The sequence below is a fragment of the Lissotriton vulgaris genome, chromosome 3_1, assembly GCF_964263255.1.
Source record: "Lissotriton vulgaris chromosome 3_1, aLisVul1.2, whole genome shotgun sequence".
In the NCBI taxonomy this organism is placed as follows: domain Eukaryota; kingdom Metazoa; phylum Chordata; class Amphibia; order Caudata; family Salamandridae; genus Lissotriton; species Lissotriton vulgaris.
The window spans coordinates 270,906,587-270,978,675 of NC_141689.1; the positions used below are offsets into that span (position 1 = coordinate 270,906,587).

Below are 72,089 nucleotides of genomic sequence, written 5' to 3' on the forward strand. Positions count from 1 at the left end.
TCGAAAGATAGTCGAGAAGATTACAAGAGAGAGATGAGGAAGTATAAAAACGCGCTGAAGGATGCCAAAAGGAACTTCTTCAACGATAGGATCGAGAGTGCTAGCAATTCACCAGGGGAATCCTTTAAAATTTTTAAGGAACTTCTAAAGGCCCCGGTCCCGCCGGTTGTATATGACAATCCTAAAGAAAAATGTGAAGAACTGGCTTACTTCTTTCATTCTAAAATAGAGAAGATCCTGTCTTCACTGCCTGCGACCCCTCTGATCCCGGAATCAGATGCTAGCCCTGTAATTTGCCCTGTGGAGCTCTCCTCCTTCGGCCCTATTTCTGAGGAGGAGGTCACAAAAGCTCTGAAAGAGATGAAGAGTGGATCTCCTAGTGACCCAGTCCCCATGAAATACCTTAAACTAGTTGCAGACACTCTGTTCACTCCGCTCACTGACCTTATCAACCTTTCACTCTCTCAGGGCATAGTGCCCCAGAGATGGAAAAAGGCAGTGGTGAAAGCACTTTTGAAAAAACCAGGATTGGATTGTTCGAATCTGGCCAACTTTAGGCCGATCTCACTGCTACCCGGCTTTTCAAAAGTCGCAGAGAAGTTGGTTAACCGTCAGCTCTCTTGTCATCTAGAGTCACATCATCTGTGGGAGACTCCCAGACTGGCTTCCGTCCCGGTCAAGGGACGGACACAGCCCTGCTGGCAGTAGTGGAGGAAGCTAGGAGCATTCTTGATACAGGAGGGTCAGTGGCAGTGATCCTTCTGGACTTGAGCGCTGCCTTTGACACCGTAAGTCATCAGGTGCTCCTCCATCGCCTGTCAGAGGTGGGTGTGTCAGGGACGGCCCTAAAATGGCTGGAATCCTTTCTCTCTAATCGGCTCTACCAAATCTGGGAAGCGGCAGAGCAGTCGACCCCGTTCCCTCTTCAATGTGGAGTCCCGCAGGGCTCATCTTTGAGCCCTACCTTATTTAATATATACATGACTCCGCTTGAAGGAGTGGTCGCCCCTTCAGGAGTGAAGATTATCAGCTATGCTGATGATACTCAGCTGGTGGTAGGTCTCACCCAGCTGGTGGAACAACCTGAAGTTCTGCACGACTGCCTTGCAAATGTCCATCGTTGGATGTCCCACTCTGCTCTAAAGCTCAATGGGGATAAAACTGAGCTGATGCTCCTAGGCAAATCCAGTCCTTCCAGTATGGCTAGCTGTTGGCCCCGGTCCCTGGGTGATCCACCATCTCCCAAGAAGGAGATCAAGACCATGGGAGTTTGGTTGGAGGAAGACCTGTCCTTTAGGACCCACGCCAGGAAGACCGCTGGGATTTGTTTTGGTCTGCTGCGGTCAGCCCGCAAGGTGCTGCCACTGCTCGCTGATCCAGCAAGGAAGTTGCTGATTCGCGGCTAAATCTTGTCGAGGCTCGACTACGGGAACGCGTTGTTCCTCGGTGCTCCCGAAGCGACTTTTAAAACTCTCCAACAAGTACAAAATGCAGCCGCCAGACTGTTGTTGGATGTTCCTAGAAGGCATTCAGCTGCCCCAGCTTTGAAAACGCTGCACTGGCTCCCTGTTAAGGAGCGGGTGAAATTTAAGGCGTTATGCACTGCCCACAAAATTCTGCATGGTAAGGGCCCTCCCATTCTCTCCACTATGGCACGTCCTTATAAGCCCACACGTGCTCTGCGCTCGGATCAAGGACATCGTCTGCAGTCAACCAGAGTAAGGAAGGCTCGCTCTGGGGGCAGGTGTTTCTCAGTGCAAGTGGCGACTTTATGGAATTCCCTGCCCCTTAAGATCCGCTCAGAGCCCAGGATCTTACTCTTTAGGAAACTTCTGAAGACTCACTTGTTTCCAGTGTAGCGTGTGAACTCAGCTTTTCTCCTTGGTCTGTCTCGCGCCGGGATGCTCATGGGTAACTGAGCGCGTTATACATTTTGTATAATAATAATAATAATAATTTTGGAATTTTCGATTTTTGGGCTGTTGTTGGGGCCTTTTGCCAAGGGGTACTCAGTGGTGGGTGGACTGAGTCTTTCTGTGGGGTCTCTTTAATAAAAACATCATGGAGGGTCTGGATTGCTTGGGATTTTTCTGATTTTTCTGTGATTTTCGTTTTTTTGGCCTGTTGTTGTGGCCTTTTCACCAGGGATAGTGAGTGGTGCATGTGCCTAGTCTTTCTGTGGGGTGTCTTGAATGTAAACATCATGGAGGGCCTGGATGGCAAGGGATTGTGCTGATTTTTCTGTGTTTTTCGATTTTTTGGGGTGTTCATGGGGACAGGCCATGTGGGTGGGGGCTATTTTGAGTGCTGCTACAGGCCCTGGCCATGTGCTGGGAGGGAGGGGGCCATTTTGAATGCAGGCAGTGTTCTGAGGTCTGCAACCATTTTGCCTAGCTTTCAACCTTTATGCCCAGGGGTACTGAGTGGTGCATAGGCCTAGTCTTTCTGTGGGGTGTCTTGAATTTAAACATCATGGAGGGCTTAGGATTGTGCTGATTTTTCTGTGATTTTCGTTTTTTTGGGCTGTTGTTGTGGCCTTTTTACCAGGGCTAGTGAGTGGTGCATGTGCCTAGTCTCTCTGTGGGGTGTCTTGAATTTAAACATCATGGAGGGCCTGGATGGCATGGGATTGTGCTGATTTTTCTGTTTTTCGATTTTTTGAGGTGTTCATGGGGACAGGCCATGTGGGTGGGGGCCATTTTGAGTGCTGCTACAGGCCCTGGCCATGTGCTGGGAGGGAGGGGGCCATTTTGAATGCAGGCAGTGTTCTGAGGTCTGCAACCATTTTGCCTAGCTTTCAACCTTTATGCCCAGGGGTACTGAGTGGTGCATAGGCCTAGTCTTTCTGTAGGGTGTCTTGAATTTAAACATCATGGAGGGCTTGGGATTGTGCTGATTTTTCTGTGATTTTCGTTTTTTTGGGCTGTTGTTGTGGCCTTTTAACCAGGGCTAGTGAGTGGTGCATGTGCCTAGTCTTTCTGTGGGGTGTCTTGAATTTAAACATCATGGAGGGCCTGGATGGCATGGGATTGTGCTGATTTTTCTGTGTTTTTCGATTTTATGGGGTGTTCATGGGGACAGGCCATGTGGGTGGGGGCCATTTTGAGTGCTGCTACAGGCCCTGGCCATGTGCTGGGAGGGAGTGGGCCATTTTGAATGCAGGCAGTGTTCTGAGGTCTGCAACCATTTTGCCTAGCTTTCAACCTTTATGCCCAGGGGTACTGAGTGGTGCATAGGCCTAGTCTTTCTGTGGGGTGTTTTGAATTTAAACATCATGGAGGGCTTGGGATTGTGCTGATATTTCTGTGATTTTCGTTTTTTTGGGCTGTTGTTGTGGCCTTTTCACCAGGGATAGTGAGTGGTGCATGTGCCTAGTCTTTCTGTGGGGTGTCTTGAATTTAAACATCATGGAGGGCATGGGATTGTGCTGATTTTTCTGTGATTTTTGTTTTTTTGGGCTGTTGTTGTGGCCTTTTCACCAGGGATAGTGAGTGGTGCATGTGCCTAGTCTTTCTGTGGGGTGTCTTGAATTTAAACATCATGGAGGGCATGGGATTGGGCTGATTTTTCTGTGTTTTTTCGTTTTTTTGGGGGTGTATAACTGAACTGATGTCTTCCATTGCTTTTAGGTGCACAAGACTCAAGAGAACCACCAGTGCCAGGAAGAAGTCCTGCAGCGGTGTGTGTGTGCAGCATAATGTCACGCGACGTAACATCTGGCCACAGACAACTCTGCACTCGTGCAACTGCGGCCTGCTGTTCTGACCTGCTCTGAAGAAGATTGCCCCAAAAAAAGTTCCCCGTAGCTCCTCTAGCAAGAAAGTTGCCAGTAAGGAGCAGAAGAAGCAAGTTACCAAGGAGGCTGGTGTGCCGCCTGCCACGTTTTTTGGGAGTAAAAAAAAAAGTGCGCCTGCAGCTGCAGCGGGATCTGCTGGGGACCAAGCTGGGAGCAGCACCGCCGCTCCATTGGGCTCAGTGCCGCCACCACCACCACCACGCCAACTTAAGTCCAAGCCCTTGAGTGCTGCAGAGGCACTTAGTCTAGTTGTTCAATCTCCATCGACCAGTGATGTTGGCTCATCGCAAGAAAGTAGCAGCAATGTCCCTGAATCAACACAGGTTGTTGTAACTCATCTGACGAGTGTTGAACAACCACAGCCGCAACAACAACCACATGTGCAAGTACAAGCCCAAGTACATGTGGAAGGAGAGGCAGCGCAAGGAGATGCGCAAGCAGAGGTACATGGAGGGTCACAAGTGCCCACAATAGTTGTTCCTCCCGAAGTAGGGGCACATCAGGAAATCGACAATCAAGCTGAAGTATCATTTGAGGAAGCCACTCCTCCTGATGATCATTCATTGTCATCCACATCCCTAGCAAGGAAAAGATCAAGGGGGGTGTCTACATCTTCTTCAAGACCACCTCCTTCTGATGATATGGATGAAAATTGGGAACCACCGCGGCCGTCTTAGAGTGAGGCACACCATGATCTGACAAAGGTACTTAAGCGTAAAAGGAAGGTCGTCGAAAAACTCATAGTTATGGAGTGTGATGAGGCTCAACAAGAAGTGGCGGATACTGCTGCTGATGAAGGCTCTCACGACGAGGACCCAGTCATCATAAAGGTCACTGCAGCCCCAGCGGGCATGCAGCAAACAGACATTTTGACCCTAGCCCGAGAAGCTGCTGAGCGTGATGATGATGTCGACGAGGAGGCAATGGAAACACAACAATCATTGGAGTTAAGTAGTACACCAACACGTACCGCTTCCATATTTCTTCCTCACCAGAAGGGACCTCCATCCACCTCGACCTCAATTAGTGGTGGTGAAAGTGCACAACGTACTAAAGATGGGCAATCCACATCCTCCACTTCATCTGGCATTAGCAGCATGACCACCGCCACCAGTATCGCCGCCTCCTCCGGCCCCCACAGACAATTCATGTCCCCAGCTTGGGACTTCTTTAGTGTTTGCCCAAAAAGGGAAAACTTCGCCATTTGTAGCATTTGTAAAGTTGCAGTTAGTCGTGGTAAGTTTGGTACCAACTATGGTACCGGAGGCCAGAGAGGTCATCTTAAGAGACAGCACGCTGTCCAATGGTTTGCGCACCTACAGGCGATCAAGGAAGCCCGAATTGCATGTAATGAAAACGTTGATTTTTCATCTGATGATGACAAGGAGGAAGAAGACGTGTCAAACACTTCACTTAAACCCAGTACCCCTGCCAGCAGCACACCCCATGTGAGCCACACTAAGAGTTTGGGAGAGAGTGAGACACCAATGCGAAAAAGTTCATCAGCGAGCGTAACTGGGTCGAAGAAATCATCATCATCATCCCGTAAATGCTTGGTCCAGGGCAACATTAAAAAGATGTTGTTTACAGAAGCGCAATATGAACGCAACCACCCACTGACGCGTCTGTATAACACTAAGCTGGCTAAAATGCTAGCTCTGGACCTTCTCCCTTTTTCTTTTGTAGAAGGGGTTGGTTTTCTAGAATTAGTGGCAGCGCTCTGCCCTAAATGGAAAGTTCCTAGCCGGTTCTATTTTGCCAGAGGTGCGGTTCCAGCACTACATGAAGATGTGCTGGAGGTGATTGGGGCAGCTTTGCAGAAGAGTGCTGTTCACACTATACATCTGACAACAGACATGTGGACCAGTGGCGCAGGCGCTGATTACATGTGCATCACTGCACACTGGGCCTCTTTTTCAGGGGTTAAAGCAAAGCTAAACGCAGGTGTTGACCCGGACCAAGTTTTTAAAGCTGCTCGGAAACATGCAACACTAGCCATGTTTGGTTTGGAGAAACGTCACACATCACAAAACATTTTGGATGAGTTTAACACAAAGGTCCTTCACTGGCTGACCCCAAAAAAACGCCAGATTGGTTATGTTTCCACGGATAATGGCGCCAATGTAGTTAAGGCCATGGAGCTGGGTCACTATTTCAGAGTGCCGTGTTTGGCGCACTGTATAAACCTGGTTGTTAAAAAATTCTTGAGTGATAAAGACAGTCCAGCGTACGAGGTAGTGGACACCTGCTGAAAAATGTGCAACCATTTCAGCCATTCTTTTAAGGCCCGGAAGCATCTGAGGAGCCTGCTACATGAACGTCGAATGCCAGTGAAAGCACTCATCCAGGAGGTGGCAACACGTTGGAACTCAACCTTCTACATGCTTGAGCGTCTGTATGAGCAGTATAAGGTACTCGATCACTATTTCTTAAAACAGGGTACAGCTCAGAAGGACCTGAGGATGGGTGCGGCGCAATGGGACATAGTTAAAAGCCTGACAGGCATGCTTCGTCCTTTTAAGGTCTTCACGCGTGCAGTCAGTCATTGTTGTACATGCTGGAGCACCAACTGAAGGAGGAGTCTTCTGTGTTTCAAAAATATGAAAAAAACCAAGACCCTTTTGTTCTGGCGGAGAAATTATTAGAGCGCCTACAAGGTGATGAACGTCTTAAAATGATCCACTCAGACCAGCATTACATTTGTGCTACTCTTCTGGATCCAAGCTACAAAAAGGCGCTGGCAGGCCGAGCATTCTTTCCTTTTGCTGATGAAGATGTTACAAAGTACAAACGTTGGCTAGCCTTGTCAGCCAAGAGGTTTGAAAGAGAACGGCAGAAAATTGAAGGAAAAGGCAGTACATCAGCATCAGCATCAGCAGGCCATCCCCAGTCAAAACAATCCACTTCTGCACCTGTGGCTGTGGCACAAGTGACCTCTCAGCCGTTAAAGACAACGGCAACCAGATCATCTGCACCAGACACAACAGTAACATTGGATGCTGAAGAGGATAGGCTAACTCGGCTTGGGTTTGGCTCTCAAAAGGTCACAGCAAAAGCTAAGCAAAGTGGAGGAACCTTGGAAGACCTTGAGTCGATGGTGCAGGACTATCTGAATGACTCAACAGAGGTCTATGTTAGTGCTGACCCATTGGCATATTGGCATGGGAAAAAAGAATTGTGGCCACAAATCTCCAACCTGGCTTTCAACTACTTGTCTTGCCCACTCGCAAGCGTGTCTTCTGAACGTGTTTTCAGTGCTGCTGGTGGCATTGTAACTCCCAAACGGAGCCGCCTCTCGCCCAAAAATGTGGAGAGGTTAACAATGATCAAGATGAATCAGCACCTCATACCACCAGATTACAAAGTACGAGAAAGCACGCCGGATGAAGACGAGGTGGACAGCAACGTAGATGAGGGAATTTCTTGTCTGTTAGGTGACACTGAGCTCACCCTGCCTGAATTCGCAGAGTATGATGACGAAGCCTTATTATTATTCCTGGACCCTGACACCGAGCCCTGAAAATGAGACAATGAATCAATAACTTTCTTTTTCGTCCTTATTCACTTTTATTCCTGTGCGTCTGTCTTTCTTTGTTGTGCACAGTTAATATAATTCAAACTTTAATCACCTAATCACAAAAACAAGCCCATCAGCAGAACTGTCTTCACTTGTTTGCTTATTGATTTGAAGGTGCCGCAGTCTGCATTCCTCAGGTTCACAAGTTCAGAAGAACATGCCCCTCTATCCTCCTCCTCCAGACTCCTATTTCCATCAAAGCAGAGGGCTGGATTACGCCCAATGAAGAAAGACTCAGCACTTGTGGGGGTGTTCTACTTCTTTGCGGGTGAGTTGACGGCTCTGGGGCCATTGCTGGGAAGCTCTAATACCGGATAAAAGTGGTTTGGACCAAATCGGAGGCGGAATTTTTTGTGTGTTTTTGCTGACTTGCTTGCCTTTGAGGTGCTCTTTGGGGGGGTTCCGGGTGTTTGTGGGTGAGTTTTGGGGTCTGGGAGCACTGCTGGGACAGTCTAATCTTGATTGCATTTGCTTTTCAGGAAATCCGTGGTGGAAAACTGGAGTTATGGCCTAGCTGCACAGCGCGTTTGGACAGAAGGCCGAGAAATTTTTTAAGTATGAGATTTTCCTTTTGGGCTGTTTGGGGGTGTTGTGCTTTTTGGCGGGTGGGTTGGCGGGTTTTGGGGCATTCCTGGGAAGGTCTAATACCGCATAGAAGTGGTTGGGACAAAATCCACGCTGAATTTATTTTTGCTATTTCTGACATTTTGCTCAAGGTAGCGTTTTCGGGGGCCTGTTTGGGGGGCTTCCTGGTGTTTGTGGGTGGGCTTCGGGGTCTAGGAGCACTGCTGGCTATGGATACTTTAGTTTGCAAGAGGTTTGAAGCAAATCCATGGTGGCAGAGGGGAGTTAGGGCCTAGCTGCAGAGCGCGCGCGGAGTGATTTGGGAAATTGGCAAAAAAATGACTAAGTCCCCATTTTTTTACTTTTGCTTTTTGGCTGTTTGGGGGTCTTCTACTAGTTTTCTCCTGGGTTGACGGCTCTGGGGCCATTGCTGGGAAGCTCTAATACCAGATAAAAGTGGTTTGGACCAAATCGGAGGCGGAATTTTTTTTGTGTTTTTGCTGACTTGCTTGCCTTTGAGGTGCTCTCTGGGGGGGTTCCGGGGGTTTGGGGGTGACTTTTGGGGTCTGGGAGCACTGCTGGGACAGTCTAATCTTGATTGCATTTGCTTTTCAGGAAATCCGTGGTGGAAAACTGGAGTTATGGCCTAGCTGCACAGCGTGTTTGGACCAAGGCCGAGAAATATAGTAAGTATGAGATTTTCCTTTTGGGCTGTTTGGGGGTGTTGTGCTTTTTGGCGGGTGGGTTGGCGGGTCTTGGGGCATTCCTGGGAAGGTCTAATACCGGATAGAAGTGGTTGGGACAAAATCCATAAGGAAAAGCCTTTTGGCACTTTTTGTAACTTAGGGTTCGTTAGGGTTAGCCCTAGCAGCAGGATTGCATGTGTTTCGGGGTGTTCTAGATTTTTGCAACTGAGTTCTGGGGTCTTAGAGCACTCGTGAGAATGTGTAATTTTGGTTACAAGTCATTTGAAGAAAATCCATGGTGGGAAAGGGGGGATTTGGCATAGTTAAAGAAAGCCTTTGCCACTATTCTTAACTTAGGGTTCGTTAGGGTTAGCAGTATTTCTATTGCATGTGTTTGGGTGGGGGGGTTTTCGAGTCTTGGAGCGATGCTGGCTATGGATACTTTTGCTTGCTTGCAAGTTGTTTGAATACAATCCACGGTGGGTAAGGGGGTATTTGGGCCTACTTTTACTTTCAAAGTACGTTTTGTCACCAGTTTTCTGCTAGGCCTCTTTTTTGAGATCTGATTGGGGGCCTTCTACATTTTTGCGACTGGCTTTAGTAAGGGTCTGGGTGGGAGCACTGCTGGGAAGGTCTAATTTTGTTCTAAAACACAGTTTACAGTACACCTAGCTTGAGGGGAAAGATCCGCTAAATTAATTTGCCCATACTTATTTATCCTTCAAAAGGTGACTCAGACAGAGTACGCACTTTCAAAAATATTGTACTGTCTATTAGGAAAATCAAAGTGTGACTTTTTCCACTAAGCAGCGTACATACCTTATATTTATTTATCAGTGGTGTTGTAATATTATATCACTTCCTGTTTTTCGTTCAATAATTACAGGACGGGTTTCAGTCTGTGCAATGGGGAAAAAAGGATGGAGTCAGGCTTCACATTAGCGACCCGCAATTCAGCATCCGCCAGGCAGGCAGTGGACAGGGTGTCTTCTGGTCACCAACATTGATGGACGAAGCGTCAGCTGGAATGGAGGAGTGCCGCTAATAAGAGGAATTGTTTGCTGCATGCAACTTACTTACCAAATTCAACAGGACAACTACAACAATACAGATACAATATCCATTGTTTTCTTCTATGAGTGTGTGTGACTGCATTTCTTGGATCTCTCTCTGCTTCTAAATTGATCCCTACAGCCATTCTATAGGATTTACTTCGGTTATTTTTTAAACCTAATTTAATGTAGCCCTGTACTGTCGCATTCTGTCATTCACGGTTGTTGAAAGTACTACTTACTTTTCAGTAACAATGCATTCAGTAGTGCATGGACTTCCTTTATGTCACGTAAAAGATTTATGGTTAGCTTTGTACCCAAAAATTTCTTTATGTTCAATTATTGTTTGTCCATGCTGTGCTTTTTTGTTTTTTCTCTCAACAAAACCTAGCCAAAAAGAAACCCCCATTCCCATCCATTTTACAAACCCTAACCCTCTTCCCCCGGGCTGTGTGGTTTTGCTTGATGTATGACTAAATGACATCAATAATTCCACACACTTGCTGGGGAGGATAAGGTCATAGCAACAGGCTGGTGAAGGAATCCGAGGATATATTTTAGACTTACTCAGCTTCAGTACTATTTCTTGTAGTAGTAGTCAATGTCAAAGAAATCCTACACCAGTACAAGTTATACTATCAATACTTTACCATTTGTTAGGCTACATTGTGGCACTGTTCTAGTGTACTGTTACCTGCTATATTCTCTATCGTACCGTTGTAATGCTACAGCAAGGACAAACCAGGTTCCATTTTCTTTTTTTCCATAGCCATGCAACTGCCACTGTGTCACACCATTAGTACCAGCGCAATGAGGAGGACATTTCATCCGCCCTGGATTGCCAACCTTAATCGCCATTTCCCGTGGATCCAGCCCTGGGCCTAGCCCTACTTTCAAACACAAATTATAGGTAAGATAAGCGTTTGGTTGGAGGTAGTATAATGGAGTATTAGGAGAGACGAGAGATTGACGGTAGTACTACTAAAGTCCTAGGACTATTCAGGAAAACAAACTTACTGTTAAACCCCCACCCACCAGACTCAAAAGCAGTAAAAAACAGGTATGGTCAGATAAAGTTTCAAAAAGTATATTTTTATAGGCCTAACAAAATAATCTCCCGATAGACCCTCCCTAACCCCAACGATTGTCCTTCAAAAGTCCCCAAAAAACCCAACTCCCAATTCCCACCCCCCAAAAGTCTCTAAAAAAGGGGCAAGGGACACTACGGCAGGGTGCTGTTGACTTTAGCGGCCAGGGCATCATGCTCCTTGCGGAGGGTGGCATGGTCGAAGCGGAGGCCCTCCACCAAGTCTTATAGCTTAGGACCTCCTGCTCCAGGTAGGACACTCTGAGGCATAAGCGGCGCCGGCGTGCCTTGCAAATCCTGTGGGGGGCAGCTGCTGTCTTTGCTGCTCGGCGGTGGCATTTGGCTTTGGTAGCCCGGCTCCGTACCGCTGGAGCACTGCGCTAGCTGGCAGCCCGTGGGGGCACGGAGGAGGATGCAGCTGTTCCAGTGGATGTTGTTGTAGTACCGGTAGACTGCGTCTCCTCCTCCTCCAGGGCCACCAGCCGCCGATATCCGCGACAGTGGCATCCAGCCTTCGTTGCCGGGCCATTCGAGCCAGCTCCCTCCTCCTTGATGGTCTGTTGGATTTGGAAGGAGCAACTATATGAAGAAAGAAAGACATAGTCTGTAACCAATGCTCCTTAAGATTAACACAAAATGATTGAGCAGAAAGTTGTGTCACAGTACAAGTAGCAAATTGAAAGCACAGTACATAACTATTGAGGACAGTATCTATGTAACCTCCGACTTCTTCATCCTTGCTCTAACATTAGTGGGAGTTTAAGGAACAAATTCTACGAGCACTATGGACTTCAATTACAGTCGACTATGACAGTACACCAGTCTTATTCTTCTTCTTCTCTCTTGTTTAGGAAAATTGGTACGTTATCTTATGCAAGCCGGCATAATGCCCGCGCAGTGAACTTGCACCCGAGAAAAACAGACGCACACCATGATGAGTGAGACAGACTTGCGTTACTGTACCGGTCCAGTACATGCAGGTGGTGAAGCTCTTACTTTTCTATTACGGGTGGCACTGAGAATACTCTGTTAAAAGGGCTACTGCTTAATTAATTTAGCTTTCACCCTATAGTGCAAATGAGTATTAGAAAAGGAAAATGAAGAAGCTAAATAATCTGATTATCTATCACTTCACATGGGATGTATTTGATGACATATGGGATGACTTTAGGTGCTTTGCTTATTATTGAGTGAACAGTGATACACCCACACATGAATGACGTACTACTACTAAACTAAAGTTATTAAGAGAGGTAGGGAGTGTCCACCGTAATAACCGGATATATGCTGTGCTTGCAGTTGCAATACAAACTACTGCTACTATTCATGGTAGTATTTGGACAAAATTACAACTTCTTTTCCTTGCCTTTCCTACACTGGAACGGACGTGCGGGTGCGGTGTTACATGCTCTTCAAAGTAACACTTAGTTCATCCAGTGACCGTCTACTCTCTCTAGATACACATATGCTATCTAAGAGTCAGATAGTACCATGATCCAGGCATCCATCCATTCAAAGTATATGCACACATACAGTTTCTGTTTCACCCACCCAGGCTGTTCTCCTTCCACCCATCCTTCCTTCATCGTTCACCCAGCCATGCACCATACCATATTCTTTCCTTCCCAGCCACCTCGGGGACCAAGCAAACACATATCATTCTTCTTTGCCAGTCATCATTACATTTCTCGTCCTTCCACACTTACTTACACCCTTCTTTCGCTTTTCGTTCATCCCATCCATCAAGTTCATCTCAGATCTGATTGGGATTCTTCTCGCCAAAAACTTCACAGCTAAGTCGAAGTACATTTAGAGAAGGCTACTACCTGGTTGATTTATAATACACCCGTGCAGAAAGCACACTCTGCAGTCTTCAATCTCAATAAGTAAGCAATATATAGCTTACCTCTGCCCGCCACCACCGTGTTATCCCTCACAGAATTGTCCGGCACTTCCACCGCCTCCTCCCCAGAGTTGTTCCCCTCGTTCAATGCCACCACCTCCGCGCTGGCCCCGCCTCCAGATGTTCCACCTACAATGTACATTTAATAATGTTAGAATACACCACTCACTACTATATAATATTTGGTCTAGGAGGAAGAAAGAAATGTGAAAAAAACAGAATACAATTTAACAATTTGTGACTGTCTACTCTAAAGTAAAAATGTCCCTTTTTCCAGGGAAGGCTGTTGTCTTGCTGCACTTTTTGGCACAACTGATGAATGCTTGCTTTTTATTTTTAACACGCACCACTTTTTCTCCTAACAGACAGAAGCTTGACTTCTAAGAACACGAGCAGGATCAAGTTCAAACCAGGTGAGAGCTCGACTCGACCACAAGAAATGTGCCCAATTAATCGTCAGCACTAAGCACTTTTCCATTTTCAGTTAAACATTCACTTTTATGACAAACTTGATTTTAATAAATGTGTTTACTTTTAATAAAGCTTTCAAACTTAAATAGACTCTGTGGTTGTTGGTCCTCCAGACTAGAGTGGATGAGCTAAAGGTTTTAGAATGTTTGCAAGCATGAGTCTGTGCCTCTGACATCATTGGGGATCAATCATCGGTGACTTTGGGAGCTAAATGACTCTGCCACACTATCTAGTCAGTAAGGAGATTGGGGGTTCAACTACAAAGTCTGTTGTCACTGAGGTATGTGGAAAGTCTAACAGCACCTATTATAATTGATAAGCTAAGGAATGCATTATTTAGTGTCCATAGTTCTGTTTGTGCAGATTTGTCCCTGCAACAGTAGTAGAATGGATTGTCCTACTATCTAAACCAAAAGTAAAGTAGTATCTTATTCTTTCTTGGTGGTCAGTCAGCTTTTTATTGTTGGCAATTGTCAAAGCATAAACACTTGAAAAGACATTATAGACAATCCCAGAGGATTGCACTCAGTGCATAGAGCTATTGCTGACTAGAATGGGAGTCCAATGGAATTGCCAAATGTGCAATCTTAGTTAGCTACACAGACAGACTAATAGGAATAATCTAGTAATACCACAGGGAGTCATAGTCGAGGCAGGATAAGAATTTAGATCCAGTCTACAAGAAGATCAAAGACGATTTAGAAAAAATCGAATGAGGAGCGCTAGGAAAAAATAAGTACTCTATATTAAAATTAAAACTTACTGGGGCCAGCAAAGGAGCCCTCGCCCGATCCTGGCCTGCATCCTGAACAGCACCCTCCTCCTCCTCCTCCTGTGTCCTCTTGCCCCTGGGGGGAGCTGATGTACAACATGAAAGAAAGAAAGACCAGAAAACATGAATGATATTTGTCAACCAAATCAAACATTTCAAAAGAACAATAACAAAATATTTTGGCAAAATAGCAAATAGACAACTATTCCACGGGATATATTATTGACCGATCTCATGTGGTCGACTACGTTATTAGTATTGCTTGATTTGCGGACCGTTGAATTGGAAACTTCTTATGTAACTCACTAAACAAAGTACTAAAAAGGTTTGCCTAGGATTGGCAGGCAGCAGTCCGCAGCACGCGAAGTGACAGACAAAGTCCATTGTGATTGCAGATCAGCGACAACACTAAAGTTTCCTACTACATTAACCAGTCATTAAAATGCTCAAACTATCAATCCACCACCACTATTTCTTCTTATCGCCATGTGTACAAAGGAAGGATTGGACTTGAGTCTGTAGGGGCTGATTTAGAAGCCCCTTGCGGCTCTTTTGCTCCATTGTTGCGTGACTTTTTTGACGCAGCGGCAGAACAAAAGAGGCGCAATGGTGCGGCGTATATTAACAACGTGACGCATATGGGAGATGCATCACGTTGTAAAGCCCTGCGCCATCAGGGGGCGTTATGGCGCAAGGGAGGGCGATCCTGCGCAGGAACGGATCCTAAAAGTGGCTGAGGGAAATCTACAAGATTTCAATCACTCACTTTAACGACAATGATGCGTGACTCAAACCCTGCGCCTGCTTGAAGCAGACATACGGCTTGACGCAGCATTGGGGAGATGGGGAGATGGGGCACCCCAGAGCATTGATGGAGCTGCGCCATCGTTGCGACGCAACTCCAGCAATGCGACACCTTTACGACACAGATGCGTAACGCTTTGGTGACGTTTTGGGCCCATGGTGCGCCGCATTGTAAATACAGCGCACCATGGGTGGTGGTGGCGTGGCGCACAGTTACTGGCGCATCCCTGCTACTTTACAGGGATGCGCCGGTAATTAAAAATCTGAACTTTTGGGGCAGATTTATGTTAACTGGCGCATCCCCAGGGATGCGCCAGTTAACGTGCGCCACAGTGCGCCACAGCTCCGCCACCCATGGTGCGCCGCATTTATAATGCGGCGCACCATGGTGCAAAAACGGCACAGATGCGTGACGCATCTGTGCCGGAAATGTGGTGCATTGCTGGAGTTGCATCGCAAGAACGACGCAGCTCCAGCAAGGTTCGGGGGTGCCCCATCTACACAAGGCTGCGTCAAGACCTACGCCTGCTTCAAGCTGGTGCAGGGTTTTGACGCAGCATTGCCCTGAATGTGACTGAGTGTAATCTCATAGATTTCACTCAGCCACTTTCAGGAGGCGTTCCTGCGCAGGAACGCCCCCCCCCTGCGCAGAAACGCCTCCTTATGGCGCAGTGCTTTACAACGTGACGCATCTCCTAGATGCGTCACGTTGTAAATAGGGCGCATTGTTTGCACCGCAGTTGCGTCAAATAAAGTGACGCAATTGCGGCACAAAGAGGCGCAACGGCCTCATAAATCTTCCCCTTAGTGTCTAGCATTACGCAGTTCTTTAAACTACACTCATACATAATTTCACAGGCCAATGAAATGAACACAAAATCGAAAACAAATAAGCATAGTAGCTAGCAGCAACACTACTGAGAAGGAGAGCAGTGCACCTGAAATGCACAGAAGATTTTGAAATATAATTTACCTACAATGTAATCAGCAGCATTATTGCTCTTGGTAAAAAACAAAAATTTGCAAGATAATAACACACAGAGCAGGAGAAAACAGAGTAGTAAAGAAATAGCTACTACTACTCACCAAGCCCGGGGATCTCAAGGCCAAGCAGGTCGAGCAGATCGCGTTCACGGTCATGGACATCCGTCCAGCGGTGGGTGGCCTGGTTGTAGGTGCGCCGGACCCGAGAGTGGTGGTACATGGCCGGGCACACCTTCTCCCACCGCTTCCGGCGCCCCCGGATCCCGTACCCGGTACCGATCCTGCCGCCTGCCATGATGGTCCTGGGGAGGCGGCGCTGAACATAAAAAATGAGTGCGGCCACCTCCTCCGGGCTGAAGATCTCCCGGGGTGCGACTGTCTCCCCCCTCAAACGCCCGCACGGGAGCCGGGCACGGGGTGCGGGACCCTTCTTCTTCTCGGGATGCTTCCCGGCTCCCTTCACCATGGTCTGTGCGGAAAGGAAGCTAAATAATAATGAAAATAGAATAGGGAAGAGAAGAAAAGAAAAGAGTTTAAAAAAGTAGTTTAAAATTAACCAAAAGTAGCAGTAAACACAAAAATATAGGGCTAGAAAAATAGAGGGATAAGTAAAATAGATTAAAAAAAACTTCAAACAAGCAAAGGATGGCAGAGATTTAGAGAGGATACAAAAAGCATGCCCAGAACCATAGCAATGAATGAGAAACAAGATGGCCGCGCCTGTTCACGACCGCGCGGGTAAGTTCACGCACCCGCGAAATTGTACTGGCGAGCCGCACACTTTGCGAGATTACACTTCGCGCCCGGAAACGGAAATACGTCATGCAAACAAGATGGCCGTGCCCTTGAACGACCGCGAGGGTAACTTCGCGCTTTGCGCTACAAGCGGATCGCGAAAACGCACAAAACCTTGCAAACTAACACGCCGCAAAAAAACAAATCGCATATTCGCATGAATTTGCGGCTTCCGAATCCGATCTCGCGCGTTTTCGCCCCCCGCGAATCCCGCAAAATTGCAGAAAAACGAGTTTTGCAAAACTGAAAGCACTCAGCAGGTGCAAGAGTTCAAACTCATCATTAGTAACCATTCCCTGTAGTGCTTCCTGACTGGGGCCCCTCCAGAGTTCAGTTGCTAGTTGCAACAATTGTATGACCCTGCTCTGACCCTCACAGCAGGCTCATAGAATAGGTACAAGTAGGCCACAAAGGTCCTGGAAAAAAAAATTGCACTGCAACAGAAAGCAAATTACTGATAAGGAAGCAGGTGCCAGACCTGGAATTTTAAAACAGTGACACATTAATAAACTAACACCAAATTAATTCATGTCAGTTGAAGCAGGGCAGGTGTGCTTGCTTTTCCCCCCATAATCTACAGTGATGATGAACCAGAGGGTGGCATTGATGTAACAGAGGGTGGCATGGGTGAAACAGAGGGTGGCAGTGGTGAAACAGAGGGTGCTGGAAACCTGTGATGATGAACCAGACGTAGAAACAACATAGTCGCGACCGTTGCGAGCCAACAAGTAAGTTCGCGATTGCGAACTGGTACCAAACCCTCGTGAACTGGCAGAAACCCTTGCGAACACAAAAAAAAAATCTGCAAATTCGCAAGAATTCGCGGATTTTGCGGATTGCGAGTTCGCAAATTCGCAAAATTTGCGAACGCCAGATTCCCAAAATTCGCCCATGCTTATTTCTAACCATGGGTCCCATGCTGCAACTCTAGGCAATAGCTTGCTTAATCTCCACAACGGCCCCCTCGCTGCCGGGGATGCCTGGCTTCACCTTGGGGATGCCCAATAGGGACCATCTCACAGGGAAAGCCAGGACGGGTTCCCCAGCGGTACACAGCGCCAAGAAACCTCAGGGTGAACGTGCGCTCTACAAATTCATACTAACATAACATAACATGTGAGGAGAAAGGACTGCAGTGATGTGAGTAAACACACCTAAGTGGTTTATTAGGTATATGTACAACTGTGTCCGGGACAGGCGCGGAGCAGTTGAAGGTTTAATCTGCTGGCAAATGTCACAATGAAGGACATAATCACGTGTCTGTTTGTACAACCCACAACAGCAGTAATGCTGTTGTAGGAGAGATACAGTAGCTGACACGCCGGCATGCGCCGAGGCCATATCCTCGTGAGCTGCTGTTATCAAAGACTGCCTGTGGTCTGTGTTGGGAATTAACCTGTCACCAAGATTGTTAATTCTCACATAGGGAACTTTATCAGGAATTAAATGATAAGAGTATTTAGAAGGGAAATCTCTAGGGTAACAACCTCCCTTCTCTGTTGCAGCAATAGCTGCCAAGATGTCATCACCGATCTTATTTTCAAAACGTGTAACTGCTTCTACTACATATGTCGCAACTGCTTTCTACGCTTCTTCATCAGCAAGACCGTTACCAACAGTGTGTACCCCAACGCTTTGGTGACCAAGAGTATGAATTATAAAGACGAGCGGGAGCCGTTCTTTAAGCTCAGCAACTTAAACCAATAGCATTTTGTGTTTAATCGAGCTACCTTTGGAATCACGATAGTTATTCTGAGTCCCAAAAAATAAATTGTCGTTGTGAGACTGTACATAGTAGTAAGAGTCACTTACAATAAGAGTTGTCACACTAAGATCAGCGTGCTCCAGTGCAAGGACCAGACAACGGAGCTCTGCCAATTGGGTGGTACAGTCCCCTAATGTCTGTGTATGCTCGACATCGGACTTGAACTCTCCATTCACCATAGTACCAACCACTATTGCGCAGGCCACTGAATATGCATGCTTTGACCCCGTCGCGGGTTGCGCCGATCCGTCTGTGTGTATCATACAATGGAAATCCTCCAGCGGGTGTATGGTCAGAGGAGCAGGATGAACAAATTCATACTGCAAGTACTCTTGAGTCAGCAAATAGAAATCAAAAAATAAAAGTGACATTCAAAGACATCAAGGATGTTGCCCATTGTATCCACCGAGGATGCAAAGCTTTTGAATTCGGTACACTGGCTTTATGTCACTACCTCCAAGGCAGGATACGGAGTAACAACCAAAATGCGTTTCCCCTGTGACACCGCACGCTCTTTAAGAATCGCCATCTGCACTGCAGTCAAAACTTTTTCCACAGAGGAAAATTGCATTTCAGCCGAAGTGTACAAGTGTGACTTGTAAGCGATAGGGAGTGTGTCACCCTCATTAAAAGTCAGGTATGTTAAACCCACCACTTCAGGCACAATTGTTATTATCAGGTAGGTGTGGTTGTCACGAGTCAGTAAGAATTTAGACTCAAGAAGATCAGACTGCAAAGATTGCAAAATTGCAGCATGTTCAGGCAGCCAATAAGATTTGGAGTAAGCTGGTTGTACCAAGGAATAAAGCGGCTTGATACGCTGGACATAATCAGGAATGTAAGTACGCCCGAAGTTAAAAAAAACAGTAAAGATTGTAGTTTTTTCAGAGTCGTAGGAGCGCTCAATTGCGCGCATTTCTCCAAGAAGTGAGGTGCCAAACCTCATCCTTTTATTTTGAGCTTATATCCCAATAACAACACTGGAAACTTTAGCAAAGTTAAATTTGTAATCAAAGTCCGCAAACATGCAAATGATGCAGTCAAGCAACAAAGATGCGTCCATAATTTGTCGTCTGTGAGATAAATGTCATCAACATACGAGCATGCATCAGGGTCGAGTCTCTCCAAAAGAGAGACTATGCGTGCAGCAAAGCCGCCTGGAATGTTCTTATAGCCCATAGTTAATCTTCGGAACTGTAAACACAGGTAAAAGCTGTCCATTGACTACTAATAGAGGACAGGTTTTGGCTAAAATTGGATATGTAAAATGTGGTCTTAAACCTTTTTCGCACGAGACTATCCACAATGGCAGAACTGTGAGTATTCTGTACCACGCAGGTCCGACAATGGGAGTTTAAGTGCTGGTAATCCAATACCAAACGGTACAAGCCATCAGGCTTGGTCACAGTAAAAAGAAGATTATTCATCGGAGACACACATGTTTCAATCACAACTTGATATTCCAATTGTTCAAGGATTTCTGCCACGGGAGCTTTCGATTCACGTCGCATGGAGTATTGGGGCTGGGGCATTGACAGCAATGAAATCTCATGTCTTGGAGAAATTGTGTCCCATCCACATTGAGTATGGTACACTGCTGGTGCAAGCACCATAGCCCACTCTTCTGCAAAATGCAGGGCCTGCTCCTTTGGCACAGTATGTGCGAAAGCAGAGAGGATTACCTCCTCCCCTTGCGTAGAGGCTAGAATGAAAGGAGTTGGCCAATCCACTTCCGCTAACAAAATGTCATAGGTAGTCATTAGATTCTCCCAAAATACCCCTTTGATAGTACGTTGTATGTCACCTTCAATTAAAAGAGCTATTTCATAGAGTCTTTCAGGGGGAGCCACTCTAGTGTCAGCTGTCTCAATAGCAACAAATGTGTCAGTTGCTGGCACCTTCAGAAATGGACTTTCTTCTTTTGAAACTGGGGTCGAGGACGTTGAAAGTTGTCTTTCTTGCCTTTACCGTCCGTCTTGTGGGGCTGCTCATGGCCTTGTTGGGCACCCCGACCTTTGCCGCGTCTCCTCCACCGGTTGGTGAGACCAATGTATCCTGCAAACAGCGAGGAGAACGTTGATCAGGAACCTGAAAATGATCAGGTGACTTAAAAGTAAAGCGGTCGCGCAAATAATAAGTGCACTCATTAGACACAGGTATTGGTGAAAAAGGATGGGACCCCTGTTTTTGTTGCTTTTTCCCCTGTTTCTTATTCTTATTCCAATTCTGTTTTGGAAAAGTGGGGCATTCTTCTTTATTAGACTTCTGCTCCTGAGTTTGTTTCTGTGCTGCTTTAGTAAAAGGCTTAACACCCAAATTATTGCGGCAAATGGTCTCTCGCTAGGCATTAGTTACCTGGAAGTTTACCACATCTCCCTTGACAATAGCAAAAACGAGATAGGAAACAACGTCAAACACTCCCACGATCCTCATTCCCAACTCAGCAGCCGCCTCCGCACCGTGTTCATCATGTACACGCTTAATAACAGAGGGCAGGACAGCCAAAGACGGAGTGCTGAAGCACTTAGTATAGACTGTCGCAAAAATCTTAACCCAGGTTTCACAATCAGGAACCTCTGGTATTAAGTCTTTCTGCAAACTAATAGTTAGAGAATCCTGTGTTTCTCAACAGGAGTCATATTAGGGAATTCTGCTTCCAGCTGGTCAAATTTCTCAGCAAGCCTAAAAGGCATATTGTCCTTATATTGGGGCCGCTTGCCCATAACCGAATTAACCATGACGGGATTCATTTTCATCCAGGCCAGTCCAGATGGTTGCGCCGCAACACAAGGTGGCCCCACCTGGACATTGCGGGTTACGTATTGAACTAGAGTCTGGTGCACCCCAACCAAGGAGGCATAGAGCACACGTAACTCATCTATAGTGACTGCGAAGTAACGCAGATGCGGTGTGTAACCGGCCAAAATCGGCCACGTGGCTTCGGAATTAGACAAAGGGCACAACCGAACTGCCGTTACCGATTGGGGAAGGGCACCATTAAACAAAATTCGATGCTGCCAGGCTGAAATTGGAATCTCTAGTGTCTTATACGGGGTGTAGTTTATAGGCACGGCCGTGGGAGTATAAACGTGAAACAGACCAGAATCTGCATTAACTGCTTGAAAGGTAACCCATGAGTAGAAAAGCTCAAACGGGTATGCCGCCTCAGCACTCATCAAAAAAACTACCGCCATGCCATCTACAGTGACGCCATACATCTGCAAATGATTGCGGACGGCCACCTTACTATGTTGGGGGATCTCAAAATCAGCCATAAGGACACAGTAGAGAAGAAGAACAAAGAAAATGTAACGTAGCACTAAATGGGTAGTAACTCAAAGTACGAACCTTTTTAAATTTTCAAGCTTGAAAAAACCTATGTAACTATAGGTAGGTTATACCGTCACCACTGTCAACCGGAAACAATAGTGAGGGTGTTGTGGACTGATATCAGCACTACTCGAGAGTCTCAAAAAAGACCACTACTTTAGGTGCACCATGTTGGAGGGATTCTGCTCATTCACAGAACTGTGCACTGAGACCCAGGACCTCACCTCAGTACCTAGAACCCCTAACAGACTAGCATCAGTGTCACATTAGCTCTTCCAAAGGAATCAATGATTAGACAACTCAGAACATGCGACGTAGGTTACTCTCAGGAATGGTGGGAATCAAAAACACTCTTTTGTTAGTTATTCTCATACCAGTCCACAACATGGGTAAAAAGAGACACGATAAAGTTTAAAATGTTTATTTTAACGACGTGCTCTAAGATGCAGTATTTTTGCCAACATATGATTAAAAATAATACAAGTAGCATTGTTACAATTCCATAATACACAAAAGGAGAAATGATATTATAATGATAGTGGAAACCGGTCCTATAGTGCCTTGTATGGCACCCTCCCTAGTTAGGAACTATGGGGCATATTACCAAGCAATAGCAATAATTATCGCTATTGCTTGGTTAGAGATAAAAATTTACCGCTGAGCTGCAGCGATTTTTACCGCAAATAAACCTTGGTATTACCAAGGTTTATCGCAAATGCGCTAAAAATTGCCGCAATTCATGAATATCGCTGAAAATTCAGCGATATTCATGCATTACCGAGCTAATGCTCCTAGCCATGTTATCCACCTCCCATTGGATAACATGGCTAAGAACTGCTCAGAGCAGGTGTTAGCTTTTGGAGATATTTGCGCTTAGCGTGAATATCTCCAAAAGTTGGTAATAGGAGATAGCGATGTTAGCGACTGTTTTCAGTCTCTAACATCTTGGCACGCCCACTTTGCATGTCATTAGTGATAAATATCACTGACATGCAAAGTGGGGCCCAAGATGGTCGCTATCTCCTACTAGCTGTCGCTAACTGGTGTTAGCGACAGCTAGGTAATAGGGAGATAATTTTATCTCCGCTTTCTTGTCTTTTAAAGCCAAAAAAGCGGAGATAAACCCCCTTGATAATATGCCCCTATGTTTTATAAAATATAGAAGGTCTCTTAGGCTTGAATAGGGGACCCCATGCCTCCAAGGTTGGCAGACGTGAAACACATCAGGATCTGCAAAAGCTCTCTTGCTCTCTGGAAACAGAATTTCTCCAAGTGTCTAAAATCATGCATGCAGTGCCATATTAAAGGTGCCAAAATTTCAGTTAGCTGCAGCTGCGTGCATCTTGTGTCTAAGCGTGAGCCGATCAGCCTGAAAAACAGCTAAAATTGTTATGATAACCTTGGAGGCTTTAGCACTCATTGTGCAGATAAAGGTCGCGGTGAAAGTCTAGGGATGTTGAAAACAAGTCAGTCTCATGTGAAGATATTCACGCAGTTAAACTTACAACAACAGTTACAAGCAGTGTTGTGTGCAAAAGCGGCAAAAGGGAAAAATGTTGTTTAAACTTCTAATAAGCTTATGATAACTTAGCAATGTGTGCAAGTAGGTGCTAGAAAACCTCCAATCCTCCACCCTCAAAGTCTCAAATATTCACAGACTACAAACGTCTGAGATCAGTATCCTGTGAAACCCCCTAGGGCAAAAGCTCACCAGTGGACACACAGGTTTCAAGTTTCCCAGATCTGTTCTTGATTAGCTCATCCAGTCCATATTTATTTGATTTAAAAGCTGCAACCTATACTCCTGTTTATTCTACTGTAAAATAAAGGCTAGAGGTCCCAAAATGGAATGCAAATACTTGGACTGCATGAGTTACTCCAACCTCCAACATGTACATGGGAGCTTTGAAGACAACAGGTGCCAAAAGGACAGGCCATCCTGCTTAAATTACTTACCACATACAACAGAGCAGAAGGTAAACAGTCTTTGCCTGGACCGACACTCCTCTCTTACATTTCTCCTCATCTCCTGCCACTTTCCCTTATTTTTATGAGCCTTCTTTCGCTCCTTCAGCCCAACCTGGTCAGCACATGAACTAGTTCCATATTTCCCCCCCATCTATAGCTCCTCCCCTTTCACTATCTACTCCCGCTCTCCGTCAGTCTAGCTCTTCTTCCTCTTAGTCCATCACCTTTTCTCTCATTTCATTAGTGTTACAAAACGAGGCATTAATTGTGTGGCCTGCACAAGTGATGGATCTATATTTTTCCTCCACTGGGAACCAAACACCCCATTGTAGCGCATAACTTCCATACCGTAGCAAAACAGGGCAGTCTAAGGCCCACTCAAGAGAGGTGATGTGGGCTGGTAATCACCATTCACAGATACACAATAATAACACTCAATAAATGATTTTCCAGTCAACTTTTTCTTTTGAAAAAGGAAAATTACATTTGGTACATACACACTGCTCAATACTAGGCAGCAATTTACAAATGTACATAAGCTGGTGGAAATATTTCTTGATGACACTGCGTAAACCTTCTTACACCTTCCAAAGGAGCGTGTAGTATCACAATTCACACGTCTAAACCATATCTTGTTCCTAAATACAAGGATTGAATACAACTTGGAGTAAGAGCACTCAATACTGGCACCAAAGTGAGTGGCTGTCAACCTCATTACCTCAACAATCATTTCATCATAGGAATAAATACAATAATTACATATAACCATGAGGGCACAAAACACTGGGAATAAAGCATGCAAGTTTCGATCACAAGAGGCTGTCAGTCTCATTATTTAAATAAAGCATTCAAGAGGAAATGTCTATGCATGACTGGGCTGTGTGCTCATCATACCTGTTAGCATTAATTACACAATTAAACCACAACCCTTAAAGAATGTCTCATTTATAATTAAAACACTATGCAATTATAGACTTTTACCCCTAGATGGTGTTTGCAGAATACATCTTTATTAACAGGCTGCACTTTAAACATAGGCCCTCATTTACAATAGGCCTGCACCACCAGAGCGTCACTTTTTATGACGATCCGGTGGTGCAGGCCTCTCAGTCCATTCTAGGAGGCTATGCAAAGCCACCCTGCAGGGCTTTGCATGGCCTCGTAGATATTGAGTGAACAAGGCACTCAACTAGTCCTCAGGGGGAGGAAGGGCTCCAGTTATCCTGGTCCTGTGAGAGTAGGGGGTTCTTCCTTACAATTGTCCATGTCGTCAGCCTCCAGTCCCAGTGTTCAGCAGAAGAGCACATTCATCTGTCATCAATGTGACAATCGTCAATCCATCACTTTGGCATGGTTCTATTCCAGATTGCCTAAAATCGGGTCAAGTCATCCCAATTTTAAAGTAACCTACTGCTGATCCCACGGACCTTCATAACTTCTTCCCAACCTCCAAAATCCCCACCCTAGCAAAGCTCCTGGAGAAATGTATGCTTGCCCAACTCTGCAACCATATCGACCATTTCCAACTCCTGGACCAATGGCAATCTGGTTTCCGCTCGGGACATAGCACAGAATCGGCTTTAACGCACATTGTCGATGATGTGTTAAGAATGCTGGGCCACAATGAGTCGTGCCTACTGATCCTTCTTGACCATCCGTCAGCATTTGACACTGTCAAACACGATAACTTAATTGACTTCCTGGAACACAGGATGAGGTTGTCTGGGCCAGTGCTTAATTGGTTCTCTTTGTTCCTCCTGAATAGATCCCAACGCTTCAAGGTGAACCATTCCATGTCCCATCCTGCACCGGTTACGCTCGGGTTCCCCAAGGTTCAGCACTCTCTCTCACGCTCTTTAACTTGTTTATGGAGCCTCTAAGAGAAATGCTGAAATCATCCAGTATTCACTATCACATGTATGCAGACAATACTCAACTATACCTGAAGTTTGCCTCCCCTGAGGACATGCAGTCGCTCAACTCAGTCCTGCTGGAAACACAAAGCTGGCTGACACAAACCATCTGAAAGTAAAAGCTCTAAAAACAGAATTCCTCCTAATCTCACCCCACAATTAATCACCGGATATTGAACAATGGTTGAATCAGCTTACTGCTCTTAATTGCAGATCTCACCTCTTGGACTCGGCATCCTCGCTTGCTATTATACTAGACAATAGTCTGAACATGCAAAAGCATATCAGTTCCCTCACCAAAGGAGCGATCTTCTAACTCAGCATCCTAAGAAAGCTCAAACCCTATCTCCTTCCTCGTGACTTAAAGGTTGCAGTGCAAGCATTGGTGATCGCAAAGCTGGACTATGGCAGTGCAAAACTTTGTGTCTTGCCCAAAGTAAAAACGGCTCCCCTTAGGGTGGCCTTCAATGCTGCGGCTAGGCTCGTAATAGGCACTAAAAAATTCAACCATCTCTCTCCGGACCCGATAGCCCTGAAATGGCTCCCATATGAAGCTTAGATACAGCTGAAAATTGCATGCATGACACACAAAACCATCCACCTCAAGACCCTGATGTACCTCGCTCAGAAACTGGAGCTCTCATGTGGTTCAAGAGCCTCCAGAAGTGCCAGCATCCTCTTAATTAAACCACAAAAATTAGAAGAAAAAAGACCTACTGCACTCTTCAAAATAGACGTTAAAGGGCTCTTGATGAAGAAATATCTGCCTCAGTCTGCCTTCCACACTTGACTCTCGGGCTATCAATGCTGTTTTATGTTCTAGAGGCTAGGCTCACGAGAATGTTGGACATTTTAAGTCTATATACTTTTCGCTATATTGAATATTTGTGTTTGCATGTACACGTCCAACTGCACAATCTGTAAAGCGCTCTGATACCCTCGATGGTCATGTTCGCGCTATATAAAACTTTCTAAATAAAAAATAAAAAAAGAAAATTCTGTGCTCTCCCCGTGTGAAGGACCTTTTAAGTAGGGGCCGGAGGTTCCAGCAGGGATGCACCTCTGGCCTATCGTGATGTGCCAACATCATCCCTCCGCCCCTGTCCCGACCTCCCTGCACAATCTTCTGGGATACTTCAACATGGCATTAGCCAGGAGTCCCTTGCCACATGTGCTCTGGGGGTCTCAGCTCCACCCCTAGCAGTCATCACTGCCAGGGCCTACCTCTGCAACACTTCAAAGGAGCCCTCCTGCTAGTTTAGCTCCAGAGTCTAAGCTCCCTCCCTTTGTCCAGTGCGCTAGGGCCACTCCTCTTCCTGGCACAGGATGACAGCTGGCTGATTGATACCAACAGTCCCACCCACCCCTTTCTCTTCAGGAACTGACCTAATCAAGATTAATTGCTCCCTTTGTGGGGGAGGCTTTTGTTCCTGCTGCTGAAGGGAAAAGTAATTAACCCAACCCAGCTCGGTGACAACAGGCCTGACCTCTGATCCTGAGTTGAGCTAGAGAAACATGAATTTCCTGGATGGCCCTTAAGCTGTACCATTATGACTTTGAACTTTAAAAGATTGTTCTTTTCAGACAGGTTACAGAGTACATTGGTATGACCCTGTTGTCTGTAAACCCAAGGGGAGAGGAGCTGCACGCTAAAACAGTCTTCTCCTTAGTGTATAATGGAAGGTCACTACAGAGTAAAGACCACACAGTAAAACACACTGAATTTTATCTGTGTACATCAACATTATAAGGTCTATCCCAGGTCAATGCCCAACCTTGCAGAGTTCCTTCTGCACCAGGCTCTCTATACGCAGTTCCTGGGCTGCGCACAACAGGAGTCTCCAACACGCAGTCCCCAAACGTGTGCACATGCGTGTGCACACCTATTCATGTGTTACCAGCCAAGTGCCTCTTACCCTTGCTGTGTCGCATCTGCCTTACCTTAAAAGGAGGACACTGGGCAGTAAACATGTGCAGTCCATTTTACAATGAGCTTACGGTGGGTGAGTCACAGGTTATTTGGATCTCCCACAGTAAATGGTCAAAAACAGGGGATCAAAAAGCAAAAAATCCATGCTGATTAGATGGACAGAACCACCTTCTCACAATAAGCTACATCTCTTTTTTTACTCTACAGTCAAGACTCCTCAACTTCTTCAAGGTCAAGCTTTTCCCAGTCATCAACCTCTTCCCTCCCTTCTTTGACCTTTGGCCTTTCACATAGATGGTCATCTGTGAAATGAAAATTGTATTTATAGAGCGCATTCTACCCTAAGGCCTCGTAGCGCTTACAGATTACATGAAGAAGGCAGAGAGGTCCTAGGGGAGAGTGCAAAATAGATGTGTCTTGAGAAGTTTGCGAAAATTCAAGATGTTAAGTTCGCTGCGGAGAAGAGAGGGCAGGCAGTTCCATAAGTTGGAAGCATTCAGGGAGAAGAATCGGCCACCCCACTTTGCCCGGCGCACCTTTCTGGTGGTGGCCAGAAAGGCTGAGCTGGACCGGAGGTTCCTTGAGGGTTGGTAAGGTGTGATGAGAGCGTAAAATGGCAGGGCCGGTGTTCCACATGGCTCTGTGGACCTGGCATAGGGCTTTGAACTGGACTCTCGCCCGGATGGGGAGCCAATGCAGCGTACTTAGAGCTGGTTTGGCCGATTGTCTCCGGGGGATTAGGAGCAGAAGGCGAGCCGTGCTGGTTTGTACCACTTGTAGTTTTTGGAGGGTGGACTGTGGGGCCCCAGGTACAGTGCATTCCCATAATCAAGGCGAGACAGGATCAGGGCCTGAACCATGATCCTTCTGGCGTTGAAAGGGAGTAGAGGGAGAACTTTCCGAAGCATCCTGAGCATGCCGTAGCAGGTTGCTGCTAGCATGGTGGCCTGATGGCCAAAGCCTAGAGCACTATCAAGCCAGAAGCCCCGGCTCTTGATCTGCTGTTTTGCGGTAGGCATTGGGTTCAAACAAGTCAGCCATATCTGTGATGAGAGGGAAGATGGGGGTTTTCCCAAAAACATAAGCTCGGTCTTGTCCCTGTTCAGTTTTAAGTGAGAGTGTTTCATCCAGCCGGCTACCGCCTCTAGGCAGCTGCAGAGGCAGCATGACGAACCCTCTGTGTGGTTAAGGGATACCACCAGTTGGGTATCGTCGGCGTAGGTTATTATTTGTATTCCAAATGGAAGAACAACCTCGGCCAATGGGGCCATATAAATAATAAAAAGTGTGGGGCTCAGAGAAGAGCCCTGTGGAACCCCACAATCTAACGGCCAGCAGTCAGAAAAGGCGTTCTCTTCGAACACCTGACAGACCCGATCTTTGAGAAAGGAGTGTAACCAGGAGAGAGCTGAATGGGTAACTCCTAGACTTTTCACCCGGCTCAGCAGGATATTGTGGTCCACAGTGTCGAAAGCGGCACTGAGGTCCAACAGGATTATCTTTGCTGAGCCATCTGGTCCACAATTCTTCGGGCCTCTTCAGTCACGGCCAGGAGGGCCGTCTCTGTCCCTTGACGGGGCCAAAAACCTGTTTGAGATGTATGGAGTAGGTTGTTGAGTTCAAGGTATTGCACTAAAACAGAGTTTATATGTTTCTCGGTTAGTTTGCTGAGCCATGGAAGGAGGGATATGGGTCGGTAGTTAGACAGTATGGCGGGATCAAGGGTGGACTTTTTCAGTAAGACCTTTACCAAGGCCCGCTTCCATTCAAGGGGAACTGTGGCGGCGGATATGGAGGCATTTATCGTAGTCAGGATGGTAGGACTTATTATGCTGGCGACTAAAGAAAGGAAACGGGGAGGGGCAGGGTCCCGAGGAGAGCCCGAGGTTACGTTGGGTAAAATTGCTTTCAGGGAGTCCTCATCCAATAAGGGAAACTCTGCAAGAGAACAGTGGGGTGGAGGGGCTCCCAAAGTCAGTCTCGCCTGAGACATCCTGGGAGACGTGGAAGGAGTGGGTGATAGGTTCAATTTTTTGATGGAAGAACTCTGCAAGGCTGTTGCACCTAGGGAGTGCATCTTCCAGGTTAGGAATTTTCTGTTGGGGTAAGGTGATCAGAGATTTAGCTATCCGGAAGATTTTCTTAGGGGAATTTATAGCCGCGCTGATCTTGCCTTCATAGAAGGAGGCTTGAGCGTTTTTTATTTCTTCCTTATATTTCCGTATTGCCTCACGATGGCTGGCTCTGCTTTTGTCAGAGATGTTCAATCTCCAGCTCCTTCCAAGCTTTCTACAGCTTTGTTTGAGCTGTTGGAGTTTTAAGGAAAACCATGGAGCAGGCCTCCGGGTTGGTCTCTTAAGGGTAGTTCTTATGGGGGCTAGCGTATCTAAGGAATTTAGTATCCATCGGTTGAAGTTGCAGTTAGCTGTCTCTGGGTCTGACCTAGGAAGAGGTTGGGTGTTCTCCAAGAGGTTGGCGCACTGATCCGTGGAGAGGTTCAACAATTTACTATTGTGAGTCTTGGAGAGGTTCGGAGGGAAAGTGCTGACTGAGGAAGACCAGGTGAGTAGAATTAACGCATGGTCAGTCCATGGGAGAGGAATGTGGGGGACCACATTGGAGTAGCCGGGAGTTGCTTAACACGGCGTCCAAGAAATGCCCTTTTATGTGAGTAGGAGCGGTGCCCTGTTGGATGATTTGTAGGGCTGAAAGATTAGATACGAGTTCATTGGCCGAGTTGTCGGCTGGATCATCAAAGTGAATATTCAGATCACCTAGAATCGTGTAGTTGGATGGGGAAAGGGCTAGGTTGGCGGCCATGGTAGGGAGCACCTTCATGAATTGGCCCAGGGTGCCTGGAGGGCGGTAGAGCAGTAGGCCAGAGAACGAGTTCGTAGATGAGAATGTTAAAGAGAAATTCATATTTTCGCAGTTGGGGAGGTCCTCTGTGGAGGAACGACATTGGAGCTGATCCTTGTAAATTATAGCTAACCCTCCTCCTTTACCGGTTTTGCGGTCTGATCTTAGGATTTGGTAACCTGGGGTAGGGTTTGAATGACGACTCGGTCAGAATCGGCATGAAGCCAGGTTTCAGTGAGGAATAAAGCATCCGGGGCGAGGTATTCTAATAGGAGTTGAAGTTCAATGGAATGTTTGACCATCGAGCGGCAATTTAATAAGTTCATTTTGTTAGGGGGATCCCGGGGATTGAACGGCTACCTTACCAGTGTGGATTTTGAATTGGCAATGAGAGCATCCAGTCAATCCAGTTGCAACATCTATTGAATGCATACACCTTAGGGCCGTAGGGCCTGCCAGGCTTCGTAGCGTCAAGGCGCTGTAGGTGCAGGCGTCTCTCTGCAATTTACCAGGGGTAGTGGCCCCAGGGCCCAGTCGAGCGCGGACGGGCGCAGACGGGCTTGCCTTTGGCGCGCCTTCGGCACGCTGGCGGCGCGCCCGCTGGGCGCGTCCGCTGCGCATGCGTGTAGATGGTGTCCTTTTGTACTTGCCGAGGCGATGGGCAGGGCAGCTAGACCGTTAACCCCGAGCCTCGAGCAAGATGGCGGACAAAATATCGTTCGTTCCTCACCACCGCCCAGCCCTCCTCGGCTGTAAGTGGGGGAACGGGATAGTGCAAATAACAATTTTAAGACAAGTCAAGTATTTTAAAAAGTTTTGCTAATATATACAGCACAAGTCTTCCCGGCTTCCGCCTCAGGAAGTAAGTTAATGTGAATCAGGCTTCCAATGTCTCAGTAATAAGGGTAATTAAAGTAAATTGTGAGTGAATGTTTTACTTTAAGTGTAGATGTAAACATCTAATTGTGGGTGACACAAAAATCACCATTTCTGTTGACACTAACGTCCCATCCTTAGAGTCAATTTCATTAAAGAGGCCAAGGAGTGATTGAGCACGGCGTAGATCTGGTGTTCCCTTGAGAGTCACTGCTAACATGCAGGAAGCAGTGGGCTAAGTACATGGGCATCAATTTACCAAAATACCAGGGGTAGCAGAAGTGACATCACACACCATTTGACCTTTACTTTGAGTCACACATGCACACATTATTAAACATACAAACATATTTACACACACTCAGATTTACAGTAAACACACTCACCTAAAAGCATGCATACACAATACATTTAGAAGCATTTTTTTCTTACCTCAGTTGTCAGATAGGGTAATATTCCAGCTAATTATATTCTATTTTTTATTACATTAATAGTGAATAATATTATTCACTATTTGTGCAATAAACATTTGATGGAAAACCGTGAAGATGGAGCTCCAAACAACATCAATTAGGGTGAGCTGTTCCTGTGTTCCAGGCACCGGATTTGACACCTCTGAGGTTAGGAGTCGTAAAGGCAGTGCCAGGGGTAGCAAGGGGCAAGCCAGGGGTTGCACCTGTGAACCATAGCGACCCCCTAAATGACGTCCATGGCTAAGTAAGGGCAAGGTTACATGACTCTGGAAACCTAGAATTTGCAGTTTAGCTTCATGAATTCTAGAAAAACTTTTAACCATGTTATTACTGCCCCAGTACAGGCCAGGTCGTAAAACTTAAAGACTTTTTTGTTGGGATTTGGGAACAACATGCTTACCCTTTCGTCTCTAAGGATCAGTTAAGCTGTGTGCTAGTGTTTGCACACAATCCCTCTACGTGCATTGATTTCCAAATAAACACTTTCTAGACCCTTCCCTCTTCTATCCCTCCACTATCCTTTCAATCCAACAGACTCACATGTCCACCACTCAAATTAATTTCATATTTTCTATACTAATTCGCCACTGATCCTGTTGAGGTTCCGGAGTAGCGTGCTACTATCTGAAAAGCGCCTTGACGCCTCCTTAGGGGTAGTAAGCGCTATATAAATGCAGTTACAATTACAATTTATGCATTGAACTGCTTCAGAATTGTATGACTGTCTCTACCGTCATTCAATTATAGAGCAGCTCATTCCACCAATGGCAGAAGCCTTTGCTTACAGTCTCTCTCTGAAAGTAAACACCCCCTCCTGTGGAATGGCTTCCAATGGAAACTATGGTCACAACACTGTCTTTTACCATCTTTCTTCTGAATTCATATACATAAAGCATTTTGAGCTAATATTTTAGTTCGACTACCTTGTGACAGGAGGTGAAATACCAGTTAACATCTGAAATTGTGGTGTTCAGTAAATCGATAAAACCACGAAGCACAAGGGACATCCTCGGTGCTCCGTTATCTTCAAGCAGTCGGTCCTACTGCATTTTTCTTCCTCATTGTATCTTTATCAGGCTGATTCACGTCACTTGATACTTGTGACATGTGAAGATCCCAGGTAGCTCTTTTGGGAAATGCACGTTCTCCCTGCATCTTATCACAGGTGCGTGTTTCCTTATTTCAGGTATGCGTTGTAGCATCCCTGGTTTATGAGCAGGCATTATTACTTCCTCCTCCTTGGGCTATAATAAGAGGGCAGGGCGCGGCTTCCACAGCAGGTTGTGCCACAGAGCGAGCCTTCACAGCACTAGACCTTCACACCAGTGCGGTTCATCTGCTCCTGTCCATAATGGACAATCCGGCCTTAGAACTGCACGAAAATGACCCGCACAACCCCTCATCCAAAGCACAACCGAAACAGACACACCTGTATCCTCCTGAGATTGTGGTAAGTGTGTTTTAGAATGATGCGCAATATGGAAATAAAATAAAAATTGTGTAGAAAGTGTGAACCACAACTCTCATATCTCATCCACAAATTTTCATTGGACAAACTATGTGTCCAAAATATCGTGTACGAAAATATTGAGCAGGTAAATGCAAATAGGTAAGTATAGATTTACTATTCTTAACTCCACATCTACCTACCTAAAGGTATACATATTGTCGAGGTACATATAGGTGGAGTAACTTATAGTAAAACCTTGCTTACCTATAGAAACTTACCTTCACAGTATTTTTGTCCTGCATACGAGAGCATATGGTTCCTTTATTACAACTTTTCTCATCATATTATTAAAGTTCTCTGGGACGTCAATACTCACCTGTAATGAGAAACTGCTTCACCATTGAGCCGTAACAATATATTGCAGCTGGGGTGTGGGGGTCACAATTTCCTGAAACAACCAATGTGCACTGCTATTGTTATGTGTAACGATACACAAGAGTATTTATGAATTTATTTCTGTTTTTGCTGGACTCTTATAAAATCAACATCAATAATACATACAGTTCAATTTTTCAATACATTTATGATCCTCTCATCATATTCTTATTTTTCAGATTAATTTTTTTGCCTCGCTTTACATTATCATCACTGTAAAGACATTGTCACAAATTACAGATACATCATTTGTTAACTTAGTGTACATAACTCACATATTCAAATATCAATTCCGTTGGTGACTGTCGTTGCTTGCCCTATGCATTTCGGACCCAACCTCCCTTTGTCGGGGGTCACTGAAATGATGAAAAAACGAATCGATTAATGAGTGAGCTGACCAACACTATAATTTGCTAAAAAACTGTTTGATACTCCAAAGAGGGAAAACATTCCATAAACCGTAATTCTTGTGTGTGTTATCAGTCATAGTTCCAGTGTAATCCACCACCGTGAATAACCCGAAAAACCGAATGACTGTAAACCAATCACCCGAAATGTGATCCCATAAACACACCGCAGTGAAACTAACTCGAAGACACTCACGTCAGCAGAAACGTGTCGATTCATTCAAAGTTGCCGATGAATCTCCTCGGTCGCCCAATCTTGCTGTCTGAAAAACAACCACATAGTGATGTTACCATCAAGGTGCTCTTCTAACACCCAAATCACCAAAAGTTACCTTTTGTTGTCCGATGCTTCGTTCTCCCTTACTCCTCCTATGACACTCTATGTACAAAAAACGAGTAACCGTTAACCTCAAACAACCAATATAAGTTTAGTCTAAATGGTATGGTGTGGGGTCACCATGTCCTGACCAGAAACACATCAGACAATGCGAAAAGCCACTTACTGTGCAAAACATGAACAGCAGTATCACTTGAGGACGGGCACACTTTCTGCTCCCTTTACTTTTTATTTCATTATAGATTCAGTAATTATCTGATAAGGAGGCATTTATAGCAGTATTTCTATTTTTTATTGGACTTCTGTACTTCATTTCAGTGAAGCAGTGATACATTCACTAGTTATCACATACTCTAAATCCTAAAAGCAGTTTTGACTGCACAGTTTACCAGTCTTAAAATGTCTGCTCATTTATTAAGTACTGATTTAAAAGTATTCAACATATCTGTCAACTTAATCTATTGCTCATAAGATTGGCTAAGGATCCAGCTGTTTGTTTAGCAGTGATTGATGGGTTCTATTGCATATTATAAAGTGCTTAACGTGTCACCCTCTAATAATATGGCGGTGCATTTCACTCCAGAGTTTAATAAACTTTCTAGTGATTTTAATTATCCTGTTGACTTACCGCGAGGGATACATGGTCACTATGGCCTAGCAGGAAAAACTGGATCCCGGACCATCGCAGTGTTTGACTGCTCGTATATTCGAGGATATCGTTAAAGAGAAATACTCTATGGCGACCAGTATGTTGACACAGTGGATGCCATATTGTGTGTGTGTCATAGGTTTACAGGGGTAATACCAACTTTGGTCACGAGAACTGATGTTACTTTAATAACAGTCTGGCCCATCAACGCTCCTATTCCTTAACTGGATAAGAACCAGCAGCACTCAGCAAAGATACGTTTCCTTTCATTGGGCAGGACCAGTACTCCTCATAATGGAACGGAGGTAATCAGTGATAGACTGACCCAGTTATTAGTCACTTTCCAGCCTGCATTGTAGCAAACAAGTGGGACATCTCATTGCTAGCAACCAGACCCGGAAACTGAGAAGCGTACATAATGTCTCACTCTCCACCACATCCCCTATCAGTCACTTAACACAAAGCCCTTTAGAAGGCTGGCTGCCTGGCCTGAATCTGAGTGCACAAATCCACTGAACCTGTTTCTGATAGCACCCTCTCTGCTTGAGCCCCCTTTCTCCATCTGAAGCAGTCCATGTACAATTTGAGGATATAGGTTGAGGTTTGCAGGATCCTAATATTTTTTTTTATTCTTCTGAAGGTGTTAAATCAAGCGTTATTACATTTGATAATAAATATACAAATTATGTAAGTACAGAGAAATAAGTAATAGTTTGAAATACTTTATTTTAAATGGACAAGGAAACTAAGATTTTCTGATTAAGAGATTTTGATGGAATGTCCTGATACTTGGTTAAATTGTTTTCTCGTAGGAGTAATAGTTCCTGTTGATCACAAAGGATTTTCTTAATAAAATTTCTATCCCAACTTAAGAAAGCCCCTTCCTCTGAACCAATACAAATGTTCTGTTTGCTCGCATATAAGAAGAGGGATTTTCCAAAGAGCAGAGCTGAGGGAAGTTCGCTTTTACCTGTGTAGCGAAATGTCCTTCAGTAGCTTCAAAAACCAAAAGCAGGCTCAAGGACTTTCAGGTACTTGTAACTCTTAAAAAGTTTATTTTTGATTCATTCTACTTGCAGGAAAGAAAGCCGTCCTGGTCCCTGTTGAAGATGTTCCTGGTTTGCCTCTTGGCTTGTCTCATTACAACAGCCATTGGAGTCCTCATCCTGTCTTTGGTCTACGTTGGCCACTTTAGCCCCAAGCCGGGCCAAGACAGCGCAGACAGAGACCCAACACCCAGCACCAGCGCGCCTGCAGGCAACAAGGTTGATGCCCGCTTTGGGTTTCTGAACCATCTGGGCAAATCCAAGGTATGCCATGAACATACGTTTAAGTACCGAAGCTGCCATCTACGGGTGGCAGTACCTTAAATAATTCATACATTCACAAAGCACACTGCAGTTGCAAATCTTCTTGTCGCTAATATTATCTCCTAAACATCACCGGAGGCTTCAGACACATAGACTTGTATCCAAATTTCCTACTTCAGGAATCTCAACAACTTTATGTACTGGAATGCTTGAATCTCTTGTGGGTTTGAGCGGCTCTTTGTAAGACATTTAGGGCAGACACCCCACCATCAGTTCTAGAGGCTGTAATTTCCCTTGATTTTACTTCAGCCTTTATGTTGAGATAAGGGGTGGTTGAGGGATGAAGGGTGAATGGGAGTGTGCGTTTGGTGGCATGTGCATAATGTTCCACAGTTTGGATGTTTGTCATGGTTTATTCTCATAACAGTGTCACGAAAATGGGACATACTGTGGTAGTACTCCTGACTATTAGGAGTAAGACAGGCGTAACCAGCAGGCCCCCTGGCTTAATATTGTCATTCCGGAATAAACCAGGAGTACTACAAACATTCACCCTAACTGAATGCAAAATCTTTGTAAATAGGACGCATTATCCTTACTTTTGAAGGTGCAGTGGTCCAGCATTAGTGAAGATGCTTGGACTGTGCGGCCAGACGGATGCTACCAGTGCACCTAGTCTATCCTCTTTACTACATATTTAGGTGGCAGGTATTTAGGAAAGTTGATTCATCAGATCTGTTTTACTTTAGCAAAAAACTGAAGTTCCACTCTTTCTTGCTCTTGTTAAAATAATTAAACTGATATGGCTGAAGTGAGAGCAAAGCATGGAAGGAATCCATGTGCACTTCTATTCTCTCCCATACCTGTGTCTGAACTAGGAGAGTTTTGAGACCTACATGACATTGTACAGTACAGTGCATTGTTCTGTTATTTTTTTTAGTTCTGAATTCTTCAAGAAGTTGCCGCCTTTTTTTTCTTGCCAAAGTCATTTTTTCTGGTGACAGCTCGATCTCTTACTATAGGAACCCATTTCGTAGAAGTGCAGCCAACTGATGTTTTAAATACCTTTCCTATGACAGGAAAATGTGCTCCCTCCAATTTTTGCAGTTTTTATGTGGCAAGAACTCGGCCCAAGGGCACTGGGGCACTTTACATGAACCCCAGATTACATCACAGAAAGTCAGATTATTATCGTTTAGGTACGGGGAGAGTGAGTGGTTTGCCCAGAATCACCGGATGTGGAGCTGATGCCTGTACTTGAACCTGGCTCCCCAGTTCCAAAGTCGGCAGCTCTGGCCGTTATAGCACATCTCATCTGTTCCCCATTGTCCTAGCTTCACTGCCCCTGGCTACCCAATATCAAGTACCCTTTCGTCTCAGGTGTGCATTGTCCTAATAAAAACTATGGTGTGATTCCTAAGGCTCAGTCCTATAGGCCCTGCAGCATCAGATGTAAAAAGATCGCAGGACACTGTAGGACCAAAACTGACCCATCCCATGAGAGAAGTCGTGCAGGACTGTGGATAAGCTTCGAAGCGAGTGACATTTTTATACAATTGCAGGTTTACCTCGATTGATGGATGGGGACCCATCTCAAGCACATGAGTTCAGTTATGATCAGGGACTTCTCAGCTTGACTCCAGTGTCTGCCAGGGTTGCAGTCCTGCGCATGCGGCTCTTGCTGAGTCCAATGCCCTGCGAGTGAGGCAGCCAGGAAGACACACTGCGCTGAGGCTGAGCAACAAGCAGGCACTTGTGTCACAGAAGATGTGGTGACAGCCATCCCCTCATTGATAAGCGTTGATGCAGAGAGAGTCTCCTCTATGTGAGATGGAAGGTGGAAGTAGAGAGGATGCCTGATGGTGATGTCTCTACAGGGCGACCAGTTTAGCCGCTGTCCCTGACATCTGTACTTCTGAAGGTGACTGCGGTGGCCAACCCGGCCTGAACCGCAGAAGCGAGATCTCAGGAATATCTACTCAAAGGATGTTTCTTTTGGGTCCGAGACTTAAAATAACTGCACTTCAACGCAAGCAATATCTCTCTTCACACATGGTGGGATTGGAAATGTTTAATTATTAAGTGCACTGCTGACAATAACACCCAAAACCAGCACTTCTTCACAAAACCTTTGAAGGCCCTATGGAGTGATCTAGGTACGTATGTAGAAAAGATGAACCCCCCCTTCCAAAACATACACGCAACTAACCATACACTATTTATTCCTCCACACCATCAGGACATGATCACTCAACCCCTACTTACAATAGCAACCACTATCTGGATCACTAGCCTATCCTTCCTTCCTTCCTTCCTTCCTTCCTTCCTTCCTTCCTTCCTTCCTTCCTTCCTTCCTTCCTTCCTTCCTTCCTTCCTTCCTTCCTTCCTTCCTTCCTTCCTTCCTTCCCTTCCTTCCTTCCTTCCGTCCTTCCTTCCTATCCTTCCTTCCTTCCCTCATACTCCTCACCTCCGTCCCCTTCTTTTTGTCCCTCACTCAGGTCTCAATCACTCCATACTACCACGAATGACAAAGAATATCATATATGTCAATTGTACCTATTTAACTAATACTGTCCATGTACATGTCTAACTTCTAAGTCATCCAAGGTACTTGCTATCCTTATGACTCTTATGGAATTTCCTATAGAAAGTTATCTGAAATAAAAAAAATTAACCCTGTACGTGACAGTCTTTATTGGACTTCTGATCAACACCACATGTCTCTTCTCTAGGTTCACGAGTTTCAGGGAGGAGCGATTCAGTGGGCGCGGTTCCGGAAAGACCCAGGGAATTATGACAGTGACGAAGAAGTCAAATTTGGGGCAAGCCTCAACTCACAACAGTCCAGGATGACAGCAGGAACGCTGAGGATCAAAAGCAAAGGCTTGCGGGCGCCACACTGGCATTTTAATGCCAATGAACATGGCTTCTTATTGCAGGTAGAGATCAACCGGCCTTCTTTACCCTTTCTATACACCTGTTGTTTTATTTTCAGCCTGATGACACATTGCTTTATGACAGAAAGAGCACCGAATAATTCCTGATAGTTCCACTGGGGTTTTAGTTCAGTATCATTTTCAGTAATCAATGATCATCAATCTTGAAGATTTGCAACCATGCCTGTGCTCGTGTGTCAGAATATTAGCACAAATGTTCTCCAACGGAAACATTATGCCATAAAACTCATGCACATAAACATCCCTCCATTGATCGTAAATGTTCTGTTATTAACTCCAGAGGGGTGATATTTTTGGAACCAATATTTATGAATTGATATTTCTGTCAGACTGCATTTTGATTATGATAGTCTGGAGCCATGACAAATCCATTCAACTGAGGACCTACACACTCAAGCAGCCAAACTTGTAAAACCTTAAACTCTTGCCTGGAGTGACCACCAAACAATGTTATTCACCAACACAACCCCAGGTTACAACAAACCATCATGGAAAGTCATAAGATAGACCCATTGTTATTCCTGCCTTTGCTGAGATTGTCGGTCTCCACTGTAGCACCAGACAGGTCGATCTGCCTGACCAACCCTGACATTTAGTAGGTCAGAATACATTATGTACCCACCTCTTTTTACGATTGCCATTGAAATTTGCCAGAGTGCTGGGTTTTTCATGGATATTATGGTCAGAGCTGTAGTTCGGAGTAAAATCTAGTTATGCTCAATTTGATTTCTGAGGTCCTAAGTATGAGTTGGGTGGCACTGAGATTAGGTGATCTCAGGAGGTCTTAGAAGGCGATTCAGTGATTTGCCAAGAATCATAATGTGTTGATCCAATGCCTGTATTTGAACATGGTTCCCGAGTTCCAAAGTTGGCAGGTTTTACTGCACAGTACATTTGCAAGCAAATGCACCGTTATTGTGCATTAAATTTGCCCCAGTACTGTGCAGTTAGAAGTAAAATCCCATGGAATGGAGAATTACCCGGGATGCAATTTTTCCGGCAGAAAACCACAAGAAATTCGCCATTACATGTTTTTATCCCACATACACATACATTTACTACCCGCTCTGAGCAGGTGGTATATCTATGTTAGGGCTGGTGCCGAGCATGGGAGGTCAGGGAGAGGCAGTGCTGGGAGCAGGGGAGGGAAGACGGGTTTTTTCCAACAGGAGGAGCCACTTAATGCTATCGCCTATCAGATAAACACAAAGTAAAATGAGGCGTGGCTGCTCTGTACAGAATACCTGCTAGCTCACACGGTACCACTGTGTGTCACACGATTTCACACTGTCACCTGTGAGCCGAAACCACACGGTGGCAGAGAAACGAAGTGAAAATCAACATAAACAGTGAGTTTCTAGCTCGTTTCAGGAGGCTGTAAGCAGCCGATGTCAAGTAAATGACGTGAAAACACTCCAGGACATTTGGGACACTCTTGATGACCCTTTATTTTGGTTATTTTTGGGAGGGGGGTAGGGGGCTTGTCGAGCGGAAGAGTCGCTCTTAGACAGCCCTCAGCACCAGGCCCCGCCCCCTCCTCACAGGTGAAGTGGCTTTGTAAATTGGCAGGTGTGCTGAGACCAAAGTTTTATGCGATTTTTCAGGTTGTGTTTTCCAGCCGGATAAAATGTGTTTCGTTCTTCCACACCCGGTAAACCCGGGCCAGTAAAAACCAACAATTTATAATCAGGTGATCTAAAATTACCGCATGTGTTAATTTCGCTCCACCTCGGTTATAATAAGAGCCTTAGAAGTGTATATAAGCCAGTTTGATGGAAAAGAGGACTATTATATATTCTGCTACGTCTTAAATGTAAAAATGAATAAATTAAATCAAAATTGCATATTCATGTCAAAATGCCATTATGTTAATCCCGCGAGTTAAGAAAAGCACACTTTCCTGTTTTGTAGGGCACTGCATGGATTGGCATTGTTGACGAAGGGGGCGAGACAGTGACGACATACAACGTCACAGCTGGACAGGTCATCTTCTTTCCGAAAAACACTCTGCACTGGGTGAAGAACGTGGGGGACGAAGACTGCCTCTTCTTCCTCTTCTTCACCACCCATGACGAGCTTCAGACTCTAGATGTCGATGACGCTTTCTTCTCCACCCCAGAAGACATCGCCGCAAGATCACTGAAGGTCTGTCCTCGGCGCTGAGTCAGAGGCTCCTTACTGTTCTACTCTGGGGTTCAAAGAGGCAATGTGGACTAAGGAATGTAAAATCACACATTCATTACTGACTAAAAGGTCCAGATTACGGTAATCCTTGATTAATGCTTTGACAATATTTTATCCACACAAACAACACAGATGTCAATACTGATGCTTATTCAACAATTGACTCTTCACAATCACACGTGTCACTCAGTGATTGAAAAGCAAATACATTTATTTTTTCTTTTTGTTTTTTTTAATATATACTTCATTTCAAAATGAATCAGTTCATGTTATTATTTGAATGAACATTCTCACAATTTTAGGACCACATAAAAAAAGATACAAACATATATACCATTACTTGTTGATCACAAATATAACATTACATCCCACAACACATTTAGAGACATTTAAAAGAGATGAGGCAGCTCAAGTTCCAAAGGGGAATAAAGAAAAAATAAGTAAAAAGTAAAGAAAGAGATATTTACTAATTCAGGACATCATGCTTGTCAATCAACTAGCATCCACTTACTAGACATATGCACGTCCTGGCACTTAGTGACAAATGAGGCCTACATCTCAGTGGCTTTGTAAAGTGCCCAAACATTGAGTGGTTTAGGTTTGTGCTTAAACTGTCGAATTGAGGGCTTTGGAAAGCGAAGTGCCCTGAGCAGGAAGCAGTCTCGGCCGCTTTGCCCCACTCTGCAGAGGTGAAAGTTGTGAAAGAATTTTATGATGGATGATAAAGTGGCTTGGCGTCTACTACTATCAAGAAGTGCGGATTAACCGGTGTTGTATTCAGGTTGTTATAGGCACAGTTTTTCTTCAGCCCCTGATCTTACCAACAGTTGGCTACATTGCGTTGACTCACGCTTTAGCAAATTTCTGCAGTTCCTGTGAATACACACTGAGGGGTCTATTTACCAAGATTTAACGCCATGTTTTTGTCACAAAAGTGACACAAAACGACCCTAAATCTTTTTTCACCTATTTACTTTCCCGTGTAAAACCTGTTTTTCGCTGGAAGATAACTTGACAGTAACGCATTACTTAGCGCCAAGGGGGCATTCCGTGGGTGGCGCATGGGCCTTCCCATGCAACCCCCCACGGTTTCTGGTGCCAAGCCCTATTCACTTTAAAAAGTAGACAAGGCTTTGCGTCAAAAAATTGCGTCCATTTCAGATAGGTGCTATGAAGGAGAAATACTTTTATTTTTCCTTTCTTTTCTGACTTTGCGTGTGTGCTGCACTGTACAGCACGCATACAAAGTGGCACAATGTTTAACCCCTTCCGTGCTCCGGACGGCCGCGAGCACTACCTCGCTGGTGCTGCAAACGGAAAACGGCCGACACGGCCCCGCCCACTCCGTGGAACGCCAGTACTGCGGCGAAATAATCGCCGCAGTAAACAGGTTAAAGTTAATCTAAGCATAGTATTTTGTACTGGAAGGGTATCTCCCAGCACAAAACCTATGCTAGACTCACGGAGACACCGTTGCAACAAAGAGGCCGGCGCCTGTGTTGGGCTGGTATAAATATCTGGCCCCCAAACCCCCAGGCACTGAAAATGTTCGGGAGAGAACCGAGAGGGCTGTACTCCCACTGGGTCCCAACAGAGTGGAGTTTGCGTCCTAGCCGAATGTGGCACTAAGGGGCTGCCCACTTATTTATTTATATGTTTTCAATAGCGCTAGCTAGACCTGAAGGTATCAGAGCGCTTTACATATAATGCAAGATCATTAGATTGAAATACATGCAAAAAACAGATAAAGAAAATAGTTCGGCCGCAGGGGTAGTTACAGTATGCAGACATAGGAACCGCTTGAGCTACAAGTGGACTGCTGAAACACTAATTTAACCGCTACAACTGGTCAAGGCAGAGTCAGTGTGAGCTTTGGGAACATAACTCAGTTAGGGTACATGCTAAAGTATTTGTTGAGCAGTAGGAATTGAGGTCCCGTTTGAAACAGGAAAATGAGGGGTTGCCGCGCAGGTTACTAAGGAGTGAGTTCCATATCGTTGGAGCATTTCCAGAGAAAGAACGTGTCTGGGTGGATTTCTTTTTCAGTTTGGGAGGTACGAGAAGAAGTGCGTTGGAGCTCCTTAGAGATCTGGCTATACCAGCTTTTGAAAGTTTGTTCTCCAGATAGTTGGGGTTATGTGTGTGAAGGGCCTTGTGGGTGATGCAAGCATTCTTGTAGAAACATCTTCCTTCAATTGGGAGCCAATTGAGGCTCTTGAGGGCCGGTGTGATGTGCCCAAACCAATTGCAACCTGTTATTAGCCGGGCTGCCATGTTCAGAACTGAGCTTCAGGGGGCCAGGTGAGTTTTCGGAGTTCCTGTGAAGATGGCGTTGCCATAATCCAGTATTGAGAGAACAAGTGAATGCACTACCGTCTTAAAATGTTCAGGGGGAATGAAAGGTTGGATTTTCTTGAGGTGTTTTAGTGTGAGGAGCGCTCTTTTGGCTGAATTGGTGATGTGGGCTTTCAGTGACATGTTTCTGTCCAGAGTGATACCTAAGGACTTAACGGTGAGAGCACCCTGCATGCACCATGGGCAGCTGCTTGGCTGGACATATCTGTGTCAGCGTTAGGGAGAGGGGAGGGGAGTGCTGTACTTTAGTAAATATGGCGCTCGTCTGCTCTCTCCTTCTCACGCAGCACAGTATTTACAGCTGCTGCAGTGGGCTGCGGGAGAAACTGGTAAATCTGGCCCTGAGTGTTGTTCTCCCCAGTACTTCATTGATGTCCACTGGGAGACCACCACCAGCCCAACTGAGGCACATTGGCTATAGGAGGCGTCTCCTGTCCCGGACACCAGTCACTCTAATATAATATCTGTCTGTTGTACCGGCTCGTTCGCCAAACTTCTTTTGGTAACTTGTTAGCTGGTGCCTACTCCCTCTACAAACTCAGGTAGGTAGTGGTGGCTTGGTAGCAAGAGGTGTGGTTGGGTGAGGGCCATAGTGTGGATTCCCTCCTGTGACTTCCTGTTCCATAAGTCACAGGATTCTCTGCATTCAAGCACACTCTAGGTAAATCATTAACTGAAGACTCCACAGGCCTACAGACTGACTGCTCTCCGTGTGATGTCACGGATATCGTCCAGTCTTGGGTAATTATTTTCCGTCAGTATTGGTCTGTGCTGACATCAAAAGGACATGGTCCTTTTCAAGGGTTTTTAGATAGGTTTCCTCTGGAGACGGGTTTGTGACACACGTGGCAACACCTCACTGTATGAACCCTGAGTTTGAGTCTCCAGGTCGTACAATGAAAGTGTGAGTTCGCACAGGAAACAACGGTGCACCTGATTCTACCCGCCTGCACTTTCCCAGGCCCATACATTTAATGAGCAGTGCTGTCTGCAGTGCACACAATAACTCAGAAAGGGATGCAGTGAGCCGCATAAAAACAAGAACACAGCTGTGCCGGGTGAACACACATCTTCATGATACCACCAGTGAAGTATTGGCCTCAGGCCAAACAGCATCACTCACACATGTTGAAATTGATTCATTTGCCAATCAATTGAGTTATTCCAAGTTTAAATAAACATCAAAAGTGAATGCCTCGGTTTCACTGCGCCTTTTGTGCAACAGAGATCTGATAATTATGGCTACAAGGCATGAATCAGTCTCCAGTTAATACTGGTTGCAATAAACCTCTGTCATGTCCATGTCCCTGAGTCAGCAAACCATACCTGGAATAGATTACATGTTTTCTCCAGATTTCTTCAAATAACCCAGACTTTGCGTTCTCTGTTTTAGCCACAAAAAGGGGTGGATTTTATCCGAACCTTCCAAAGGCCCAGAGAGGACCAAGCTGTCAACCTCCCTGCCAACCTGGTGGAGCTGGTCCAGAATGCCAGTTACCTGCAGTCCCCGGATGAGCAGGTCTGGAAATACTTCTACGATCTGAAAGGTAAGAGGAGCTAAGCAAGCTGAATTAAAAGTAACACATATTTACATGTTTAGCTGAAGTCATAAAGGTAATGTAAGACTTGAAAGCAATTTGGGGAATAGAACAAAAAGCGGCATAAATATATATATATACATATATACATATATATATATATATATATATATATATATATATATATATAATTTGTCTATATCCATTCATTTTAATGGCATCAAGTTTTTTTTAAATATATATATATATATATATATATATATATATATATATATATATATATATATATATATATATATATATATATATATTTAAAAAAAACTTGATGCCATTAAAATGAATGGATATAGCCAAATTCGGCCACTTCTAGGCGCATGCCACCCACCCTCGAGGATGCAAACCACCAGTAGGCTCTCCACCCCGCTCCCCTCCCATGTTCCTCGTGCATTGCACATCAGTCACTGGCAGAGAGGCGTGTTGATGCGGGTGAGGTGCACAGGAACAGTAGACAAGGCTCTGAAGAGGCTCCCTCTGAGGCTGGGGACTGCTCTTTCCACTGGCTGCCAGGACAGCACACATGATTGTTTCTCACCAGTAAATCAAAGTGATCGAGTTATAAAGTGAGAATTTCAGTTTCACAGTCACGACAGAGTGTCGCGTTGTCATAAAAGATTATTATTATTTTTTTTCAATATTGCGCGTACCCGACCCGAAGTTATTAGAGCGCTTTACATGAGCACCAGTTGCGTTACATTCATTGTTGTTAGGCATGGGGAGATTGAGTGATTGGTCCAGAATCACAGGATGTTGAACGTCCCTCAACTTCCGGGGCGACCGCTCTAACCGTTAGGTCACATCGTTGGTTGGATGAGTCGATGCATTATAGATCCTCATTGCTCAGCGAGCTGAACCGCTGCAACTGAGATATCAATATGTGATGGCCTTCAAGTCAAGTTCGAATACCTGCGAGACGACTTAGTTACCAGCCCTACTGAGGATGGAGAAATTGTGATTTTGGGAAAATTACCTTTGCATAAATATGTGATGCCCATTTTTAAATGGAAATCAAGTGGTCATGGGGGTGTGGGCGCAGTAGGCCCAGCCACTGGCTCAACATCAAGACTTAGGTTAAAGTTTTACTGTTAGTAGTAGGAAGGAGGGTGATCACCTGCCAAAATACATTTCCTTTTATGAGCCAGGTGGGCCAGCTCCCCCTACCCCATTGCCTCCCCCCCTCCCCTTGTCTGATGGTTTCTAATATGGGATCCCAGTTTTTCCATGATCTGCACCTCACATTTGTGTTTCGGGGAGAACATTTTGAAGAGAGGTACAGTGGTGCTTGAATCTCAGATATTCTATTTGACAGGGATCCGTTGAACGATGACTGCTCATCCCATTGCATAGAATTCTTAGCAGTGACAACAATGGCTCGTTAAAGATAGTGACGTGGCAAGGGTGCCATGGGCAAGCAAGGAAGCTGTCCCTAGTAGTCTGGCATGATAGTAGAAGGCTCCTATGATTGGGGTGCAGTGGGCCCCTACACAAATGGGCCCTGGTGCTCCTGCACCAGCCCCACCATTGAGTGTTTCACCCCGGACTGTGGAGTAGCTGAGAAGAAATGGGTGGCGAGGGATTGTACAGCTCACAATCCAGGACTTGAATACTTCAATTCGGAACGAGTGCAAATGATAAAGCAGAACGAACTTGAAAGAGTGAACATCTGGCTCACTAGGTGTCAGTGTCCATTCAAAGTCTGCAGTACATCTAAAAATAGTTTTACTGACTACATATTGACCTAGCATGTCATGTATTAATGACAGGGTCTCTCCTCTAGGCTGAGTCTTTTGGGGGAATTCTCCACTGAATTATTCAGAAGTATTGGAGGGGTATTAGAGAAGCAGGCTGGTGGCTCAGGGTTGAACACCTTTTTGCTGGGATACAAGGCGAATTGTATGATATAAAGCTAGAATCCCACAGTGGTGGACTACGCCTTCCATTCGTCTGGGATCGTTGAATTGGATGGCATCAAACACAGAGGGAGGGGCATTTATTTTTGCAGAGTTCATTCCTAATTAAAGTGTGCCACATGCCACTAGGCGAGTCAGTCCAATTGACGCACTCGTCTCCCCAAGTGGACATAAAAGAAATGATCATTTCTGGAAAGGGTGGGCCTCTCACCTCTAGTAAGCAGTTTTCAGTCCAATAGCATTTCATCAGTTGCTCTAGCAGACAAAGGAACATCAAGGGGTGCAGCAGTAATTATAGGACTCACTGCTTATATCTGATCTTGAGGGCGGCGTATGGACTCAGAAGGGCCAAATGATCATTTTGTGGGGAATTAGGGTGTGAAAAGGTATTTCCTGGGCACTTCATACAAGGCTGGTGTCAGGAATGGAGTTATCAATTTGGGAGGAGGTGCCTCTACCAATATAATAAATCCACTCTGGTTAGGTGAAAACAAAGTCCCTAGAGAATATATACTCCCCCCTATTAGTTGTGGCGCAAATAGCAGGCAATTCTCCATGAGAATTCAAGTTAACAATTCTAAAAGTTAGAAAACAGGAGCCTTAAATTTCCAACCGAATTTAGAAGAATAGAGAAAAATGTAAAGAGAAAAAATACAAAGATCATCAAAACTGGGCAAGGGGATATGATCTTCAACGTTGTAAGGCAAAAAAATGGCAAAAGACAAATTTAAACAGCAATCAATGCTACTGTTCGCCGATGACCGAGATCTTGGGGTAATTTCAGACTGACCACAATGGTGTGGAGGTTGAATGCACCAAGCAAGTCACCCCGGTCAAAGATTTTGCATTCTGACTTAAGCCTTAAATAAAAGTCAATATTTTTCAGGGGCCAAGGTCACACTGTTGCTGTTCAGGGGCCCTCAAAGCATTATTACCAAGCGCCTGGTGATGCTGTTCATTTGGCTCTAAAAGCTTCGAGCAGAAGAATCCTGGATTTCATAGTTGCGGAGGTCGCTTCGCTGGTCAGACAGAACTGTAAACCTGCCCAGTCCAAGATCTCACCTTCAGCCTTGGTTGCCTTGATGGAGGTGAGCCAAGCAGGGCTCCATGAGGTCAGATACTTTTTTTGTGAGATCCTGCTCAACCCATTTTCACTGCAGGAAAAAGCTTTGAATCTGACAAACATGTTATTGAGCCCTTGGGTGCGACCTCCCCGAACAAGCCTGAGAACCTCCTTGCAGTTCTCCAGAGGGGGAAAGAAAAGACTAAGGGCCTGATTTAGATCTTGTCAGATGGGTAACTTCATCACAACTGTGACAGATATCCTGTCCGACAAAATATAAACCCCATAGGATATAATGGGATTTTTATTTTGGGGGATGAGATATCCATCACCGTTGCGACGGAGTAACCCATCTGCCAAGATCTAAATCAGGCTCTAGGTCCCAATATTTTCAGAGTACTGGAAAAGTTCTTCCTGGTCAGTCCTGCAACCTTAGCTCCTCAGTGCAGTCTTTTAGGCACCAGGTCTCTCGGCAGCCAAGTCTGCTGGAGGGTCCGATCTGCTTTAACTGTCATAAGCATGCGTAGGTTAATCCCATTTGTAAGCGTTCGGTATACTTCTACGCTTTATGTTCCAGTAATGAGTTCTCCTATGTGGACTTCATTGCATCCATCTTTAATTGCTTTTTGATTGGCTTTTCATATTCCATGCCACCACCATCAACAAATATTACAAATGCCCAATAAATGATGTCCATTTTACCAATCTCATAATGATGGGAGATGAGTCGTCCTTGATAACATTGGAATGTACAAAATGGAGGCTGCAGACAGATGTGCAATCGCTGAACTGACTTGCATTAACGTTAGTTATAGCATAGAAACTGCTTTCCATGGGAAGGGCAATTTCGTATAATTTATTTTAGAGTTTCTTAGTATTGTCACTTCCTGGTATGTGCATATGTTGAGATGGGTATTACAAGAAAAAAGAAAATCTATGCACTGTGACCTAGAACAGTATGGTGCAATATTGGTGTAAATTGTTGCTTTTTGTCCAATGTTTAAGGTTCAAAGGAATTCCTGTATTCTGGAGGAATAATACAATGGGCTCGCTACCGGAAGGACGGGATTGGCCTGAATAATAAGGAGAAGATCTTCAGCGACTCCCTAAATCAGGTAAGGATATCTTATTGTCATAAGGTTTGAATTTATCGGCCGCATCAATATGGATCCGCCTTTCAAGGTTTCCAGGCAATCGTTTATGCAACTGAGGGCCATCATTAAGATGGGGTCACTTGATGGTTAGATCTCCCCCATAAAAAACATTCTCCGATTAATCTAGTGCTTGACTCACTTTTTCTTCTACCTTTCTGTGACCCCGCAACCACACGCTTCCATTTTGTTTAGGCAGACTCCCACTTCACCATTATTACATCTGTGGCTACCAAGCTATCATGGCTTCCTCCTCAATATGGTTTCAGTGCCTGTGTGCCTCACACTTGTGCCCACTGTACTGCTCTACAGCAGTTTCAATTAATTATCCGACTCAAGGATGGTTCAGCAAAGGAGTGATAAAAATTTGCACATGTTTTTAGATCTGGCTTGATAGTGCAGATGTCTACAAGACCTACTTTTACCAAATATTTAAAATATATAGGTAGAAGTCTTTGCCATGTAAAGCAGCGTTTTGCGACCAAAAGCCCGGCAGTCACATCGTAATGCGGTGGTCGGACCGCCAATAGCTTGGCGCGTGGTCTCCTGACTGCAGTGATAGCGATCGGCGGTCCGACCAACAGCCATCGTAATCGAGCACTAAGGGTAATTGCTTTCAAGTGCAAAAGGAAGACCTCCACGTGCAACATACCTTGTAGTGGTGATGTCCATCTCAAAGGCGAGGAAATATAAATGCATAACCTCACTGCTAATCACTCTAAAATGGCCACAGTTTGAAGCAAAGTCAAGCGAGCCTGCATCGCCTTCGAAGCATATCTTACCCTTCAACTGTACTGATCGAGAGGGCAGTGACCCCTCAGAAACTCTGTCTCTCTTATTGGGAATCCCAGTGTTCTTGAAACAAACATAGAAGAAACAGCCATTGTCAGGAAGCACACTTAAGGTCTGACATTCATTACCACTTTCAATCAGACCTCCAACCTCCTTTAAAGACTTCACAATGACTTAAAGTCTTTTCTGTTCAAGGCTTCTCCCCCTCATCATTTGACCTCTCATCCCCGCATTGACCGTCGGACTTTCACTAAAGGCTATATTGTGCTGCTGCATGTACACTTCCTCTCTCTCACCCTCCACTGCTCCGCATTTACTTTCCCCACACAAGAGACTTCTTTCCACCAGCCTTCCTTCAAATACATTATCATGTGTTCTTTGGATATGTTTATCCTTGTAAAGCGCTCTGACACCAAGTTAGGTCTTGTTTGTTCTATATAAAACGACCTAAATAAATAATCAAATATCCAAATAACAAAAAATAAATCTAATGCTACAAATAATACCTGGGTGTCTCTGAGTTAATTCCTGATTACAGCCTCCTTTTCATAGATCAGTGTATGGAGAGAAAATTAACCAGCCTGAATGGAAGAAAAAAATAAATACACTGCAGATGCAGGTCCACATAATGAATGTATGTAAAAACACAGACTATTTCAAAGAAACGTGCTCCCCTGTAATGGGCCTGGGGTGTTGACATCTCGTCCCATCCCTTGCGCATACTTCAATTTCTTATTTATGACAATTGATCATTTAAAATTTCGATTTTACTCTTTAAGGATATTTTGGTATATTGGAACCAGGTTTCCTCTAAAGTCTGAAGAATAGCAGGGCAGTTCAGACTGCGGATTTACAGAGTAGACGTTTTATTGAGCTGCCGTGATGCAAACTTTGTGTCTCCTGTGTAGATGCTCTGACCTTTGACAGTTTCTGAACGCAGCTAGATTCGTTTGTTGACATTTCAGGATGACTCATATACGCAATCTGACTCTGCTGCATTTATTGACTTATTAAATCATATTATCTTGTTTCTAGTCATACACTCAGTATTACCTTTTTTTGTCTAGCATGCAGACTCTCTCACTCTGGGGACTCTCCGAATATACAGCAATGGCCTCCGACAGCCTCATTTCCACTTCAATGCCCATGAAATGGGATACGTCATCAGTGGCTGCGGGAAGGTAATTCATCTTTTAAGGCCATGTTTAATTTTACTTCATGTTGCTCAGGTTGCAATCAAGAACTAGCATTTTATTTCCAAAATTAGTATCACGTTACACAAAGAGCTCTTCAGTGGGAGCTCAACTGGTACAGGCTCCTACCAGAGCTGAAGTGCATACAAGGGAAGTAGCATGTCATTGTAGGCTGGTGCCTACTATTTGGGTAGCATTAATTATTTTAGGAATTTAGAAAATTGACGTGCATACCTAGCTGAAAGCTCTCCACACACAATATATGGGTGTTTTTATTCAATTAGACATTATTATAGAACTACTGAAGCATCCTAGAATTTTTGAAGATGTACCAGTTTATGTTTTGATTAATTTATGATAACTGGATGTAGAGAAGGGAGATGCTTTGTAAATGTTAGTGACTCAATCGTTTTGGGTCTTCCAACATTGGTCATGTGCACTTCCCTTCCACTCCGCTGGGATCACATGTGCCCTCGCCTAGACACCCTAAAGACAACTGCATATAGGACAACCTGGCACATCTTTTATTGTAATAAATGTGCTCCTTGAAAAATGCTGTGAATGTGACAAACAAGTATAAGAGTAACAAGAAAAAAATCTGAATGTGATTCCTAGATAAAAGAATTCAAAAATATACGCAGGTGATTGATTTAATTGTTTAAAATTTAGTATCTTTGGGTGATATTTATACCATACTCTATGACCCTACAGATCGGGATTACTGGTACAAACCCCACAACTGACTTTGAGGTTGGTGTTGGAGACGTGTTTTTCTTTCCTATTGGCACCCAACACTACATCAAGAGCACGTGCGATGAAGACTTGTACATGATTCTAGCCTTCAGCACTGGCAGCCAGGTAAATACCCAAACTAAATGTTAAAAGATGATCATGCTTCAATATACTATATTAGAGAACCTGGAGAGGGGGATATTTATTGAATCACCACAAGATGCAACCTTAAGGGTGTAATTATATACTGGCCAGTATATTGTGGAGGAGCGGTCAGCAGGAGGATTTTGAGGAGGAAGGAGCCAGCTTTTGTTAGTGATGATACAAAACTATGTAGGATGATAACGAGGAGACGGCAGAAGAATAGGGAAGAGGGTGCAGACTATGGGACGGCAGTGATGAGCAAGTTATCAGAAAAATCCTATTTTTAAGACTTTCAGTATTCACAGAAGGCATTTAGGAGTCCTAAAGTTAGGAGTCTTAACTTTACTAATACTAAATTGAGAAAAATCCTAACTTTAAGACTTTTGGTATTCACAGAAGGCATTTAGGTGTCCTAAAGTTAGGACTCCTAACTTCTGTGAATACCGAAATGAGTAAGTGCCTTCTGTGAATACCAAAATGAGTAAGTGCCTTCTGTGAATACCAAAATGAGTAAGTGCCTTCTGTGAATACCAAAATGGTAGTAAGTTTAGTATTTTGTCTTAAGTTAGTTCTGTGAATCGGGCCCAACGTCTATTTTTTAACATTGTACATCGCTCTGATACCCGAGTGGTCTTGTTCATGCTATATAAAACTGTCAAATAAATAAATAGATAAATAAATAAATAAAGAAGCAGTTTGTGGGATTCGGAAGAAGTCTGTGGACGGATACGCTAGTGGAAGCAGCCCGTGAGAGGATGTGAGGCAGAAGCCATTAATGACAAAATATGGAGGCGAGAGGGGTCAATGAGTGACTATGCACAAGACACCAGTCAGTGGGGGGAATTGGGGAAAGAAACAGTCAGTCGGGGAATAGCGAGGGGAAATCAGTCGGCGAGAGGAAATGGAGGAGGGAACTGTCAACTGGACAATAGAAACAGTAAAGCAGTCAGTGAAAGAAAGTGGAGGAAGAAGCAGTCAGTGGCAGCAAATAAGGAGCACTGTCTAGAAGGGTCTGGTGCAGAAGTGGTCCCTGAATGGAGATGTAGGAGTCAAACAATGGTAAGATGAGGAAAGTGGACAAAGGCAGATGTATCATCAAAAAGCGGTGAGTGTACTAAGATACAGTATAGGAACTGGTTAGTTGCTAAAAAAAGAGAAGGACACACAAAGCTTCATGGGTTATTAGTGGTTTCGAGTGAGAAACTTTTGAGCAATAGCTAGTCAGTGTTAGACTTGGGTGTGTGTGTGTGTGTGTGTTGTGCCAACGCTTTACGCATTGCCTCTGGGTTAAGCCTCACTGCTCTGCCAGGCTATAAAGGGGGCGAGTATGGGTTATCTTGGGTGTGGGACTCCCTTGCCCTGACTAATATGGTGGGTTCTGCCTGGCTTACGTGCATACCATAGCCAACCATAAACCCCATTTCTAATAGTCAGAAATAATAATGACGATAAGAAATATAGAAGCTACAAAGGGTAAAGGAGACAAGGAAGGCCATTAGTGGAAGCAGTTACTGTAATGAAGAAAGTCTCAGGTCTTGTTTTGAAAGTGATGACAACTCCTGTAGTGTGTAATGAATTTTTGTTGAATGGGCCAAACAGAATGATTTTAATTACCATTCTGTCTGACCAATGAATGAGCTTGAAGCATTGGGTTGTATTAACATTCTGGTTGCTTTCAACAGCTTCAGACCCTTGACATGGATGATTACTTCCATGCCACTGCAGACCACATTCTGGCCCAGCTCTTTCTTAAGAAACAAGAGGAATTCAAGCAGATCCCCAAGTTCCAAGATGACCAAGCGGTGAACCTGCCGTAGGAACAAACATTCACAGTCGAAGAACATTAACATCATGAAAAGTACCATTCCTAGATGTTTTGGTGGTGTCAAACGTAATCAAAGGCCTCAAACACAGTTGTGGCAAAATGAAAAAATCAAAGAGCTTTCATTTGAAAACGAACAATCCTGCAACATAAGCGACCAAGAAAAGACTGCAACGGAAAGAGATTCTTAACCAAGTGCATGGCATCACACCATTGATATCAGCATTAGCCAATCAGAATACTCGGCCACCATTTTGGAACTTTGACTTTGTTACAGACATTATGGTCGGCGCTAGGCAGTGTGGAGCGAAGGTGTTGTGCACTTTAATCATACTGTTCTTTCCAAAGTCGGCAAATGTAAGGATGTAAAACCCACAGTAACGCATCCAGTGAGCAGCAAAGGTTGGGTTTCATCCTATTTCTTATGGTCTCTTTTCTGTCAGTGATATGCTACTGTAGGAGTTGAAAGAGAGGCCTTTAACAGAAGTGCAGAAGTCCAGCATGTGTGTTCTGGGGCTATAGAGAAGTGTGTTTGTTGTAGAACACATGCCTAACAGAACAGGGGGAAACCCCCACTAAAGTTTCACAGGCACCCATGTGGTGTATGTAGTCTTTCTGCATACAGTAGCCTGGTGCTCTGTATATGTATACTCGTATGCCATATTGGTGAGAATAACAGTATTGCAGTAACTGATGTTAATTTACAAAATGTTGTAATAACATTATATGCATCCATATGGGTAGATGAAAAATATGTATCCTCCAAAATGAGGGAGTGGAGAGCTTGCATTACTGCTTGCGTCTATTTTATCATAATCGTAGCACTGTACTCAGTCAGCAGGGAGGATAAATATGTCACTACATAACCCTAACCGGTGCATATAATATATGTATGTATCTGATACGTAGACTTTTGGATACTTTTGGGTTACACCAAATATTCTATAAATAATGCACTTTCAAAGAAACTTTTCACTTGGATAGGCACGCCCGATTTCCCCTAATACAGCTAGCAGTGAGTTTCTGACACTTTTCTTCAAAATATTTAAAATTTGCTAAATATAAGTCAAAAAATTATCTCAAAGACAAATGTTTAAAAAATCGTGTTTAGTTTTAAAAAGAACCTACCAGTATTAAATGTCTGAGAAACTTGGACCTCAAAGAGTAGAAATAAGTATACTCCTAAAATTCATAATATTTGATTCAACTCTTTATTTGGTCCTATCAAAACACATAAGGTTCAAACATCCAGTGTAATGTTTTCTAATAATCAATGTCATAGAATGTTTCAGATTGGCTGATTATTGTGTATACTACTGTATCTATATGAATGAAATGTACTTCTTGAGTCCATGTTACTTTAAATATACCTCATGTCAAGCTCAATATCTTCTGGAATAATTTTTCTTTTTTTTTTTAATTTAATGTGAATTTAGTGTGAAATTGAGCTTTCTGGGATGATAGACTTACTGTTTGACAATGTGAAAGACAATGAATGCTGCTGTTGCCAAATACATTTTAAAACTGAGGCCCTGATTACAATGTCAGGCAGAAAGCCTCTGACCAAAGTTTGGAGGCTTTCCGCCCAACGTGTTAGGTTTAAAATTCGACCGCCGTATTAGGATGACAGCGGTTGGAGTTTAAACCTGTGGGGGAATCTGACCTGGTTCCGATGAGCTCAAGGAGCCCATTGGTCAGTCAGAAAGACAGCATAATCCCTTAAGGACATTGTTTCTGCTGTCGGGATTATGATGTCAGTTTCCAACAGCCATTCCATGTAGGCCTTTCGGGCATGTAAAGGCTGTCGGAAAGTGACATTGGGGGCTCCCCCTGACTCTCCGCATATTGCCCTGGTGCCCCCAAAGACATCCCTGCACCATGTGGCAGGCACCGCAGGGATGTTTACAAACTTTCATTTTTAAATGGGAGCTTGTGCTGCAGGCGTTTTCAGCCCACCGCACAAGCTCCCATTGAAATAAGGAAGATTCCAACTGCACTATGTGTGGTGGTATCCTAATTGGGATTGCGGAACCACCGACCCCTGGGTGGGTGTTACCTTTCCCGCAACACCGTCTGCCCAACATCGTAATCAAGGCCACTGTATCGAACTCAAAAGGACTGAAGAGGGAGCTCGCCTACTAGAACTGTGGCTAGCAGGCCACAAACATGTCAGCAGCAAACACTTAACTCACTCAGCTACCATATCAACCTAAGAGATATTTACTCTTGATCAATATGATGTTTTGTTCTTTACTCCATTACTCAGGGAATACAATCAATGTATTAGTGAGTTTAAATGGAATTATAATATAATTTCACCTGTGTTAGAAAGTGGATTATTAGTTGGAGTGGCTTGAGGCCCACCACAAGTAGGAAAGCCACCGTCTTGTTTGGTCCTGTTGAAGGATTTCAGAATGTTAACTTTAGCTCAACCCCTGGTAGCTATGGCACAGAGCAGGCAGGCTTAACTAGAGAAGGTGAGTAAAGAATTTAAAAGTACACTCAAATTTAAAATACTGAGATTAATTTAATGAACAAAATTACACCAAAACAACAAAAATCCAATTAGGGGAAGTGATCATATACATTTTAGAACATTAGAACATTTAAGTAAAAGTAGCACCAAAAAGCACTGTGCTGGTCAACTAGTTGCGGTAGACATGGACCTAGGTGCCATTTCAGGCCAGCCGCAATGTAGTACAGGTCGGATACACAAACCAGGTTTGACCCGATTAGGACTCAGAAATGAGAGTCAAAATCCTTCAGTGGGGCAAGGCAACAGGTTGTTTCCGAGGTGGTCTCTATGATGTTACATGGGCCTTGGTGAAGGTTCCAGTTAAGCAGTTGGTCTTAGCAGGAAAATCTCAGCTCAGAAAAATAAAATTTTAAACCCAGGGAAAGCTTCAGCTCCTGCGCCCGTTAAGATTTTTACCTTCAGACTAAGGCCCAAATTACGATGTCGGGCGGACTTGAGTCCGCCGGACACCGTTTCGATGTGGGAACCGACTGACCGTATGTTGGCGGTTCCGAACACCGCATTATAATGCGACCGCACATGATGCAGTTGCAAACACCTATTTCGCTAATGGGTGGTAGTGCTCTGGGTGGTGTCCGGCCACAGCTCAAGCTCCCATAGAGAAATGGGAGTTTGTGTAGGTGCCTGCGAAAGGGTGCAGGGATTTACCCTAGCCCCTGTCCAGAGGCCTATGAGGGATGGGGCCTTGCTAGGGGCCCCCTAAGTCACTTTCGGACAGGCTATCCATGTCAGAAAGTCTGACATGGAAAGCCTGTTGGAAACCGATATCATAATCCCTACGGCGGAAACGCCATACGCATAATGCCTACGGCAGAAACGCCTTACATAAGGGATTATGTGGCGGTTTCTGACTAGCCAACGAACTCCTTGAGCCCGTTAAAAGCCAGCACACTATTGGATGTTACAGTTGGACTGTAGTCCATAGGTGAGATTTAACTTTACAAGCCATGGGTTTTAATGGAACACCATATACTATGGCCTTATTGGGAATTTTTAATATGTCAATTATGAGTTAGTCAATTTCTATGTGTTTCAGGGCTCAGAGCCCATGAACTGGGGCCTGGTTAGCAGTGTCCCAGTGTACAGATGCAAAAGAACCAGCACCATCTGTCCACAAACAATAGAGGTTACCACACAAAAAGAGTCACTTTATCACAACATCTACACTTTAAAGAAAATAGTTTGAATGTTTTTTTTTATTGTGTAGCTGAACCTTTGCATCTCCTTCACAGAGGATGGGTTTGCCATTGAAGAACTGTTTATGCCTTTGAGGAGTTCATGGACAAACCTGCTGCTGGCATGACAAAACTCAGAAACTGGATAGAAGTAACATAAACCTCGTGTCTTTTTAGTCTTCTGTATAGTACAGGTTCTGTCAGGACTCGTAGGACCATCTGAATGTGAATAATACTTTCTGTTTAGCTAGATAGGAAGTCTCAGGATACTGTCTATATAAATGCTGACAAATATTTCGATAAATTATTAAAACACTCCATTCATGAAGTGCTGAAATGCAGCTAGGAATTGCATAGATCAAGAAGCATCACTTGGAATTTGTTGGCCTTCGTCCATTTTGCAGGTTTGTCCTCAGATTTTTTTTGCCTTCCTCCTACACTTTTTGCTAAATTCCTTTTTGTTGGCCTCAGGACTCTGTGCTTTTCACCACTGCTAACCAATGCTAAAGTGCTTGTGCTCTTCTCTTAAAGCATGATAGAATTGGCATATACCCAATTGAAACTTTTAATTTACTTGCAAGTCCCTAGTTAAGTGGCCCTATCTATGCCCAGGGTTTGTAAATTAAATGTTAATGGTGGGCCTGCAGCACTGGTTGAGCACTGGTTGTGCCACCCACTTAAGTAGCCTGGTAAACTAGTTTCAGTCCTTCCATTGCAGCTTTAAACTGCCAAGTCAACATGGCAAAATAAATCTTTTTGCCAGGCCTAAACCTTCCTTTTTAATACATGTAAGTCACCCCCAGGTTAAGCCATGGACTGCCCAGAGTGTAAGGTGCAGTGTATTTAAAAGTTAAAAAGTTGGACTTGTACGTTTAAGTTTGACATGTCCTGATAGTGAAAAACTCCCAAATTAGTTTTCCACCACTGTGAGGCTCTACCCCCTCCCGTAGGATAACATTGGAGATTCCCTATTATATTTAATAGGCTGTAACTTTAAATTGGGAACAGATGGCTTATGTCATGTTTGATGTTTATGAAATTGTAACAATAGACCCTCTTTAATAGTAAAGTCGGTTTATTCTTTGAAATTGTGAAAATGCCACTTTTAGAAAGTAGTGCCACTACTCGGCACTACTCAAAGTAAAAGGTAAGCTTTCACTCCCCAAACTGACTTGGCCACTAGCATAATGAATGAATCAATGATGCAATTAAAAAACATCCTTAAAATCTTTCCAGGCTTCTCTGTCCGCCACACTATTCATTAAAACGGACCTCCATAAGACCTCCTCTGAAACTCTACATTGAGCAGCCTTGGTATGTAGCGCACACCGTCATTATAGCTACTTCATGCTAATAAGGAGCCCACACATTAGACCAAGTAAAACAATGTTTTTGTATCCTACAGATACAAGACACATACAGCCCTGATGACAGACCAGTGACTCCAGTCTGGCCTAGAAACGCGTCGGCAGTGTTGTTTGGGAGATACAAAGTATCATTGTTGTACAAAAGCTAGGACCGGCTGGTCCAGCATTAAAATATATATGTCATTCATTTACTTATATCCTATCCTCCCAACCCCTAGTTTCTCTCATCCAGTGTTTGCAATTTTTTGTTGTTTGTGATAAAAATGTTTGTATTATATTTTTTCAATAATTGTTTTACTCAATGTCTGATGTGAGAACACTTTCTAATGTGTGATATAATGGTTTCTAAATGTGTAAATAGTCTTTGCCTTCAATGTTTGTTTAAAGTTTCTTTAGCCTTGTAAATATTTGTAATCAATGTTTTTTTTTCTGTCATGAATTCTTTGAAAATATAAAAAATACAAAATGATTGACACAAAATAATGGTGTCTAGGGAAGCGACAATAAATTGGTTTCTTACCCTGTATCAAAAAAACGTATTGAGTCACTGTGGTTTGGGCACTTTGTGCTGTTTATTACTTTTAGAAAGTTGGCATTTTTCTACCCTTAGCTGTTTTATTCATGTAGCTTGTCTTGGATCACATGACTCGGTGTAAGAAAAAAGTTAATTATCTGTAACTGCAGTTATCCAGTATTGGTATCTTTCATAGATTCACATGCCTGAATCATTCCCCAGCGTTGTAGCGGGAGTCCCACGGTACATAAATAACAAAGTAACTAGTATATTTCCATAGGCTATTATGGTGGCAACCATGTACTCTATAGCCTATTAATCTCCTTTTACAAAAAGGACCAAACTGAAAACACAACCAATCAGCAGCCAGCACCCTCTAGAACCTTCCCAAGAGAGGCTGAATCCCTCAGATTTTCACTGCACGTTGTGTGTGAAGGGAGACTCCCTGAGCTCTGTTCAGTTTCTTGAGCTATTACTTCTTTTTGGATCATCCAAGATTATACTTCATGTTTCACTTCTCTGACCCTGGCACTAATATGGTAGTAATATGGCAGAGTGGCAGAAAACAAGGTAATAGACTACGAAATATGTCTAAACTTTTCCTCAAAAACTCTCACGTTCTGAGAGATGAGGCTAATATTGGGACTACAGAGACTTAAATTGGTCACTTTTGATGAGGACAATGAGGATTCCTTTATCTCATTGGAGAGGGTGTGCAAGAAAGCCATAATAAAGACTTATCTTGAGTCTTGATTTCACTTCTCACAGAGAGAGGCAATTGGAAAAAAGTTCCTCAGAGGGAGATCCTACAAATCCCGATTCATCCCTGACACTGCATCTAGGTGGCCTGGCCCTGCCTGGTAAATCTGCGTTAAATATTGCGTTGACCCTGTGATACCATGAGTGATGCAAGGGTAATGTAGTATAATGATAAATCTGGCCCTTGGTTCATATTACTGTGGCAATATCTGCATGCCCACATTGTCCATCACCACCCCCTTTTCTGAATCGTTTTGTCCACCATAAGCGTGGAAGGGTATGCTCAGATGTGAGTCCCTTGCTCACTGCACCATCAGGATTCAGGCAACCCGGGCCGATGACGGCTGTAATGCCAGAAACCGGTCCCCGGAATCTTGTTTCCTTCCCAGTAAACGAATTGGCTTGGTAGTTTGGTTTGCCCTGTTCCCATGATGCACTGGGACAGGGACAGACTAATTTGCATGTAGCCAGGTTCTGAGCTGGGATGGTGCAGTGAGCTAAAAAACGGTGATGGATCAAGCCCTGATCTTTTGACTGGGTAGGAGTATTCTGCTTAATTCAGAAACTCTGTCCATCACAACCCCCTTTTCTGAATCGTTTTGTCCACCATAAGCGTGGAAGGGTATACTCAGACATGAGTCCCTTGCTCACTGCACCATCAGGATTCAAGCAAGCCGGGCCGAAGACGGCTGTAATGCCAGAAACCGGTCCCCGGAAGCTTGTTTCCTTTCCAGTATAAGAATTGGCTTGGTAGTTTGGTCTGCCCTGTTCCCATGATGCACTGGGCCAGGGACAGACTTCTTTGCATGTAGCCAGGTTCTGAGCTGGGATGGTGCAGTGAGCTAAAAAACAGTGATGGATCAAGCCCTGATCTGTTGACTGGGTAGGAGTATTCTGCTTTATTCAGAAACTCTGTCCATCACCACCCCCTTTTCTGAATTGTTTTGTCCACCATAAGCGTGGAAGGGTATACTCAGACATGAGTCTCTTGCTCACTGCACCATCAGGATTCAAGCAAGCCGGGCTGAAGACGGCTGTAATGCCAGAAACCGGTCCCCGGAAGCCTGTTTCCTTTCCAGTATAAGAATTGGCTTGGTAGTTTGGTCTGCCCTGTTCCCATGATGCACTGGGCCAGGGACAGACTAATTTGCATGTAGCCAGGTTCTGAGCTGGGATGGTGCAGTGAGCTAAAAAACGGTGATGGATCAAGCCCTGATCTGTTGACTGGGTAGGAGTATTCTGCTTTATTCAGAAACTCTGTCCATCACCACCCCCTTTTCTGAATCGTTTTGTCCACCATAAGCGTGGAAGGGTATCCTCAGACATGAGTCCCTTGCTCACTGCACCATCAGGATTCAAGCAAGCCGGGCCGAAGATGGCTGTAATGCCAGAAAGCAGTCCCCGGAAGCTTGTTTCCTTACCAGTATAAGAATTGGCTTGGTAGTTTGGTCTGCCCTGTTCCCATGATGCACTGGGCCAGGGACAGACTAATTTGCATGTAGCCAGGTTCTGAGCTGGGATGGTGCAGTGAGCTAAAAAACGGTGATGGATCAAGCCCTGATCTGTTGACTGGGTAGCAGTATTCTGCTTTATTCAGAAACACTGTCCATCACCACCCCCTTTTCTGAATCGTTTTGTCCACCATAAGCGTGGAAGGGTATACTCAGACATGAGTCCCTTGCTCACTGCACCATCAGGATTCATGCAAGCCCGGCCGAAGACGGCTGTAATGCCAGAAACCGGTCCCCGGAAGCTTGTTTCCTTTCCAGTATAAGAATTGGCTTGGTAGTTTGGTCTGCCCTGTTCCCATGATGCACTGGGCCAGGGACAGACTAATTTGCATGTAGCCAGGTTCTGAGCTGGGATGGTGCATTGAGCTAAAAAACGGTGATGGATCAAGCCCTGATCTGTTGACTGGGTAGGAGTATTCTGCTTTATTCAGAAACTCTGTCCATCACCACCCCCTTTTCTGAATAGCAAAGAAGTAGGACGGGACTCCCCTTTACCATTTTACTATCAGGGAAAAGAAATGTGTTTAGGTAATTCCCTAACAAGTGCGAGCTGAGCATCTTCTGATTGCCTTCCTAGAGCGCAAGGCTTGAAAATTAAAAAGCTGAGGGTGAGCGCTTTCTGTCCTGTGGTCCGAGGCGTGGGCTCACTTTACAAAGGCGGCTGGTGCAGAGGAGTCAAGTAACGCCAGGGTAAGAAGCAGCCGTTCCGCAAGGAGCCTGACCGCAGCCCCCAGCAGTTTGCCATCGCAATGCGGGAGCCGCAGAGAAGACCAGCCCCGCCTGAGAAATGCCAGAGCAACCCAAGTGCAGACTGGAGGCTACAGACTCGCATGGTCCCTTCATATCCCTGGGCCGGTGCTATTCTGAGGACTGACACTATATGCCTTCTAGACCTGAGGGCTGCGGTGGTGAGTGCGTTTCCCATCAGCGAATGTAGCGGGTCCCGCTGAGGGTTTATGCCCTGAGTAGGCCAGCCTAACTTCATAAGCAGCAATGCACGGGCAGCTGCACCCGGCACTGCCATGAGTGGGAAAGGCCCAACAACGTCTCCCCATGTGTTATTTAAAAAGGGAAAAAGGCTGCATTAGTCTCAGGAGCTGCTCCGCTCGGTTGCGGGCAGCTGCTGTGGTAGTTATGTATCTTTGGGGGCATTTCTTTGCCGTACACTTGTGGCCATAGAGGGCGAGCACAGGACAGGCCCCTGATCTGTAAAGGGCCACATTACGGGAACATGGATGTAAAAATCACCACCCTACATGTAGTAGGAGCGTAGTTGTTCCTGCGGCCTATGTTCCTGGATGAACTTGGTTTGAGCGTTTGCGTAGTCCCTACAACCTTACTGTAATAAACGTAATAGGAGTGCAGGTATGCTGCACCCTATGTGCTGTGGGGGACACGTGGTAGTTAAGGTATTTTACACACTGATGATGCCTTTTCTGTATGTCCTGCATATGGCTTATGTGGGGGTGATATAATAGGTACAAAGTGATTTATGTGCAAGGTATGGGTACTGGTTCAGTACACTGGAGGTAATGTTATATTTACCTCATTGACAATGCTTATTGTTGTGCCTGGGTTTTCCTCCTTTCCAGTTGCTCAGCCAGAGTGAGTGTTATGTCTGTGTGGAATGTTGGAGTGCGTGATGTCAGAGAGTTCAGAATGTGAGTGTGCCTGTGTGTCTGTGGAATGACAGTTGATGAGTGTGGGCTGAGCAACTAACACCTAGCTCCTGGTGGGACCTTAAATGACTATCATCTGAAATTAACATGGAACTTTTATTGATCTGCAAATAAACTTACATCTTGGGTAAACTACCTGGCTTCCTGTGGAGTTATATCTTCTTTTACCCACAACATTTGGCGACGAGGGTGGGATCACACAGCAAGTTATGTGCAAGGTTTATGCCTGGCAGTACCACCCTAATAAGTAGGGTGTTCATAGACTGAATGTTATGTACAGGCAGGGTGTAAAGTGTTATTTTCATAAGGATTGATGATGTGTGCAACTTATAGGTATTTACTTCAGTGCACTACCGGTGATGTCATGACAAGTGCCTATTTATCAAAGTGACGTATGGTTTACATATATTATGATAAGTGCCTGATTCGCAAAGTGATTTATGTGATTGTGATCTAATGTGTTTTATTTATAATACAAAGGATGTTTTATATAACCTTGTTTGGAGTCTCTTTCTGTGGTGTATGTTGTGTGTCACTGGTGTGTCTGAGTTTTGAGTAAATGGTTTACATGTTGCCTCTGGGATAAGCCTGACTACACTGCCAACCTACCAAGGGGGTGAGCAGGGGTTATCTTGAGTTTGTAACTCCCTTACCCTGACTAGAGTGGTGGGTTCTGCCTGGCTTAGCTGTATAATTTAGCCAACAAGAAACCCCATTTCTAACACTCACCCACACCACCCACATCCATTTGAGCAACACAGGAGGCAGGGTGTCCTCTTACAGGGCAGGCCACTTCTGGAACAACCTCTCCCTGCACATCAGGACAGATGCGTCAGTTATGGATTTCTGCTAGCAACTGTACACCCGGCTCTTCAAGTGATCCTCATTGCAGAGCATACACCTATTCAGCAACTGGATACCCTCTCAGGTGACAAGTGTCTGGGTACCACTGGTTATTCAAAAGAAAGATTACAGATCTCCAAGAACGCTGCATCAAGGCTGTAATGTCAGTTGCCCGAAACCTATTCAGTGTTTCAGCATTTGGTACCTTAAACTGGCTTCTTGTGGAGAAGTGTTTCCAATTCTAAGCACTGAGTGAGGCCCTTAGAATTTTTAATGAGACAGGTATGCCAAGCTTGTTCTCCTTGCTCAAGCCTTACCATCCTACTAGGGTGTTATGATCAGCACACCTCAATCAGGCAGTGGTTCCACGTATTAAGATGGACAAACAGGGAGGAAGATCTTTTAGTTTCTTGGCACCCAACGCTATAGAACAAACTTCCAACTCGCTTAAGAAATATTTCCAACCACTTTAATTTCAGAAAGCAGCTTAAGACCTGGCCGTTTGAGGTTTAGGGCAACCCTTTCTTTGTCACTGTTGCTGCAGACGCACAGGGAAGCCTTTGCCTGGGCAGCCATGCACAATATAAATCACGGCAACATAGCATACCATTTATTGTGCTACTCTTGTGTGATTTGTTGGTGGGCTGATGATTAGCAGCTAGGGAAGATTCTAATTCATGTGTTGACAATGGATGTATGTCGTTACAACGCATACTTTTACAACGCCTACCTTTACAACGCATTTTTTACACCCCAACATCCATTACAACGCATTCCATTACAACGCATGCCATTACAACAAATTCTTTGAAACTACCTTTACAACGCATTCCACTACAACGCATACTACATTTACAACGCATACCATTACAACGCATACCATTACATTGCATGTATGGTAAGTATTGGATAGTTTAGGGGTAAAAATTACTATTCTAACTCCAGGGGGTGCAACAGTAGGGTAAGTGTTGGATAGTGTAGGTATGCGTTGTAATGGTATGCGTTGTAATGACTGCGTTGTAATGACATGCGTTGTAGTGGTATGCGTTGTAGTGACATGCGTTGTAATGGTTGCGTTGTAATGGTATGCGTTGTAATGGATGTTGCGTTGTAAAAGTTTCGTTGTAAAGATAGTGCGTTGTAAAAGTTGTGTTGTAAGTGTTTTTTCCCGTTGACAATGAGCCTCTCCTGGATTGGTCAAGTGTATGTATTATGAAATATGTATTTTCTGTTGCATTTCTGTTTGTTGTGTATACACTTAGAGCATGGTCATGTGTTGGGCTATGGCTTTTAAGGCTTGTATCTTGTGGCCAGCTACATATGTATGTTTGCATTGTATTGATACATTTGGTGATTTTCCAGTGGCATTAATAACCAATGATGTTTAGTTCCTATTTGTAGAATTGTTTTTATCGGTCCTATTGTTTCTAGCTGATGTTGTTGTGATGATTTTAGGTAAGTGGATACTGTTATGTTATTACTCTTATATTTTTCAATGTTCTTTTGGTTCTGGTAGGGCTATTTGTTCCTCCATTGCTCTCTATGTGATTTTCTTGCAATTTCTATGCATGTTTTGGACCTTACTTTAAGGAAGGTTTAGCAGGCAGAACTTTTGGGTGGCTTGTAGTGCTACCTGGATAGTATTGGGTGTACAGTATGGAATTTGGGCCATATTTCTGCTGTTGTAGGTGTGTTGGTCATATGAATGACCTTCACTTTGACGCACCTTATTTTCTTCCTTTCCACAACATTTTTTCAGAAGATATTTCATATTTTTGGTTTTCTTTACCTTTTGACACACACATTCACACCATAGTATAACGTTTTTATATGCAGATTAATCTGCTCATGGGACAATATATTGTGCATGTGGATATCAGGCTCATAGTGTATGCACATTTAGGGCTTTCTGAAATGCAATTTGATAGATGCTATGTACATCTGCTTAGGATATTTGTGGCACATGGTTTCGTGAATTGTGTCCCAGATTTTGATAGCTCACCGAGGCAGAGAATAATGTAATGGATAATCCTTATGCATTTCTTAAATAATCTTTTGACTTTCCATATGGAATTAAAATAATGGAAATATACTGGAAGGTAGGTTGATTCTTCTATTGTTTCCTTGCGGCCCAGGGACCCTAACAATAGAAACATATGATTTTTTACTTTGGCTAACGCACTTAGCACTTTCACTTGTGTTTTTGCACTATTACCTGACAATGCACTAACCAGAAAGCTCCTTACTCAGCGAACCTTGTCAGCTGTCTGAATTTAGGCAATAATACCTTAGCATAGCTGCTTCTACCTACACTAAACATCTTTATGTAGTGAACCATCAGCTAGAGGAAGCAATTGCTGACAGGAGGACTCCTACACTAATCAAATACCTATGGGGCTGATTACAATGCCTGCCAGACTACAGTCAAACCGCCATCGTATCGGGGACGGGGACCGCCCGCCTACAAGGCGACGGTCCCACAGTGCCAATTACAATGTGACCACCACGGTGGCGATCGCAATGGCCATGTTTTGTATTGCAAAAACCAATTGCAAAAAACAATTGCAAAAAACAATTGCAATGTTTTGTATTGCGACGGGTGCTGCACTCTGCAGCACCCGCCGCAATACAAAACAGAGACTCCACACATATCCCTGCACTACATGGTAGACACCATGTGATGCCTGCCACATGGTGCAGAAAAATGTAGATGGGATCCATAGGTTCCCCCAGGTCACGTGGGAAAGGCGGGAATAGGGGAAGGGGGCCCATAGCGGGCCCTTATTGTCCCTTTCTGACAGCTTTCCCATGGTGGATAGCTCGCCATGGAAAGGCTAGCGGGTAAGGGACATCGTAATCCCTACAGCGGTTCCTTGGTCGGCAACACCAGCACTGTAGGGAATACGAGCCCCTCCGATGGACCAAAGGGCTCCTTGAGCCAATTGGATCTGTGGCAGTCTGTCTTTCAGCCGCCACACATCCGCGCACCATCAAAATGTGACCGGCGGTAACCGTGATGAAAATGGAGGTAAGACCACCACCGACAGTCTGTCGGTGGCGGTTTCTCCACCATTGTAATCAGCCCCTAGGTTTCTTTGAGCTTTTCAATTTTTTTGTTTTGTTTTAAGTGTATTAAGTTCTTTTACCAAGGGAACTATCAAGAAAACGGAGACATTTTTTACAGCTGGACTTTTATTGCAATCTTAAATAACAAGTCCTCTGTGCTTTTCTGTTTCAACTTGTGTTTTTAATTGTAAGTTTTAATTAACTGAACAGTAAAACTATTCATTCATTTATTCATTCATGCTGCTATTTGTTTTGGTAACAAGCTTATTTATATGGAATTTGTTAAGGTAAACCTGACACTTTTTCAGAAATCCACATCCAGGCTCCAGCTTCTTCGCCTTGTGCCAGAGTAGAGTATTAAAGACGTCATGTGCCACTATGAAGATAAGCCCAAATTGCAACTGTTGTTTATACATCGCAAAGAGAATAGTTATATGCAAACATCAACAGCATCATTCCAAATGAGAACAGTGGATTAACATCAGATTACGCATGCCAGAAATACCAAATAGGTAGGGTGTTGGTTCCAATGCAGTAATTTCAAGGACCAGAGCGATTATACACATTAATTAGATGTTTAGGTCCTAGTTACTACTTGTGGAAAATAATTTTGATGCCAACATGATTTACCTAAGGGTGAAATTAGGAATTGGCATAGATTTATCGAATCAACATCAAATTTGTATATGTCAACTATAGGAGCAAATATGGTGTGGTCTACCTTAAAACACCTGCAACATTTAGATTTTTTATATATTTTGGAATGAAGTACGAAGGGATTAATGCAGGGATGTTCTCTATTAATCCAAGATAGCTGGATTCATGTCAGATTTTTAGGATATGCATTGACAATGTAAATTGCGTTCATTTACATTAATTGCATGAATACCCTGTAAATCCTCCATGGATTACGTCCTCTGACGCATATGCTGGGCAAGACTGATTTGACACACAATAAACTTTGCAGCATGCACTTTTAAACTCATAAGTTATTTTTACACACAGCACCCCTCAGGTCAGTGCCAGGTGCAGCTCGTAAAGTGTCCCCTTCAGGATCCAGTGTCGCTGCGAGCCTCTCCATCCCCAGCAAATCCCAAATACGAAGTATGAATCATTTTCTGAGCAATCCATTATGTTCTCTTTTTTTATTTTTATATTTTTTTATTGAGAAAAGCAGAGGGCAAAAAAGACATTTATATCAAGAACAATACCAGTCAAGTCAAAAAAGGTCTTTATTTCGATTTACATCATAAAAGACATACTATACAATACACAGCACAATTCGTAAGTAAAATGTCATAAAACAGGCAATAAAGTCCATAAATACATAACATGCTAAAACAAGAAGTAAAAAGGTATTAAATATATATAACAAAGACTCGCGACTGATACAATCGAACCATCTAAACATAAACCAGTATTCATATAAAATAGACAGTATTGCTAAAGCCACCAACAACATCAGATACACTATTATATTAAGGACTCATGTTCCGGATCCGAATTATCCAGGCCCAACTGACAAATTTAGTTACACCTATAACAATATGTTTTGAAGTGTCAGATTTCAAGATTCTTCTAGCGGCCTGTGCGGATCTGGTTCCCAGTAAACGACATACGGGGCTTAGCCATACTCGTCTAGGTTGTAAATACATTGGACAACAAAAGAGGAAATGGTCAACAGTTTCTACCTCTTCCACACAAAAGGGACATTTGTCATTACCAAATAGATTCCAGGTTCTCATTAGCCCTCGAAGCGGAAGAGAGCCTACTCTAAACTGATGATACAGTTTGCGATCTAATGGCTTTGTTATAATGTCCCAATATTCTTCATAAATGGAGTCATCCTTGATAACAAGGACTAATGCTGTCATAGAACTACCCAGAACAGATGCTAATCTCTTTGCCTTAATCCTGCTCCAATAGGCTTCCTTAAAAAGCTTCTTTGAGGGGAAAAAGGCAGTGACAGGGTCGGCTCATAAGGACCCCATCCCCATATCAATCAGAGTGGCTTTTATTTCGGATAACCAGGGAATCCTGGACAAGCCCCTTAACCCTTTAACTTCTAGTAGGGCCTTGGCATACATGGACAGTTCCGGTGTCGTCCACAGACGTCGCCAGAGCGCCAGTGGTCTATACCGTACCATGTCCTCAACGGGCTGACAACTTAGGTCATTTAATAGGGGAATACGAGGTGTTGATTGAGGTAACCCTATTGCTGACCTAAGGAATTTATTCTGTGCAACCTTAAGTTGGGACATGTCGCTAAAGCCCCACAGTTCCGCTCCGTACATGATGGCTGGAAGAATTATAGAACCGTAGATTTTAATCAGGGGAGCCAATGGTTTAGTTAAAGAGTTTCTATGTTCCTTCAACAGAGCTCCACTAAGTTGGGCATGCTTGAGGGTAAGGAGGTCTATCTGGGGTTTCCAACTTAAGTTTTCACTGAAGGTAACTCCCAAATAAGTAAAAACAGCTGTCTGGTCAAGGATAACTCCATCCATATTAACCCTTGCTTTTACAGATCTTGATCCACGAAGGACCATAAATTTTGTCTTCCCTACTTTGACTTCCAGCTCATGTTCATGGCAGAAAAGCTCAAAGCGAGACAGAGCTAGCTGTAAACCCTGTCTCGTCTTAGATATTAAGAGCGTATCGTCCGCGAACATGAGCAGGGAGACTTTCATACTGGCAAGGGAGGGTGCGTCTGTCGGATGGTTAGAAAAGTAATTTGTAACCCCGTTGATGAACAAAGAAAACAGGGTAGGGGCTAGCACACACCCTTGTCTAACCCCTTTAGAGACCTCAAACTTTCAGTCACCTCCCCTGGTTTGCCCCATCGAACCTTAGCATGCGTGTGTTCGTGCATGGTAATAAGGAGAGCCACCAGCTCTTTGGGCATGCCCATCCCCAATAAAACTTCTCACAACTTGATCCTTGGAACAAGATGAAACGCGGACCTTAGGTCCACGAAGGCCGCGAAGAGCATGCCACCCCCAAGGAATACCTCTTTCCAATACAGGAGCATAAACCTGAATGCTTGGTCAAGGGTCCCAATATGAGACCGGAAACTCGCCTGAAGCAGTGTTAATATGTCAAAATTGGCCATCCAGCCCTGTATACGTCCCAAAAGTAGACGGGCTACGATCTTTTGTACCGCGTCTATAAGGCTAATCGGTCGAGAATTGGCCGGGGCAGAGTGATCGCCTTTCTTATAGATTGGCAATATCTCTGCCCCTAGCCAAGAATCGGGAACCGATGCTCCATTAGCAGGGCATTGGCTAAAATTGTCAGATAAGGGACCCATATGTCTTGCTCATGTTTGCTCATGTTTGAATAGGTCGGCAGGGATACAATCGGGCCCCGGTGCTTTGCCACTCGGGATAACCTTTAAGACAGACTTCACTTCACTGGTGACAAATACCAAGGTTTCCTCACACATGAGGGTCGGTGTTACAACTACAAGGCTTAAACTGATTTTCAAAATACGAGACCCACTGCTGTGGCTCCACATGGGTTGTGGGTTTTATATCTTGCGGGCGGTTACCCCATTTAAGAAGGTGCCAACATTGTGTCCTATTCTGCCCATCACAAGCCTGGAGTAACCCCCTCCAGCGATCCTCGTCCCAATTCCTCTTTGCTTTTAATTGGGCGAGTTTATATGTGGCCCTGCAACTACGAATAGCATCTGGTGATCTAGATTTAATGGCTATAAGCAAAGCTCTTTGTGCCTGTCTACAACCATTATCAAACCAGGAACAAGATCTCAACTCTTTATTTTTAATGATGGGGGGGTAAGCTTTTAACAAAAAAAGTTTTGAGCACTGAAAATAAATCGCTATGGATACCGGGAATGTTTTCTTTAATCTCAGCCTGGTACTCAAGGCTGTTGAGTTTGTCCATTGTGATTGTAAGCATATTCCTAATCCTGGCCAGTGTACTCTCATTCATGGCTATTTTTGGCCAGCGTACACCTCTTTCATCATTAGATAGGGTTACTTTTGCCAGTACAATAGGGTCATCAACCATGAAGGTTTCGATAAAACTATTATCTATCATAGACAGGACTATAGGGTTATGATCACTTTCTGGTCTACACGTGACCACCATATCAGCGATGACCTACCACATCTCCAAGTTAGCCAATATATAATCAATACGGGGCCCAGATCTTACATTATCGAAGGTCACTGCCCCAGACCTGTCTGACTTCGTTCTAACATTAACAGCCCTCATGGCCTTATCAAGGCTCAAACCCTTCATAAACAGAGCCGCTTGCGTCCAATTTTTAATGGGTGTCAGCTCCAACTGGGGAATAGCCCACAAAGAGTCCTCAGCTTCTGAAAGCTTCCCATCATCAATGTCCAGGGGCTCAAAACAGGTGTTGAAGTCCCCAACCACAACCATGTTTACAATTTTAGTTTCGATACTTAAAAAGTTCTCCAATAAAAGGGCTGTTGGAGAGCATCTCCCACCTGGAAGACCCCTTACATAAATGTTAAAAATAATGATATTAAGCCCCTTCGTAGAACTGACGCTAATAGCCAT

The 72,089-nt window shown here is 44.3% G+C and overlaps 1 protein-coding gene across 1 annotated transcript; it reads left to right on the forward strand.

Moving 5' to 3' along the window:
• The first annotated feature begins 32,937 nt into the window (after nucleotides 1–32,937).
• Nucleotides 32,938–55,475, forward strand: LOC147726310 (uncharacterized). Its single transcript, XM_086962916.1, has 9 exons — nucleotides 32,938–33,055; nucleotides 35,963–36,193; nucleotides 38,926–39,132; nucleotides 41,062–41,295; nucleotides 45,083–45,236; nucleotides 49,263–49,372; nucleotides 51,268–51,381; nucleotides 52,105–52,251; nucleotides 53,952–55,475. Exons 1-9 carry the CDS (start codon nucleotides 32,957–32,959, stop codon nucleotides 54,084–54,086), a joined length of 1,431 nt encoding a protein of 476 aa, XP_086819042.1. The 5' UTR covers nucleotides 32,938–32,956; the 3' UTR covers nucleotides 54,087–55,475.
• The last annotated feature ends 16,614 nt before the right edge of the window (nucleotides 55,476–72,089 follow it).

Coding starts and splice junctions, on each gene's coding strand:
- LOC147726310 (XM_086962916.1), top strand. CDS start 32,957: ATGGACAATCCGGCCTTAGAACTGCACGAAAATGACCCGCACAACCCC. Junction 33,056..35,962: donor TGTATCCTCCTGAGATTGTG/GTAAGTGTGTTT, acceptor TTCTACTTGCAG/GAAAGAAAGCCGTCCTGGTC. Junction 41,296..45,082: donor TCGCCGCAAGATCACTGAAG/GTCTGTCCTCGG, acceptor TCTCTGTTTTAG/CCACAAAAAGGGGTGGATTT.